Genomic DNA, 72,089 nt, shown 5'->3' on the forward strand with positions numbered 1-72,089 from the left:
TAAATGATTTGTTGTTTTAGATGACTGCATGAGGATATTGAACCACAATATGAGCTTACTGAGTTAACACTGTTAAAGGTTTATTCTTCCTAATGAAGGGCTATAAAAATGAACGTGGTCTTTCTTGAGTGCTGTATGCACATTTCTTTTCTCTCTTTTTTAAAGAAAGGGCAAGACTGCTCTTGGATTTAATCAAGAAATAAGTGGTCTCTGAAAAGCTAGCCCTGTTAAGTTTAATTACCAAAGTGTTTTTTCAGCTGTAGAAAATTGAGCTACGGGTGTTTGCTCTTTGGCGTGGTGTTAACGTGGTTTGGAATTCTAACTTATCAAAGAAAAGAAATTCAAGGGGCGGGAGGTGACATTATTCAAGAAAGTGACAGATGCACACTTCATAAAAATGCCATGAAATGCAAATCGTGTCCTCCCTCAAAAAGGGCACCTGTTGCGGTGCAACCTAGCAACCAAACCCTGTGTTGTGGGTGGGTACGATTGGATAGCCACAACACCCTATTGGTAGGTCCCCCGATGCTGGGTTTAATCAGGCCAATGGGACGCTAGCCAAACAGATTGAGGGACCTATATATGCCCATGCACGTGACCCTGAGCTTCCTCTTTGGGCCAGTGCATCGGAACACCTGCCCACCTCTCCCTATATTTAGGGCTTGCACTTGTCCTTGCTATGCCGTCGTGTGTCGTTGGTCGTTGGGACAGGGGCGCGGCAGGAATTTCCCCCACTTGGCTGATTGGCTGGTGCCATTTGGGTTTCGCCTGCCGCGTAGCAAATCGTCACAACTTGTAAGGTTGCAGATAGGCTCTGTTTCAGGTGATAGGGATAGGAGAACGCTCTTGCCATTCCTATGTGAAAGGTATTCTGTTAAAGGAATCCAGGGACTCGATGGTTTGGTCAACCCCTGTGAGGGGGTTTTGCCCATGCCTGAGTCCAGGGGGACATTTGGGTGGCAGAGATAGCCTGTGCCCGGCTTTCCACTGTTCCAGGTGTTCACCCTACGCTGACCTATGCTGGTGCCCTGGGTTAGCGCTACCTGCCATGGTGCAGGGAGCTAGTCGAACCAGAGCCTATTGCAACCACTCACTTGCTGTAATCAATGAAGTTGTGGTGTAAATTGTGCCCAAAAACCAAACCAAAATTTGAGTCTTGTCTAAATTTATTTAAGGGGGAGGTTAAAAGGTCTAAACACACAACTCCAGGGCATCTGCAATTTATTTGCTCAGCCTCTCTGCAATCATCAGCTATCTTACTTTCATAGCTGTTATCTTGAGCCTAAAATAGATATCTGCCCATAACGATCAAGGAGGAGGCTTGACCTTTCACAGGATGGGAGAAAGCCTACACAGTGTGGATGAGTCATTCCCAGATTTAGATACTTTTTTTTGGCATTTCTTTTCACACCATTGAGGTCGGGCCATTCTATCATTGCCTTCATGGCAGCTTTGCAGAGCTCCATTGAAACTGTGCTCAAGAGGTATTATTTATTGCCTCTTACCTACAATTAGAGGGAACTCGGGTGCAAATTAGGCATAATAAATTAAGAAACATTTCAAAATTTGGTTTTGAAAATTGGTTTGATGAATAACTTGGAAAAGACCCTCTAGATCTTCAGAATAATGGTATATCAGTTTGACAAAGTTAAGAATTTTGCACAGCATTTATTATAAGAGCATTGGAAAAACCTCATACTAGGAACAACAACAACAACAACAACAACAACAACAACAACGACAACAACATCCAGGAGTTACATGGGGCCAGGTTGCACATAGCCTCTCACATGCTTTTTGATGCTTTGCCTCCCAGTAAATATAGTTTACATGACCCGTGATAAAATGTAACTTTAAACAGGTTGATAGGCTTAAAAAATAGACATTAATTTAATAAAATTTCTCACACAAAATTTCTAATATGACCCCAGGGTGGGGTACAACTACAGGATAAACAATGAATAAAGCAGATAAAAGCATTACATGTAAATAAAAAAAAGCTCATTTTAAAATTAAGAACAGAAAAGGTTGTGTGAATTGGTCCTTGATATATAAGTTCCGAGGAGCTTTATGTTCAGTAAATAATAACCACAGCTGAAAATGCTTTGGAATATTTTTGCCATCCTTTTCTTTACCGTTTACCAGTAATCCCAGGATGAAAACACTAATTCCTTCAAATTCACTTATAATGGAACATCTGGTTTCCCTAAATAACATGTGCTCCCGGCTCGTCCTTTGAGATGTTTGTATTGTGTGACTGATGAAAGCTGAGCTGAAGTGTCTTCTACTGCTCCCTATGCACCCTTTTTTCTCATTTAATTGAAGCGCTTATCGTGTAGGACGGACATATATAGAAATTTAGTAATTTTGCATTACTAATGCTGTAAGCCCAAGAGAGTATTGGATACTGAAGCAAGTAGTAATAATGAAGCAATGTATATATTCACATATACGCTCGTCGACCTGGTGTGATACAGCTGTGAAAAAGTTGCTAAGGATCATTAGGAAAGGAATTGCATATTTTTTAACAAACAACAGCAACAATTTATTCATACCCTGCCCATCTGGCTGGGTTTCCCTAGCCACTCTGGGCAGCTTCCAACAAAAGGTTAAGAATACATTAAAACATCAGTCATTAAAAACTTCCCTAAACAGGGCTGCCTTCAGATGTCTTCTAAACATCAGATGGTTGTTTATTTCCTTGACATCTGATGGGAGGGCGTTCCACAGGACTGGTGCCACTACTGAGAAGGCCCTCTGCCTGGTTTCCCGTAACTTCGCTTCTCACATTGAGGGAACCACCAGAAGGCCCTCAGCGCTGGACCTCAAACGACAACTGCCAATGTCATAACTCAATTATACAGTTATACAACTCTATGGTGAAGCTGCGTTTGGAATACTTTCAACCTCAAAAACACATAACTACATATTTCTGCCTTAAAATAGAAACACAGTAGCTTTTAAAGTGCGAGTAATAAGTATTTTGGTAATCTATTTGATGCTGGAACACAGTCTGTGCATCCTGTGGGCCTAACAGAATTTCTCCTGAGGAACGTTTACTGAAACTATCTCCTCAGGGAGCCATTATAATTTATGCTGATTACCTAAGTCACACACTGTTCATCATGGAGTCTACTTAAGACATAAATAAATAAATATCAACTGCCAATATGATTATTTTGTTGTTTTCGGAGGAGGGGGAAGATGCCATAAGGATATGAAAGCTTTTCCATTATTCTCCTACCAGAGAAGAATGGAAGATGATGGACTATGCTGAAATGGCTAAAATGACCGGAAGAGTCAGAAATCAGGAAGACCAAAATTTTAACAAGGAATGGGGAAAATTTATAACTTATCTTAAAGACCATTGTAAACAGTTAAAATCATTGGTGGGATTGGAATATCACTTGTAGTTTAAGGATGAATTCTGGATACAATGGAGATGTAAAGGATTTGGATTATCATAAAAGATGCGGGAGGAAATGATTAATAATAGGACTCACAAAGGGGAGGATGGAAGTCCAGGAGATTCCTTGGAATCTTGTTTTTACGATTTATGTTGGATATATCTCTGTAAAATTTTAAATTGAAAAACCAAATAAATAGACTCTGACTCTCTCTCTCTCTCTCTCTCTCTCTCTCTCTCTCTCTCTCTGAAGGCTTTGCCAGTATTTAATGGCTTCATCTAAAGAAATAATGGAAGCATGTTCAGGTCTTGGAATTTCAATGGTGTGGTTCCAACTTTGCGTCCTGTACTACGGTGATGACACATCCCATCATGAACGATTTTCAGGGATGATGAGATGTGTAGAGCAAAAATTCTGGGAGCCGAGCCCCACAGGTTTCCACAACTATGGCCCTATAAATCAGGTCATGGGAATAGTGCATACATATTAAGTGATTGTGTTGAGAATATAACGAGGGGTGCCACAACATTTTCCACTGGCTTGGAAGTCCAGTTTCATCAGCTGGGACACTTATTGAAATGTTGTGTCAGAATGAATGGCATGCCATAAACTGGTAGAAGAAGAAGAAGAGTTTGGATTTGATATCCCGCCTTTCACTCCCCTTCAGGAGTCTCAAAGCGGCTAACAATCTCCTTTCCCTTCCTCCCCCACAACAAACACTCTGTGAGGTGAGTGGGGCTGAGAGACTTCAAAGAAGTGTGACTGGCCCAAGGTCACCCAGCAGCTGCATGTGGAGGAGCGGAGACGCGAACCCGGTTCCCCAGATTACGAGACTACCGCTCTTAACCACTACACCACACTGGTAGAAAATGCTTCCTTCTCTGTGTATTTTTGGTCTTTGTGGAAGCTGCCCAGAGTGGCTGGGGAATCCCAGCCAGATGGGTGGGGTACAAATAAGAAATTATTATTATTATTATTATTATTATTATTATTAACCCTCACCAATCTGCGAGGACGCTAGGTGTTAAGTTGTGGGTGAACATATCAGACGACACAGCAATTCTTCAAACAGCTATTGTTCATTCACAGGCCAGAACAGAACTGAACTGAAGGGTTCAGTCAGCCTGCTTATATAGAGCTCCAGTACAATGTTACTGTAACAACTTTCTAAAACTATCCAATCACTGAACGTCACTTTCGATCCCTTATTTGCGTAACTATCTACAGTATCCCCCTGCTGTCCCAGGGTGAGAACTTCAGTACATAAGACTAGGTATGAGAGGGATCGCATGGTATAGGGCAACCAAAATGGTCAAAGGCCTGGAAACGATGCCTTATGAGGAACGGCTAAGGGAGCTGGGCATGTTTAGCCTGAAGAAGAGGAGGTTAAGGGGTGATATGATAGCCATGTTCAAATATATAAAAGGATGTCACATAGAGGAGGGAGAAAGCTTGTTTTCTGCTGCTCCAGAGAAGCGGACACGGAGCAATGGATCCAAACTACAAGAAAGAAGATTCCACCTAAACATTAGGAAGAACTTCCTGACAATAAGAGCTGTTTGACAGTGGAATTTGCTGCCAAGGAGTGTGGTGGAGTCTCCTTCTTTGGAAGTCTTTAAGCAGAGGCTTGACAACCATATGTCAGGAGTGCTCTGATGGTGTTTCCTGCTTGGCAGGGGGTTGGACTCGATGGCCCTTGTGGTCTCTTCCAACTCTATGATTCTATGATTCTATGATTCTATTAAGAAGTACTGCTGGATTTTTAAAAAAATGTAAAAAAACCAGAAGCATTTTGTTAGGGATTGTAGGACAAGACCTGCCAAGGAAAATAAAGAACTTATTTATGTATGCCACAACAGCGGCAAGAGTCTTGATAGCACAAGGATGGAAGAATGAGGAAACCCCGACAAAAGAACAGCGGCAAGAGAAATTGATGAACTATGCAGAACTGGCCAAATTGACATACAAATTGTGAGACAAGGACAACTGTGACTTCAAGGAGGAATGGGAACTTTACACAAATTATTTAAAAACACAACAAAATGAACTGGACTCCATGGCAGGTTTTGAATAAACATACACAAATTTATTGTTGATAACATGATGGACAGATATGCAAGGATATATACAATTTTATAATATGCAGAGAAAATATGTGCAGCGAAATCAGGGAGAGGAGCTGAGGGAAGTCCTGGGGGGGGAGGGGGGAAAGGTAAAAAATTATGTAGGTGATTATATGGTTTGATAATTTGTTATGTGGAAATTGAGCCATTTTATTTTTATTTTTTTATTTTTAAAGAAGTTCTCCTGGGTTGTAAACTGTGGGCCTAATTCAGTCCAGAAGGGGTTATATTTAACACCTGATGTAGCTCCCAGCTGAAAATGGCCCTTGCAGATGCTGCCAATCAAATGACAATCAGGTCCCAATGACAAGAAAAAGAATTTAGACCAAACATTAGGAAGAATTTCTTTGCTGCTAGTAATTGTTCAACAGTGAACAGGCTGCCTCGTAAGGTGATAGACTCTCTTTCATCAGAGGATGTGAAGCAGAGGCCTAACAATGACAGGGGTCAGACTAAGTGACTTTTGGGGCACCTTCCAATTATAAGATTCTATTTTTGTTATATGAATCTGTTGAAGTAGGGTCTCCTTAGCAGGTTCATATCTAAAAAAAAGTCCATGCCACTCTCTTTCTCTTCCTCCTCCCCCATCCCTTTATTTTATCATCCTCTTTTGTTTTATAAAGGAAGATGTGACAAAATTCAGCACCATTTCCTGAATGCCGTGACAGTGCCTTTGCTAAATTCACTGTTTCTTTCTCCTCGGTAAATGAACTTGTAATTTACATTACAGCATGCAGTTCTGCATTGGTGTTGAACAATGAGTTCTAGCAGCTTTAATGAAAAACCAGGGAGGTGGCCTTATTGTTTGTTCAACGGAAGGCCTTAAAAATCCATCCTGTAATATATTTGCTAGGTGTTTGAATTTGACACTAATCTGGCTAAATTTTGTTACAGCTAACAGCACAATCCTTTGCATGTTTACTCAAATGTAATCCCTATTGAGTTCAGTGGGACTTATTCTCAGGTTTGTACAAGGTTGTTGTTGTTGTTGTTGTTGCTATATTTCTCACCCTTGCTCGCAAAGCATTGCAACTGTAGTTTCATTAGAGGCCAACAGAGCAGGTTAATTGTAAATAACTTGTTTATTTCCATACACACTTTTGCGAGAGTGAGTCCCATTCAGTCAATGGGACTTCTGAATAAAATTGCGTCAGATCTCACTGATAGCCGTGAATTAACTTTAACTGAACTGAAGCCTTTTCATCATGTCTCTAGCAGTGCTAAAACTGCACAGACAACAACAGACTGGGAAAATGTAAAGTAATGGAATGTAATTGTGTGCATCTCAATTAATACACTTGCACATAAAAAGGTTTCTGGAACAATGTATTTTGTGGATGATCAAGAATGAATACCTTCCCAAATACATGTCTAAAATATTTATTTTTGTAGATGGAAAAATTCATCATAATCAGTATTCAGAATTACATGCTGTGGGCTTTTGGAGAGAGGTACTCGGAATAAATAGCACATTTTCTCTGTTGTTTTAAGGCATACTTCAGAATAATGCAGCCTGATTTTTGCTAATAGTTCTAAAAAATATTGTGTCTGTTGGGGTTTGTGAATATTTTCAGTGTATCTATCTTAAAAATCAACATCAGGCTGTAGCTCCACACTGACAATGTCAATGGTGACATTTATTTCCACTCTCTGTGTTGGCTAAATGCACATAACTTGCCTTTAACAGGCATACAAGGACTGTAGGTCAGTGAAAGGATGTATGTTGCATGCAGCATATATGTTTATGATGTCAGGCAGCTCCAAGATGTGATGCATTGAACCACTTATGAGAAGCATAAATGGGCCATTAGCTAATGACACTCAGCTCTATTTCATAAGAACAAATTGTGTCCTCCCTAAAAGAGGGCACATGTTGCGGTGAGACCTGGAGACTGATCTCCTGGTTGTGGGTGGGTCTATTGGACAGCCACAACACCCAATTGGTAGGTCTCTCGTTGCTGGGTTTCATCTGGCCAACGGGGTGCAGTCTAAATGGATCGAGGGACCTATATAAACCCATGCATGTGTCCCAGAGCTTCCTCTTTCGGCTCGTGCATCGGAACACCCGCCCACCTCTCCCTAATTTTAGGGCATTTTGCGATTGACCTTGCTATGCCATTGCGTGTCGTCTGTCATTGGGACAGGGGCAAGGCAGGGATTTCCCCCACTTGGCTGATTGGCTGGTGCCATTTGGGTTTCGCCTGCCACGTAACAATTCATCACAACTTGTAAGGTTGCGGATAGGCACTGGTTCATGTGATAGGGATGGAAAACGGTCTCGCCATCCCTATGTGAAGGGTATTCCGTTAATGGAATCTAGGGACTCAACTTGGTTTGATCAACCCCTGAAAGAGGGTTGTGCCCATTCCTGAGTCCAGGGAAGCTGCCTTCAGATGTTTATGGTAAATCGTAGAAATGTTTATCTCTTTGACATCTGAGAGGAGGGTGTTCCACAGGGTGGCACTACCAAGAAGGCCTTCTGCCTGGTTTCCTGTAACTTTACTTCTTGCAAGAAAGGAACCACCAGAAGGCCCTTGAAGCTGGACCTTAGAGTCCAGGCTGAATAACAACCCAGGTGTCCATACACTCATCCCCCAAACCACATTCTGGACATGGCCCAGGAGGAAGGAGTGGAACCATGGCACAAACAGTGCCCCCAACTCCTAGGCGGTCCATAACATCTGAATCAGAAGAGGCCATGCAGGGCTTGGTTGTGAGATGGATGGAGAAAAATGAGCTGAGCCAGAATCCTGGCAAGATGGAGACACTGTGGGCGAGTAGCTCCCGTGTCTGAGAAACTGGTCAATTGCCTACCCTGGATGGAGTTGCATTCCCCGTGAAGGAGGAGGTTTGCAGTTTGAGGGTGCTTCTAGATCCAGTTTTGGAGGGTCAAGTAGTCTCACTCGCTAGAAGCACCCGTTTCCATCTGCAGTTGCTTTGACAACTATGACCATTCCTGGATTGGAAGAGCTTGGCTTTTAATTCAAAATGCAAATAGCCTTGCAAAGAAGCGTTGCATTGAGCACTGAGGTGAAGTAAGCACTCCCATGAAAGAAAAAATGGGGAAAGTTACCTACCTTTGCTGGATCATTTTTCCCATTCTTTGACTTCCTTTATACAAATTTGTCACAAACTTGAAAGCTTCATTATCACTCCTCATCCCCTTGGCAATGTAAGGGGTGTCCATCAGTTACCCTGGTGTTCTGGCACATGACATGGAATCAAAGAATTGTAGACTTGGAAAGGACCATGAGGGTCATCTAGTCCAACACCCTGTAATGCAGGAATCTTTTGCCCAACATGGGAATCAAACCCATGTCCCTGAGATTAAGAGTCTCATGTTCTACTGAGCTATCTGTTGCTTAGAACACCGCCCTCCCCCCCAAAACCCTACACACATTCCAGACCTGCACTACTCTGTTACTTGTTTCCCCCTCCTCTAGCCGTCCACCTGAGATATTAAATTCTACTCTCAATCTGGCTTCTTAAAAATCAAGTCTCTTTCTAAATTTCCCAGTTTACTGGAAGAGAACGAAGGTCACCGGCAGTTGTTTGATTGAATTCATTGAGATTGCCCAAGTATTTTAAGACTTGTTCTGTTTTATGCACATTTGAATCCCTTTGCCTCCGTTCCTGTCAATATTGCTGGTTGAAACATTGCAGCGAACCTCATTCGCAAAGGTGAAGGCACAGCTGACACAGAGTCATTCTGTTTTCTTGGCATCGCCTGTCACTGTGTTTCCCTCTGAGCTAAGCGGCTGACATTGTGTATCCCTCAATGCCCTCCTTGGCTTTGAACAAGTTTCTAAATCCCCCTCTTATTGTTCTACATCCCACACTCAGTGAGGTTCATACTGCGGTCATGTTACTTCAGTATGCTTGGCTTAGAAACATGCAACGCTTCCCTTTGGGATTGCTGTCTTATGCAAATAATACGACACACTGGCTTGCAGGCATTGTTTTACGGCAGTATCATTTGGGTATATGCATAGGGTGATGGTCAATGCAAGCACTACTCAGAGTAGACCCACTGACATTAATGGGCATGATGCACTTAGGTACGTTTCCGAGCACAATTCAAAGTGTTGGTGCTGACCTTTAAAGCCCTAAATGGCCTTGGTCCTGTATGCCTGAAGGAGCGTCTCTACCCCCAAAACCCAGCCCAGACACTGAGGTCCAGCACTGAGGGCCTTCTGGTGGTTCCCTCGCTGCGAGAAGTGAGGTTACAGGGAACCAGGCAGAGGGCCTTCTCGTTAGTGGCGCCCGTCCTGTGGAACGCCCTCCAACCAGATGTCAAAGAGATAAACAACTACCTGACATTTAGAAGACATCTGAAGGCAGCCCTGTTCAGGAAAGTTTTCAATGTGTGACATTTTAATGTATTTTTAATCTTTGTTGGAAGCTGCCCGGAGTGGCTGGGGAAACCCAGCCAGATGGACGGGGTACAAATAATAAATTATTATTATTATTATGGCTGTACTCTTAGTAGGACTACATTGAATACAACCCATAGACCAATATGTACAACAACAATATACTGCCCATATGATCGGGTTGCCCCAGCCACTCTGGCCTGCTCCCAACAAAATACTAAAAACACAATAAAGCATCAACCATCACAAAGAGGGCTGCCTTCAGATGTCTACTAAAAGTCAAATAGTTGCTCATCTCCTTGACATCTGATGGGAGGGTGTTCCACAGAATGGGTGCCACTACCGAGAAGGCCCTCTGCCTGGTTCCCCATGTCTCTCAGTGACGAAACTACCAGAAGTCCCTCAGAGCAAATAGTAGATATATATGTCTTTCACAACCAGATTCATATTCCTGAGAGCCACTGTTTGATTTATACTTTTTTTTTAGTTATTTGACTTATCTCCTGCCCTTTCAAAGGAGCCCAGGGCAGCAGGTGCAATAGTAATAAAACAGTAAAAAAACAGCAGCAACTAAAAACAGTTTTTTAAAAAGAAAATGTCAAAATCACAGTTGATCCTAAGACTGAATGTGAAACTTACTTGCGCAGCCAGTCCAAAAACTGGGAATGCACTATAAGACTCCCAGATGTGCACCAACAGCCACATCTACACCTGCCCCATGCCTGATGTCGCCTGTGACTTCAAAGGTGAAACAGGTGGGAATGGTTTAAGGATATCGGCCAAATTTGAAGGTTCCCCACCCCTGATGTATGCTGCCCTGAGCCAAGTGGAGAAAAGGTGGGATTACAAAGGCAATAAATAAGATACTGTATGTGATTAGGTGAGTGGTAACTTGCTTTCCCCAATAAATATATCCAGAGTAGACTCGTCTGACAAGTGAAAAGAAATCTGAGAAATTAGAGAAAAGTCAGATAGGATGAGCTTGCTAAAGTCAGTTGAACCAATCCAGTTCTTTCCTTTCAACTGAACCACACTGTCATATTGTTCAGATGTACTTTTTTCTTTCTTTCTCTCCTTTTCATATCAAAGGCTTCTCTCTCTTTCACCCCCTCTCTGCATTTTAGGCTTCACAGTGAATTCATTTAATATGTATTACTTTCATTTGCTTATTTGGCTTCAGTGGAGCCTATGTTGTTACACTGCTTTCTAGCAAGGCCTGTTTCCCAGCCCACAAACATCCCAATTCACATCCTTTTTCTTTTTTTCTTTTGAAAACAATAATTTTTCCACACTTTGGGATGTTTTGTCTACTTACCTGACCATTCCTTTCCCATGATACCTGCCACAACTCTTTTAAAAATGTAACTTGAAACATCTGATTTCATTTGAATGTGTTTCTTTTGGTTAGATTAGGAGCACGGCTCAAATGATGTATCTGTTTTGAGTGCTAGTGAAAAATACAGTGAACAGGACGTGCCTTTTGATGAAATTTCTCTTAAAAATAACATGTGCTAATAGCATGTTACATTTCTCCCTTCAAACATAATCTTCTAATAAGGGCTCATATGCTCTTATATTTTGCCCTGTACTTCCAAGGCACAGGTTCATGCTCTAAAGGTACGAGTGGTTCGGAGGCTGGCAATACGAGAACGGGGCCTTCTCTGCAGTGGCTCCCCATCTATGGAATGCTCTCCCCAGGGAAGATTGCCTGACGCCTTCATTATACACCTTTAGGCACCAGGCGAAAACGTTCCTTTTCAACCAGGCCTTTGGTTGATCTGATTTACATCCTATGCCATTTTAAAATGTGTTTTTTTGGGGGGGGGGAGCTATTGGGTTGTTGTTTTATTTTTATTAGGTATTTTGTGGTTTTATGTCTTGATTTTATTCTGTGAACTGCCCTGAGACCCCTGGGTAGAGGGTGGTATATAATCTCTAATAATAATAATAATAATAATAATAATAATAATAATAATAATAATATTGTGCTGTATCCAAGCATCCCTGCCCCCCCTTTTTTGCTCCTGTGCTTTCCCTGTGAAAACCCACTCTTTAACTTTGAATTGCAACAAACAGTATTTTTTAATTTCTGTGGATTGCCACTCACTCGAATTCAGTGGTAAACCGTGGATTTTTACAAGGAAAATGCCAGGGCAACAAATCGGGTCCTCCCTTAAAGAGGGCACGTGTTGCGGTGGAACCTGGCAACCTAACCCTGTGTTGTGGGTGTGTATGTTTGGATAGCCAGAACACCCGATTGGTAGGTCCCTTGATGCAGGGTTCGATTAGGCCAATGGGACACAGGCTAAACGGATCAAGGGACCTATATATATACCTATGCACATGACCCTGAGCTTCCTCTTTGGGCCAGTGCATCAGAACACCCGTCCACCTCTCCCTACTTTTAGGGCTTTGCGCTTGACCTTGCTATGCCGTCCGTCATGTGTCGTCTGTTGTTGGGACAGGGGCGCGGCAGGAATTTCCCCCACTTGGCTGATTGGCTGTTGCCATTTGGGTTTCGCCTGCCACGTAGCAAATCATCACAACTTGTAAGGTTGTGGATAGGCACTGGTTCAGGTGGTAGTGATGTGAAAACACTCTTGCCATCCCTATGTGAAGGGTATTCCTGTAAAGGAATCTAGGGACTCAATGGTTTGGTCAACCCTGAGAGGGGGTTGTGCTCATGCCTGAGTCCAGGGGGGCATTTGGGTGGCGGAGATAGCCTGTTCCCAGCTTTCCACTTATCCAGGTGTTCACCCTTGGCTGACCTATGCTGGTGCCCTGGGTCAATGCTACCTGCAAGGGTGCAGGGAGCTAGTTGAACCAGAGCCTATGCAACCAGTCACTTGCTGTAATCAATAAAGTTGTGGCCTAAATTCTGCCAAAAACCAAACCAAAATTTGAGTCTTGTCTGAATTTATTTATGAAAGACTTTTAAGGGTCTCAACACACAACAGCAACAGCAACAAAAGCGCTTGGACATGACACCTTAAATTGTGAACCTGTGCCTAGAAATGAGCCACAAAAGAAAGTCTGGATGAGTCCTAATTCTGTGGAAAGAACCTTTCGGTTTTCTTTATAATGGAAATATACAGTCAGAATGAAAAAGTATATGTTCTTTGAACTTAATCTGCGGCATTTGAGTGAGATGGCTGCAGAAGATTCAGGCCCCCTATTTAAAACATCCAAAAAACAATGCTCTCACTCTGAAATGGCTTTATGACAAGTCCATAATATGCTGCCAATCAGATTTGGCTATGCAACGTCAGCAGAAAACTAACCAGTAAAGGCTTCTTTCGCTTACTCTGAAATCAAGAGCAGAAGAGTGAGTTGTGGACCAGGGCTCTTGTAAAATCTTTTGCTTCTTGAAAAGCCCTCTCTTTGAGCTGAAAATGTTTGTGAAATATGACATACATCTCTACCCTAATTTTAAGCTTTGTCTCTGAAGTGTTATGTATGTATTTTGTACTTTGCTATGAGTATCCAAGAAGAAGGGGGGAAATCATTAAAACCACTCTAAAGTGGACGGAATGGCCTTCAAACATGTCTTTGGTGTGGCGCAACCTTAGAAAGCAGAATGTTTTTACACGGTTTGCTGAAGGTGAAGGTTATTTTTATGATCTCAGCATCTTCATTTAGGTATAAGTTAATGTATTTTTGGGATGCAGGTGGCGCTGTGGGTTAAACCACAGAGCCTAGGACTTGCTGATCAGAAGGTCAGCGGTTCGAATCCCCGCAACGGGGTGAGCACCTGTTGCTCGGTCCCTGCTCCTGCCAACCTAGCAGTTCAAAGGCATGTCAAAGTGCAAGTAGATAAATAGGTACCACTCCAGTGGGAAGGTAAATGGCGTTTCCATGCGCTGCTCTGGTTCGCCAGAAGCGGCTTAGTCATGCTGGCCACATGACCCGGAAGCTGTACACCGGCTCCCTTGGCCAGTAAAGTGAGAGGAGCACCGCAACCCCAGAGTCAGCCACGACTGGACCTAATGGTCAGGGGTCCCTTTACCTTTTTTAATGTATTTTTAATAGGCTTTTGTTTTGTCTTATTATACCCAAAGACTTCAGAAGTCGACTCAAACACATTTCTTAATAGAGAATAAAACTCTGCATATAGAGTAGCATTCTTCATGAAGAACAATCAACAGAATAGTTGCACACGTTTTGCAAGAAGGTGTCTGTCGGCTGCTTTTTATGTCTCCTATTACTCACTCGGTATTTCGTGCAAAACAAGTCAGGGAACTTCAGGGAGCGAAGTAATTTCCCCTTAACATTCTGATCCTCAACATTCATTTTGCCCACATTCTTCTTTTCTGCCCCAGGGCTATAAAACTTAAAACCACCTCCGCTCTTTTTAGCAATGTATTTGACACTAAAATGGGGATAAAGATCTGGTTTTGAAAGTGGCGTTGCTTCTGACCACTTCGTGATGAGCTCACAAAATAGCAGAGGCAAACAGTCACCGCCGCATGCCTTGGAAAAGCCTTCGTCACATGCTTAATGTCTATAGAATGAGGATAACTATCGAGCGAAAGATGCAGCCATCCTGAGGGCATGCCATTTTCTGCCCACCCTCCGTCTTACTCAAACACATTCAGGTCACAAAGTACAGTTAATTAAGCAGTCTATTTTCCATGCTGGAAGCACAGCTGAATATTCTAGTCATTTTAATTTGTTTCACTTCCAGAGCTCGAAGGGGAGAAAACAATTATATACTGTACAGCGATCCAATTGCTTGGCAATTATCTATGTTATTATCCCATTGGCTCGTTCTGAATGCTAGTAATGGCCAGCAAACCTGAGATATATTAGTAGGAGACAACTTTTATTCAAATTGATGAGGCTCAACTTCACACAGCAGTGTTGCTGTGTTATCTCGGGGGATTGAATAAATCGGACATTTTAAGGGGATTATTGGCGGGGGTATCCCATGAAAGGAGATCTCATTGAATCACATCCATCCCCCACAATAGATCCTGATGCCAATAAGGATGCTGTCTTCCATCCAAGTCTGTTTGCAGACAGCGGGGAAATGTGTCCAGATTACAATTTGATTCAGTGTGCAGTAGGCCTTATAAACACTGAGGTAGAAAATTGTGCTTAATAATAATATAATACAATTTATTATTTATACTCCACCCATCTGGCTGGGTTTCCCCAGCCACTCTGGGCAGCTCCCAACAGAATATTAAAAACACAATTAAACACCAAACATTAAAAATCTTCACAAACAGAGCTGCCTTCAGATGTCTTCTAAAAGTCAGATAGTTGTTTATTTCCTTGACGTCTGATGGGAGGGCGTTCCACAGGGCGGGTGCCACTACCAAGAAGGCCCTCTGCCTGGTTCCCTGTAACTTTGCTTCTCACAGTGAGGGAACCACCAGAAGGCCCTCGGAGCTGGACCTCAGTGTCCGGGCTGAACGATGGGGGTGGAGATGCTCCTTCAGGTATACTGGGCCAAGGCCACTTCATACGCATCCCTTCCCTTCGATGCATGTAGTAGAAGCAAGGCAGGTATAGGCCAAAGCCTATACATGTTTTTATAATAAAACAAAGGAACAGATGAATCCGTCAATAGCACCAGTAACCTTAAATACAACAGAGGGTTTGCCAACTTCAGGCTATGTTGAACAATTAAAACTCGCTAATGCCCATGAAGACAGAGTCAGGTCCTAATCTATAAAACAGAAGCAGGCTTAGTGTCAGCCAGGTCAAACTCTAGGAGGACCTTCCAAAATTGGGTTGAGTGTCAAGACACCGAAGCCACCCCTTCGTTGAAAAATAACACACACAAGGAACACAGATATTAGGTTAATGTTATTGGGCAAATTTGGCCACAACTTTATTGATTACAGAATGTGAGCAGTATTGGCTTAGGCATTGAATGGACCCGACTATATCTGACCCCTGCCCGATGTGCAGGAAGTCCGGTAAGAGTAAACCACCCGTAGGGGGAGCCCTGTCGATGCATACCAACTCGAGCTCCCCCTGGTGTTTCCATCAGGGTCGTGTCATGGCCCTAACCCCCAACCCGGGCTTTGGACAAGATCAGCACCCCTGGATTCCTTTAATGGAATACCCTTAAGCTTGGAGGGGCAGGTGATGGCCACACCTCCCCTCCCCCATCACAAGGTCAAACAATGCCTAACCTTAACCCTAACAAAGTTGTGGCGATTGCTATGAGGTAGGCGAAAACCAAATGGCCAGTGCCAATTTGCCAAGTGGAAAAATTCCTACCAGGCCCCTCAACGGCAACCAAGTGACGTCCATAGCAAGGCCAGTGCCTAAAACCTGCAAAATAGGGAGGGAGGGCGGGTGATTGAGGAAGCGAGCCAAAGAGGAAGCCCTCCGGCTCGCGCCTCTGTTTAAATGGTCCCAGACACGCCCCCGGCCAGCGGATTGCCTGGGCGGGCTCTGACGTGGCCAGGATTCCCCGGGCAACGAGGGACTAAGTCCCCTGCCCCCGGAGGGGAGTGGATGGCCACGCAGTCCACCCCAACTCCTCCCCACTTAGAAGTGGAGCGGATATGCCAACATGGAGAAGCCAGAAAGACATAATACTTCATGAGATTCAGAAAGGCATCTTACCTGCTTTATTTATCATGAATTTCCCTCTCCACAGGATTATGAATAAAAACCAATTGATATTTATTTGCTTACTTACGTAAATTGTACTATCAGTGTACATCTCAATGCCTTTGTTTCCCTGCATAGGTCTCTCTTTCTTTCACAATAACTTGCAAGAATATAACACATTGTAAAGAGGAAGTTAAGTGTATGCAGATGTATATAATTTTGTTGTATTCAGTTTTTCCTGCCACGAAATTGTATTATTTTTAGCCCAGAGATTATTTTAACTCCCGCTGCAGCTGTTTTTTGCACATCTTCAGCTAAGCACAACATGGAAAGCAGCCTTCATTGTCAATTTAAATGTCACAGGAGTTGCCATTCCTCCGCTGATCAGCACCATTAATGGATTATGGCTCATTGTTGATCAGACACTTTCATACTCCCCAATAAACATAAATCATGCTTTGTTGACAAAGGGTTGTATCTAACGCTGTTGTTGCATGAGTGGAACAGGTCCACCTATGCAATAGGACTTCCTCTTCTCTCTTCCTCCTCCCGCTGCAGTCCTGTGCACCCTCAGAAATTTTGTGGAAGGTTGAAAGAAGGTCTGGAACAGATCTGGGGGCACAGGGGTGTCTGCAGGCGAGGAAAGCAAGGAGAAGTCCCATTGCATGAGTGAACTCGATTCATGCAGCATGTGGTATGTACAACCCTGTGCAGGTATGCTTTCGTTCTTCACAGGCATTCAGGAGACTAGCCAAGTTTATGCTCCCTTTCATATGGAGAGAGGAGGAGAATGGAAAAATCCTCTCTACAGCTCCAATTATGGTGGGAGCTTTTCCTGCATAATGAGTCATGATCCATTATGCCACTATGGTCTAAACCACTGAGCCTCTTGGGCTTGCCAGTCAGAAGGTCAGTGGTTCAAATCCCCATGAGTTCCCATTGCTCCGTCCCAGCTCCTGCCAACCTAGCAGGTCGAAAGCATGCCAGTGCAAGTAGATAAATAGGTCCAGCTGCGGCGGGAAGGTAAATGGCGTTTCTGTGTGCCCTCTGGCTTCCATCACGGTGTCATGTTGTGCCAGTTTAGTCATGCTGGCCACATGACCCGGAAAGCTGTCTGTGGGCAAACGTCAGTTCCCTCAGCCTGAAGCGAGATGAGCGCCACACCCCATAGTCACCTTTGATTGGACTTAACTGTCCAGGGGGCTCATAACTTTTACCTTACTTTAGTGTCACGCTGGAAAATGTTGATCACTTCTCCTACCTGAGCAGTTATCTTTCCACCAGGGCTGACACTGATGCTGAAATCCAGCATCGCCTGAGCTCGGAGACTGGGACATTTGCAGGGAAACCAAAATGATTGTTTACAAAGCTATTGTAATTCCAAGCTTACTGTATGCTTTTTAAACATGGACCACTTATAAACACCATCTCCAACTCCTCAAAAGATTCCATCAACGGTGTCTCTGAAAATTTTACACATCACTTGGGAAGACAGGCGAACTAATGCCAGTGTACTGGAAGAAGCAAAGATCACCAGTGTCAAAGCAATGATTCTTCAACATCAACTTCGTTGGACTGGTTATGTTGTGCAGATGTCTGATTATTGTCTTCCAAAGCAACTACTCTACTCCGAACTTAAAAATGGAAAGCGTAATGCTGGTGGTCAACAAAAGAGGTTTAAAGACTCTATCAAGACAAATAAAAAAAAATGTAGTCTAAACACTGACAACTGGGAAACACTGGCCTGCGAGCGCTCCAATTGGAGAACAGCCTTTTCCAAAGGTGTCATGGGCTTTCAAGACGCTTGAACTCAGGACGCAAGGGAGAAATGTGCTAAGAGGAAGGCACAGATCAACTCCTGCCCAGAAACACATGTCCCTACTGTGGAAGGACATGTGAATCCAGAATCGGCCTCCACAGTCACTTACAGACTTACTGTTAAAACTGCGTTGATGGAAGACAATCTTACTCGGCTATGAGTGATCACCAAAGAATAAAGTCTTTAGTGTAAAACACCTGTTAGGCACACACTCTTCATTAGAGCATTTTGGACATATTTATGCTTGTGACATTTACGATGTAGAGCAATGAGTGTCCTGTGGGAATAATCATCTTGGCAGCTTGACTCACAGGCCAGTATTAACAGCGTTGAGAATAAACAGATAAAATATAACCCACTATACGAGAAACAATCATTTTTGCTTGCTAAGATGGGAACAGATATTGGTCCCTATGATAACAATGAAAAGATATGTTTGGAAAAACAGCCTTTTATAAGTATAATTTTAAGAAACACTCTGAAATCCACTGCAAATTGGCTTACAATTGAATCAAAACAATACAAACCATTGTCCATGGAAGTCAGTGATTGCTAGCAGCACATAATTGAAAGCAGGATTAATGTAAGAAGGCAAAGTTTGGGCTGAGAAACTTTAGATACTGAAGGAAAGCATTGCTTCTGCACATAACTGTGGCATGATGGGAAGTCTTGCTTCTAAGCTTTGTTTTGCTCACGCTGCACAAACCGTGCTGATGCTAAGACATTCCATCATCACCCTGGTACGTCCTGTTCACCTTGAGTTCACACCATATCAATCTGTACTTACCCCTCCTTGTACATTCCTTTTTCATACCACTCTGGTACGGGCAGTCCGAAACCATGCCTGTGTAAACTCCGCGTTCCTTTTCCCAACCTTTAACCTGTCTATGATTAATGTCTTATATGCAGTAATTAATGTCTTATATGCAACCCTTGCTTTGTACTTATGTTAACCAATCAGCAACAAGCACACGTGGCAAACACAGTAATATTCAATAAAAGGGAGTCTCCGAGGCTTGCTCGAGAGACGCCTCCCGTATGACACCTATCTGCTCGTCTGTCGTTCATTTTCAACCCAACAAGATACTAGAAATGTTTTTAAATTGAAATGTGTTTGACTGGTACACATTTCTTTCTTTCTTTTCTTTTTGGTGATATAATGGCCATTACTAAAAACCAAAATGTGTAGTAGCAAGGTGTTCCCCATACAATAGACAAAGCAAGCAACAAATAAATAATAGGAGGAAGAAATTGTAACACGCCAATAAAAATCCAGACACCCATATTTCCAGAAACATTTTCTATGTGTCAAAGCAAGAATCACATTTTTGTGGCACCTTGAAGACTATCCTGTTGTGACGATAGATTACAGCTCTGTTAATTGCATCAAATGTTATCCACGATTGGCAGATGAACATATACATATATACATGGGAACAGGAGGAGGTGGCGAACTAAATTTAGGTGTTTGACTAGGTGTGAAGTCTGTTGGACAAGAGGTAAAAAAGGTAAAGGACCCCTGGGCAGTTAAGTCCAGTCAAAGGCAACTATGGGGCACTCATCTCACTTCCACGCTGAGGGGGCTGGCGTTTGTCCACATACAACTTTCCAGGTCATGTGGCCAGTATGACTAAACTGCTTCTGGAACAATGGGACACTGTGACGGAAATCAGAGCACACGGAAACACCGTTCCTCTTCCCACCACAGTGGTACCTATTTATCTACTCACACTGGAGTACTTTCGAACTGCTAGGTTGGCAGAAGCTGGGACAGAGCAACGGGAGCTCACCCCATCATGGGGATTTGAACCGTCAACCTTCTGATCGGCAAGCCCAAGAGGCTCAGTGGTTTAGACCACAGCGCCACCCGCATCCCCCCCAGTACCAACTACTGGTACACATGCTTCTCTGTCCCTGTGGTATGTGGTGCAATTGTCTAGCAATATCTGAAGGTCCACTGCTGTATCCTGAACAACGATGGGACAGGGCTAGACCGGGCTATGCAAATACTGTCCCTGTACAATGCCAGAAGTTCTTGCTTGTCCTGACACAACAGGACAATGTTCCTCCCATCCTGCTTAAGTTCTGACTGGTACAAGGCATAGTGTAGCTTTTTAGATTGGGTCAGGGTGTTTATTTCTATAATATTCTGTACAGGAGCTTCAGATTTTGGTGATGGTTTCCATTTCCTTGCATGTAGCTGTGGTTTGAATCGCCCTTTCATTGCAATTTGTTTCAAGAGTGCTGCCCTCCCTTGAACGCCTTGATTTATTCTCTTCAGAATAGAGAAAGATAACGATGAAGTGTTGTATAGTTCTGAATTCAAAGCATTTGGACATTCTCCAAATATTGTCAGCAACGCCAAGCCAAAAAGGGCTTGTGAAATGCTCCATTAGAATCATAATCCTTCCCTTTTGATTATTTTTCCTTGTGAAGGGGCTGAGAAAGTGTTGGTTTCTAAATTTATCCCTGATTGCCCATGAAGCATTGTCGCACTCGGAGGGCTTGCATTTGCCCTTAATATCCTCACAATATAGCTGAATCCAATTGGCTCATGACGTTCTGACAATGTCCAATCCAGTACATAAACCCTTAGTACCTGAGGAGGAATACGACAGTCAATATTGCAGCTGATTAGTAGCATGGAGGAAAAACAGTGTCAGGAAACAGTTCAGTACGACTGTTCAGCAACTGCAAACAGCCACAGAAAAGGCTATTGGGAGAGGGAGTGTCGGTTATCCTTGAAATCACTACTTTTGTGGTAAAAATCAAACCCAGACAGCATTTGGCATGGTGCTAATTTTCAAGCCTTTCTGCTGAATTGCATTCAATACACCACCAGGGCAATGAGCTCACTAAACAGAAGTCTAACAATACTAACACTGATGTTAGAGAAGAGACACTTGGCTAAAACATAATGTAATTGCCAATTTCTTTAATGTGCATTTGTAATGAGTTTTATCAGAAGCCTGATTCACATGAACATGCACAATTAGCTCTGACCAAGGCGAATGCGCCACTCTCGCCACATTAGCCGCAGTTTCATTACCGTTCGGAAGTGTGTTTTCCAAAGTGTAACTGGGCTGTGTAGCAACCCTCTCGAGTTTTCCTTAATGCACTGTGCAGTCTTGAAGGACACCCGCCTTTCAAGCAGAGATGCTCAGCATGCCCAGTTGGGTAGATAATTTCTTGAGGGGGAAATGAGGGCGTTGTTGCCTCATCACTGCCTGGCTTCAGAAGCAGGTAGCAGGATGAGACACTGCTGTTGAGCCAGTCTTCCAGCAGCACCATCACAACCACTAACTGAGATGGTGCAAAGGTGGGACTTGATAAGTGGTGAGATTGCAGAGATAGCTCTAGCACTCTTAACTGTTCACCACAAACCATTTACATTGAAGAAGACTCCTTTGAAATGGGGTCCCCATTGTGCCTTGCAAGGAAACCAGAACTTCTGCTTTGGGTACACCATTTCCTTAAGGGCCAATAAACTGATTTTTGGTTGTACCAATTTAGCTCCAAACCCTATAAACAGAAAGTCATCAGTGTTATGTATTGAAGTTCTCACCCTGGCCACCAGGAGTATCATGTATATAGTTTTCACTCAGGCCCACGTCAGTTACTTTAGGTGGGAAACCCTGGGATGTTGCTACAATATTGACAGCCGCCTGCCTATAAAAGCAGGCCGGCTGAGCTGTTTGCTGTTCAGTTCTGTTCCAGCTTACAGATAAAGAGCTGCTTTGAAGAAATCACTGTGTCGTCTGCTATGTCTACCCACTATTCAACAATCTACAGTGGTGCCTCGCAAGACGAAAATAATCCATTCCGCGAGTCTCTTCGTCTAGCGGTTTTTTCGTCTTGCGAAGCAACCCTATTAGCGGCTTAGCGGATTGGCGCTATTAGCGGTTTAGCAGTTTAGCGGCTATTAAAGGCTTAGCGGCTTAGCGGCTAAAAGGCTATTAGCGGCTTAGAGGCTTAGAAAAAGGGGGGGAGCGAAAAAAATCGCAAGACTCGCAAGACGTTTTCATCTTGCGAAGCAAGCCCATAGGGAAATTCGTCCTGCGAAGCGCATCGAAAAATGGAAAACCCTTTCGTCTAGCGGGTTTTTCGTCTTGCGAGGCATTCCTCTTGCGGGGTACCACTGTACAGTCATACCTCAGGTTGCGAACGTGATCTGTGCGGGAGGCACGTTCGCAACCATCAGTGTTCACAACCCGCAGCACCGCGTCTGCGCATGCGTGTTGTGCGATTTGGTGTTTCTGTGCATGCGCGTGATGTCATTTTGCGCTTCTGCGCATGCACAAGCGCTGAAACCCGGAAGTAACCCGTTCCGGTACTTCCGGGTGCGGCGCAGTCCGCAACCCGAAAACGTGCAATCCACAGTGTTCACAACCTGAGCTGTGACTGTACCTGATCTTGAGCAAAATTAATCTGCTCCATCCCTATTTGTTTCTATTCTGAGCAAAGAAGTAGCCTTTGATTCAATGGAACCTACTTCATTTGGATTTAAATTTCTAAAATCCTTCCACTCCTCAAGGCTTGGTTGTTCTGGTATTGACAGAGTAGATGTCCTAAGGAGGTGCACCATCAGCTGTCATTTCTAAATCAACTACCTTTATAAGAGAATGAGTGACTAGGCAGCATCAACTAGGTGAAGTCAAGCCCTGAATTTGGGAGCTTACTCTTTAGAGTTCATCATATATGTAAAATTGCCCTCTGCTGAACAGGTAGCTGAGGGATCAAAGCTATGGTAATACAGTGGTACCTCAGGTTACTTATGCTTCAGGTTACATACGCTTCAGGTTACAGACTCCGCTAACCCAGAAATAGTACCTTGGATTAAGAACTTTGCTTCAGGATGAGAACAGAAATCGTGCTCCAGCTGTGCGGTGGCAGCTGGAGGCCCCATTAGCTAAAGTGGTGCTTCAGGTTAAGAACAGACTTCCAGAACGAATTAAGTACTTAACCCGAGGTACCACTGTACTTTCCAATATTGCCTGTAATTGCCAACTCCAGTTTCAAGCTTGTACAGAGGAGTTTGCTCATCACCAAATGAGAGCTGCTATATGTGTGGCACTGTGTTGCTGCCCTCCTGACAGGTCTTGAATGATGGGGAAAAGTTGCAGGCAGAATCAAAGAAGAAATAATAATAATAATAATAATAATAATAATAATAATTTATTATTTATACCCCACCCATCTGGCTGGGTTTCCCAGCCACTCTGGGCAGCTTCCAACAAAATAGTAAAATACAGTAGTCCGCCAAACATTAAAAACTTCCCTAAACAGGGCTGCCTTCAGATGTCTTCTAAAAGTCTGGTAGTTGTTCTCTTTGACATCTGCTGGGAGGGCATTCCACAGGGTGGGTGCCACTACCGAGAAGGCCCTCTGCCTGGTTCCCTGTAACTTGGCTTCTCACAGCAAGGGAACTGCCAGAAGGCCCTTGGCGCTGGACCTCAGTGTCTGGGCAGAATGATGGAGGTGGAGACGCTCCTTCAGGTATACTGGGCCGAGGCCGTTTAGGGCTTTAAAGGTCAGCACCAACACTTTGAATTGTGCTCAGAAACATACTGGGAGCCAATGTAGGTCTTTCAAGATCTGTGTTATGTGGTCTTGGTGGCTGTTCCCAGTCCCCAGTCTAGCTGCTGCATTCTGGATTAGTTGTAGTTTCCGGGTCACCTTCAAAAGTAGCCTCACATAGAGCACATTGAAGTAGTCCAAACGACAGATAAGCAGAGCATGCACCACTCTGGCGAGTCAGTCCGTGGGCAGATAGAAAGCAAGCAAGGTCTTAAGTAGAAATGAAGGGTTTAAAATGTGATTTTGTAGGAGTACACTGTCAACTGATTAAATGATTCTCAGGATACCTCCCAATTCTATGATTAGTTAGACTAGTTTTAGTAAGAAAACAGTGAACGGATTCAGATGGATCAATAGGCTTTGGCCAGACAGGGCCAGACAGGCTCAGCAACAAGGCTGTTGCTGAGCTCATGCTCCTAGCTGCAATCCTGTTGTCCACATGGTCAGAACTCTCTTCCTGTTTGCCAGCCAGGGTCTCGTTCTCTAGCGGGAAGAATAGTAGCTAGTGCAATGGGGCAGTGTTGCTCTGCCATCCTCCTGAGGATGCTGTTCCCTCTACAAAATAATTTTCTCTGGAGGGACATGGCAGGGGTTGCAGGGGAGTGAGAGAACTTGAGAAAATTGACCTTCTACCCATTCTGCAGATGGATGCCTTCTCTCAGCAGACGAACAACTGTTGAATCCAACCCAGAATGTTGGTGTATGTGTGTGTTTTACTTCTCCTGTTCCTCTTCCCTTGTCCATTGTCACTAAACCCTAATGGTTCAGATAACCAATCTGATTAAAAGCCTAGATTTCCCTCTCCTGGTTTTTCTTTTGCACATTTTCCTACATCACAACCTTTTCGTTTGTTTGTTTTAAATCACTTTATATACTGCAATTAGTCATATATGGTAAAGTAGCAGATTATCTACAAAACTGTTCTGTAATGGTATATTATACAGTTTCATGGGATGCACTTTTATTTTACAATTTGCTGTCTTGCATCTTATCAACCAAGGGAATATTTTCTCTTTTATTGTCCTCAGAATTTACAGCAAGCCATATACAGAACTTTGGAAACCCTCAAAACTGATCTCTTTTTTTGCAATAAGTTATGCTGAAGAAAGTCCCTTTGAAATTCTGATAGAAACTATTTTCCCCTGTTGATAATGAGGAATGAGAATCTATTAACACTGATTATTTTCATGACGCCAATTCATTACTTTTTGTGGATAATCAAATCAAAATTCATCATATAAATTGACTACCCTTTTTCATCTGGCAATGATCCATTTTTCTTTCTAATTACTGTCTTAATTCTCTCCAAGCTGTGCACCAAACTATTCAGATTCCCTCCCCCACAACTTCCTGACAAGTACTATTAGAACTAAAAGCCTTTCAGAAGAGAGAATTTCAGTGAAACGGAAAACAGCTCCTCCAAAACAAGCCCAGAGTTATTATGGCAGGCATCAATAAGCAATAATCTATAATCACTGCATTGCCAAACGGATGAAAAAGGACCCTTATATCTTTCTAAAATAAGCTGTTGTGTGAGCTAGTTAGATTTAATGGTCAATAAGCAAATTCAGATTCGGAATATTTATTTGTGCTAAGATGACATCTCTTTGGAAACCTCCATTACGACCAAGGGCAACAGATGGGAAAACAAAGTGATGATTTTCAGGTTATGTAATATTGCACCAATTTATTGCCAAGCTGTCCTTTTAAAAGCATAGCCCCCCCCCGCCTGCATTAAGACAGAAACATCTGCCCCTCGGATCCGGCGCTTGGGTCCTCCTTGCAAGTTAGCCAGCATAAACCAGCCTGACTTGGCGGTGTTTGCGAGCAGAGAGCAGGGATATGCAGAGCAAATCAATACAGATGGCTCCAGCCAAAAGAGCAAGAGGCAGCCAAGGGACCAAGGTCTTTAGCCAATAAAATCCAAAATGAATCCCATATATCCCCAGTTGCAGAAGGGGGGAAAGAATGAAACACTGGTGACACGGACGCTTCTTCTAGACACATCACAAAATCGTTTCAGTTAAAAGCAGTGTAAATTTAAACAGGGAAAACAGGTAGGAAAAAAAGGTGGCAAGTGGAAAGAGGGCAGGGGATCATGACTTTGAGCAGAAAAGTTATGTCTCTGGTTTTAGAGCTCGGTCGTTGTTATAGGAAAATCTTTGGGCTCACCTGGATTGCCAGACAATGACCGCTCCCCGCTTAAAACGGGGGGCGCCCTTTGCGTGGACGCGCGCAGCCCTGGATCTGGAGCGGCCCCATCAGCATAGGCTTGGCTTTGCCTTCCCTCAGGTGGGATACCTGGAGGTCCCCGCCTACCTCAGTCAGTTGTCCAATCCCACCTGGGGGAAGCGTTGCCAAGGAGACCAGGCCAGGTAGGGGGAGGGATTACCTGCCCACACAATAGAGGGAGGATCTTACCTGGGAATCCTCACTTGGCTCCAGAGCTTCTCCCACCCTACCCACCCTCAGTTAACGTCTTCTTTGCAGGTTAACTTTTCTTCACAGGTATGTGGGCGCTGCTACGTTAAGGTTGCTGTTAAAGGGCCAGAACGGAATTTCCCTGCATTGGCAGGTTTCGCCTTTCCCGTAGCAAAACGTCACAACTTTGGCGGTATCAGGCCTTGGGAGGAATCCTTTAGTCCATCTTCCTTTTTGCGGTGGCGATATCAGGGTTCCCCGTTAAAGAGGGTTTTCTGAAGGGAGGCTTTGACCGTACGCCGAAAGGTCGTCATTGCTCTCCCCTGCGGCGGCGGCGTAACGGGGGCGGCTATCTCTGCTTGAACATATGTTCTCCAGAGCCGGCCCATCCCCCCCCCCCACACTGGATAACCCTGAAGCTCCCTAGGTCCCTGGCTGGGGACTGGGGAGGGAGAACGCCCAATGCCTGAGCCAAGGTCTACCCACATTTGAAATTTAATAAAGTTGTGGCCAATTTAATCCCATAGCACGTTGTCTTGAGTCGTTATTCCACATGACGGGGGGGGGGACCGCTCAGGATCTGGGGACTCCGCCTGTCCACTCAAAGACATCAGCCAAGAACATTGGAGCAAAACAACAGCCTGTAGGCCTGATCTTTATTCAAGGAACTGTTGCAACAGGACTTCTACCCACCACATGGAAGAAGCAGGAAGAAGCCCAGAACAAAGGATAGCTCCAACTTTTATAAGTTTCCCTTTTTACCCACAACACCCTTAGTGAAGCATCACACATACATCATTTATACATCACAGCTATGTCATAATCTGGGAGGGGTCTTCTGGCAGAAACCTGAGCATCAGGTTTTCCCCAATCCCTCCCTTGACCTCCACCTCACACTCATTAACTAAAACAAAAGGTAAGTATGTACACGTTCCTGTTCTCCCAGTCAAGTTAATCACACCCCTTTGTCTTGACCAAGGTCCTAATCAACTGAAGTTGGGTTTACCATTGTCTCTGGAATAGCTTTCCCTGTCTGGCGCTCAGGGGCCAGGATGTCAGAGATTATCTCCCATGCAAGAGGCTGCTGAGTACGTGATCTCAGGCTTGAGGGATTATGGCCGCCCACATCCCAGGCTTCCCCCTTGGTAGCCATTCCTTTCCTGAACAGAACAAAGTTGGAACAGCACAAATCTGATACTGGAGCGACTTTCTATGACTTTGCATGTCAAGGTCCCCAAGCCACCCCTAAATGAACACAATTCACACAGAATTTTTGTTTAAGGTTTTTGGCATAATTTTTGGGCACAACTTTATTAAAATACAAAATGTGAGTGGTTGCTTAGGCATTGGTTGCGCCCAGGGACAGAACTGACATCTGCAAGCCTGCGAAGTCAGTAAGGGAAAACATTTTATGGGGAGTAAATGGAGCTGGGTACCAGACCCTCACATCTCCCCAAATGCCCTAGCCCCCTTGACAGAGGTGCGGACAAAAGCATAGTGAGCCCCTGGATTCTTTTAACGGAATACCCTTGCAGCAGCAGCATTGGAGGGGCAGGCACAGCCAATCCATGCCCCTCCACCAGCCAATTCCCAAACCAATGCCTAACTGCAAACCTTACAAGTTGTGATGATTTGCTACGCAGCAGGCAAAAACCAAATGGCAGCAGCCAATCAGCCAAATGGACAAAATTCCTACCAGGCCCTTGCCCCAAAAGCAGACGACCCCATGACAGGCATAGCAAGGTCAGTGCGAACAAGCCTAAATATAGGAAGGGTGGGAGGGTAATCCAATGTGCGCAGCAAAAAGAGAAAGCTCAACGCTGCGTGCAGGGAATGTAAAGCTTCTAGGCTGTCAATCAAAATTAGCAACATTAAAATCTCCCCAACAACATAGAAGAGCCCAGTTGCATTTGTGGCCATCTAAACTTACCCGCCCAGCAACAGAGGGACGACTTGTTAGACTCCACTGCAACACACGCTTTCCATGAAGGAGAACACACCTTCTAAAGTTTTCCCATTGAGCCTGTATGTAGATACATTTACCAGTGAATTGTTATGCTTGGTAATGTGCAATGGAGGCCCTTTGAATAGAGATGGGGGGAAAAATCTGTGTGATAAAGTGTTTTGTGAGGACGCTTGCAGGAGTGATTATCTTTTTGGCAGTCAAGGGGGGTGTATGATGTCTGCTGGAGGGGCAACCCCCCCAACCTTTCTCCAAATTCCGGTAACAGTCGTGGATCAAATGCTTTGCTTCAAGCAGATCCCGGATTCAATCCTCAGCATCTCAAGTTGAAACGCTGAGGGAACAGGTGTTGTGAAAGACCTCAGCTAGAGAAATCCTGCCAATCAGAGTGTGTTGTGAGCCCTGTGGAGATGTCATGGAGGGAGGGAGTGGATCCTGAGAAAGGGGGGGGGGGAGATCATGGAGTTGGAGATGATTCAGGGGAGGGTGAAATCGGGGCTTCAAGAAATGTCTGAGTTGAAAGAGAAGGTCAGTGATGAAGACAGTGGCTGCCGGGACCATATAACACCAGTCCTAAAGGATCTTCATTGGCTCCCAGTACACTGCTGAGCACAATTCAAAGTGTTGGTGCTGACCTTTAAAGCCCTAAACAGCCTTGGCCCATTATACCTGAAGGAGTGCCTCCACCCCCATCGTCTTCCCGGACACTGAGGTCCAGCTCCAAGGGCCTTCTGGTGGTTCCCTCACTGCAAGAAGTGAGGTTACAGGGAACCAGGCAGAGGGCCTTCTTGGTGGTGGTGCCCACCCTGTGGAACACCCTCGCATCAGATGTCAAGGAAATAAACAACTATCTGACTTTGGGAAGACATCGGAAGGCAGTCCTGTTTAGGGAAGTTTTTACTGTTTGATGTTTTATCATGTTTTTAATATTCTGTTGGGAGCCACACAGAGTGGTTGGCCAGATGGGCAGGGTATGTATAGATATAATAATAATAATAACAACAACAACAACAACAACAATAATAATAATAATAATAATAATAATAATAATAATAGCATGCCCCAAATAATCCCTGTTACTATCATTCGCCCCTCACATAGCTACCATTTCCAGTGCCCTTAACAAACTACAGTTCCCAGGATTATCATGTGTGTGTGTGATTTAAATTTATGTTGTGTATGCAGCCTATAATTCTTTTACCCAAGTTTGTTTTAAATGAAACGTTCGAAGGGGGGGTGCTCAGAAATCTAGAGCAGAGGATCTGTAGGGGGTGGAAAGCCTGTTTAATGTTTTATCTGCTGCTGCTCATACAATTCTCCTCCTGTCCCAGCTGCTTTCCCACCCGTATCTCTGTCCCCACCCCCAGGGCAAACTGCAGCTCAGGTGCATGTGAAGCTGAGCAGTCAAACAGCAGGCTGGGAAACAGTTACGTTGCCCCTTACCCCCGGGGGTTATTCTTCACTCCTGTTTTTAGTCAGGATTTGGGAGGAAAAAACCATGGGAATGCTCATCACACAAAGTTTTGTCTTTGGTGTTAACGGTTGCCTTGGGCAAGCTGAACCGCCAAATTGAATTTCTTTACCCACTGAGCTCCATCTAAAGGGGAAGAAAAAGTTTTCTTAAATTAAGTATTATACACCTTTGTGCATTATTTGGAATCATAACGACACATGGATTTCCTAAGCCTCTGCCGTTTCCCGGGAGGACTGCAAGAAGACAATCAGTATATTTGCTAGAAGAGAGACCAACTTCTGCTGTTGAGAGTCTGACCACTTTTCAGGCTTCGTGGATCTCTAATTGGTAGTGAATATCTGGTTAAAAGCTGCAGGAGAAGGAATCTGAATGGACTGATTAAAATAACAAAAAAAAGTTAATAGCTAATCTATTCTTTCCTGTGACATTACTTTGTTAATCCATTTAATCAGATCCAATAATTAGCCCTTGCTGAAAGAGTGAACATTTCATTTGAGAGCAGTACGAGGCCAGGAGGAGGTAGGATTTAAAAACCTGTCCCTGTGCTCCTGTTCTTCAGTCATCTCTGTAAGAGATCCATTATTATTATTTTCCCTGAGAAAAGCATCCAAGAAGGGGAATGAGCCAGCTTTTCCTTTGTGAACTGAGGAATTAACTCCACACAGAAATATATATTAATTAGAGAACCAGCATGGTTAAACGAAAAACAAAAAAACCACTTCTCTGAAATAAATTAAACAGAATCATTGGACCTCTATTAATATCGAGTAGCTCATTGCATTGAAAACGGTTGTGAAATGGATAACATCTGGAAGAGGATGCTAGAGGAATAAAGTAATAAGGGGGTCAGGAATGGGGATGCAGCCTGGAAAAGCAATGGAAGTTCATCTAAAGCAGGGATGGTAACCTGGCGTCCTCCAGATGTTGTTGAACTCCCATTTCCATCAGCTCTAGCTGGCAAGGCCAATAGTCAGGGATGATGGCAGTCATCCATCAGCAACATCTGGAGGGTACATTGTTGGTTTTGCTTGTATGCAGATACTACAATGCCTCAGTTCTTGATGCTAGGGTGGTTTGTCCCAACATTTCTGAGTACAGGGACCCCTCATTCATTCATTTATTGCAGGACCCCCCCCCCCAATGATAAATATTGTAATTTTAGGCCCTCTTGTCCAAGAGAACAAATAGTCTAAATCTATGGTTTTTTATTGTTGTTGCTTAGTTGTTTAATCGTGTCCGACTCTTCTTGACCCCATGGACCAGAGCACACCAGGCACTCCTGTCTTCCACTGCCTCCCACAGTTTGGTCAAACTCATGCTGGTAGCTTCGAGAACACTGTCCAGCCATCTCGTCCTCTGTCGTCCCCTTCTACTTATGCCCTCAATCTTTCCCAATATCAGGGTCTTTTCCAGGGAGTCTTCTCTTCTCATGAGGTGGCCAAAGTACTGGAGCCTCAGCTTCAGGATCTGTCCTTCCAATGAGCACTCAGGGCTGATTTCCTTCAGAATGGATAGGTTTGATCTTCTTGCAGTCCATGGGATTCTCAAGAGTCTCCTCCAGCACCATAATTCAAAAGCATCAATTCTTTGGTGATCAGCCTTCTTGATGGTCCAGCTCTCACTTCCATACATCACTAGCCTATTTCAGGCTTCCTCAACCTTGGTCCTCCAGATGTTTTGAGAGTACAGTTCCCATCATCCCTGACCACTGGTTCTGCTAGCTAGGGATCATGGGAATTATAGGCAAAAACATCTGGAGGGCCGAGATTGAGGAAGCCTAACCTTTTTCATAATTTTTGTTGCCAGATTTGCATGGGTGATGCAAATACCTTTCATTTATTATCATATTTTTGCATGCATGTATCTGATCACAATCTCTCAAGGTCACCCACATATTGTTTGTTTAATGGGCACCACCAGTGTTGTAAATTTCTGCGCAAATCATTGCAGGTCAGTGTGTTGCCAGCTTTGCAAGTGAAGACAAACGTTTTTCACTATTTGTTTCAGCTGCAGAATGCATCATTTAGTAAATAGCCCTTAAAATACATTCTGCAAGCCTTATTCCTCATGTTTTCAGTTTGGTATCTTACCCTCTTCTCCTAGCTGGGACTCTTGGCTATGGATGTGAGACTACCATTTTGAGGTAGGAATTAAGTGTTTCTGTGGAACTTTACCTGCACTAGAGCAATTCATAATGTTTTGGATATTATTTAATGCAATAGTACTTAATGCAATACTGAGGTGGGAAGTGGTGCAAGGTGATTCTAGATGAAGCTACAAATCTGGAAATAAAAGTTGTTACACAAGTTTTTCAGCTGCAAAATCCAAAAGGCACATTGCATCAACGCCTACCCAAGAGTAGCTCTGTATTAGCTAAAAAGCCTTTGCAGTTACAGGCAGAGGGCAGAGAAAAGTCCACATTAATACTTTTCACAATTGTTTGCTTCGTTCCAGGATGAATACTGGTGAAATTATACAGATGAAAGAGAACGACTTTCTCCCCAGCATTGATCAAATGGCATGGAAGACAGGAGAACCCAAATTATCACTTGCTGATTTACTGTAAGCGAAATTGAAATGTCACATCGTTTTGAAAGGAATATGCAAACCTTAAAAGCAAACAAGAAACCTATAATCTATGGTTCAGTTGATAGAATATTAAAAATAAGAAGGAAAAAAAACTGGCAAGAACTTTACCACAAATTGCAGCCAAAGAGTCACACACACCCTTTCCAGCAACTACTCAGAGTTTATTTGCTGAACCTGCATTTAAGTAAAAAGCACTTGTGTTGCTCTCGTTACGATTCTCATGCTGTGCTTTTCTATATATATGCTGATCTTAATATTTGACAAGCGATGGTTTTATTTTGGGGTGGGGTTAAGAGAGATCTCAGCAGGGACTTCAGTTCTCTTCGGCAGCTCTTCCTCTGAGTAGGAACAATTTCCCCCCTCGGAGACGTGATACGCAGAGCTTTGCTCGCGGTGCAAATCCTAGATCAGCAACAGAGCGAATTGCAAAGCATTTCAATGTGCTTCTGATGCAGCAGTGCTGTCCTTAGTGCCAATTTATAGTGCACTAAATGAACCATGGCTCCTTATTCTGCGGAATTATGATGTTTCCTCGCATCCTTTCTGTTGCATGGGTACCACTTTTCCCACCATACTAATCTAAATAACCGTATTTTTCCATCTATGAGACTCCCCCATGTATAAGACAGCCCCTATTTTGGGGGACTCAGATTTAAGAAAATTAGGGGAAATGCCCCCATGTATAAGACGCCCCATAAATTTTGACATTATTTTTTAGGGGAAAAACTTAGTCTTATACATGGAAAAATACGGTATATTGTATTACCAGGGAAGTGTAACATTTTCTTCAATGATCACATCCCATTCAATATCAAGCACTGTGTGAATGTCAGAGGCACCAATTGGTCCGTGCCAGTAATGTCTCAAATATGTGAACATTTATGTCCTCAGCGGCTGTATGCTCCCCATAGCATGGCCATAAGATTTGAGTGCCCATGGAAGAACTAGTTTCTGTTTTTATTTATTGTGTCTTAAATCTAAAGCTTGGAAAGCAACCAAGGTGTCTTCCTTTCTCCTTGTGACCATCCAAGGAATTTGTAGGACGGGAACAGGTCAGATCTAGCTTGAATGCATTTTATTTTGCTTCTTCTTCTTTGGCGATCTCTCGCAGCCGAGTAAGATAAACATGGTTTTAATAGTGAGTCCGTAGGGTGGCGCTGTGGTTTAAACCACAGAGCCTAGGACTTGCCAACCAGAAGGTCAGCGGTTTGAATCCCCGCAACGGGGATTCCCATTGCTTGGTTTCTGCTCCTGCCAACCTAGCAGTTCGAAAGCACGTCAAAGTGCAAGTAGATAAATAGGTACCGCTCTGGCGGGAAGGTAAACGGCGTTTCCGTGCACTGCTCTGGTTCGCCAGAAGCGGCTTAGTCATGCTGGCCACATGACTCGGAAGCTGTACGCCGGCTCCCTCGGCCAATAATGTGAGATGAGTGCCGCAACCCCAGAGTCGGCCACGACTGGACCTAATGGTCAGGGGTCCCTTTACCTTACCTTTAAGTGACTGTGGAGGCCAATTCTGGATCCACACATCCTTCCACGGTAGGGACATAGGTTTCCGGGTGGGAGTTGATCACGGTGTGGATTTGCCAAGCGTGCCTTCCTCTTAGCACGTTTCTCCCTTTCGTCCTGAGTTCGAGTGTCTTCAAAGCCCATTACACCTTTGGTCAAGGCTGTTCTCCAATTGGAGCGCTCGCAGGCCAGTGTTTCCCAGTTGTCGGTGTTTATACTACATTTTTTAAGATTTGCCTTGAGAGAGTCTTTGAACCTCTTTTGTTGACCACCAGCATTACGCTTTCCATTTTTAAGTTCCATTTTGAAGTGCAACAGGATGTTGATAAATCTGAAGGAAGAAAACTCGGAATGAGTGAAGTGACATCTCTAACTGGTTACAGCTTTTCAAGCATGTAGGGTTTTCACCGCGCAGGGAACTTTTACGTGTTGTATAAAACCTCCTGAGGGGAATTAATTCTCCTTGCCCCTCAAACTATTGTCTTTGATGACTGTAATTTGGTCCTTTCTCTACTATCATAATGACGATCATTTGCTGAGCCTCTTCATGGCTTCATAGGTATTTAGAATGGAAATACGAGACATTACTGATTATTGCCTGTTTACACCATAGGCTCTGCATAGCTTGGGTGCTGTGGCTGAGGTTTTTGACAGTCTAGGTGTGACTGCATTGCACATAACAGCAAAGCAAATATATATATTTTACATTCGATCCTGTTCCCACCAGAACTTTGCATTCAGAATTTGGCCATCTCTAATTCTGGAGTGCCTTGATTTTTATCACAATTATTTGAACTCCCAACCATTTCCCTATATATATCTTTTATAGTGAGAGGGTAATGCAAATCTGTTGTTGTTGTTCTAAAAAAAGCATTAGCATCCCACTCTAATCAGCCTACTGCTTTTTATCTGTGGGTTCAGAAAGATTGCATGAGCAACATATGTCGCTTCAAAGTATAATAGGCGGGGGAAGGAGATAAGGTTCTTGCTTTGGTTGTGGGTTTGTGTGTTATTGTGAGGGGGGAGCTGCAATTTCTAGCAAATGCTCAAAGTGCAGCTAACGGAACTCTTGTGTTATTAATTAAATGGGGAACTCTAAAGATGTTTGCTATGAAAAGGACCAAATGAAAGCAATTTTAAAAACAATTATTGCATTTGTTATGAGCTTCCTAAAAGCCTTAAAAAGATAAATCTGCCAATATCCCTCTTGTTTCATCCAGCCTAAAATATCACATCTTAAAATGTCATGCTACACAATGAAGAACTTTCTATGGGCTATTTTGGACATAATTCTGAACCATAGTTTAGGGTTACAAGAATAAACCTACGTGAGCTTTGAGCTTGTGTGCGCCACTCATCTTCCTTTTCTGGAATGGCTATAAGGAGGATTTTGGAGATTTCCATTTCCATTTTGGATGAACCTTAGCTTGCCTTGTCATGTGAGCCTGGACAAAGTCTGTTTAAACTTCACCATGGTTCAGTGAACTAAAGAAACTTCAGACCACAGTTAATGAAGCGGTTTTGTTTTCACTAACTGTAGTGAAGATTCACCATAGTTTGGGTTTCAGATGTAGTACTAAATTGAGATAGAAAAAAGATAAAGTCCTTACCAGGGAAAAATGGCAGATCAAGTTGATGGATTATGCCGAAATGGCAAAAATGACCGGAAGAATCAGAAATCAGGAAGACCAAAATTTTAATAAAGAATGGGGAAAATTTATAATTTATCTTTAAAAAAGCCATTGCAAACAGTTAAAATTGTTAGTGGGATTGGAATAACACTTGGTGAATTTTGGATATAATAGAGATGTAAAAGATTTGGATTGTTATAAAAAAATGCTGAGGGAAATGGTTAAAAATAAGACCCACAAAGTGGAGGAGGGTAGTCCAGGAGATGCTTTGGAATCTTGTTTTTATTTTTGTATGTTGGATGTGTGATTGTAAAATTGTAATTTGAAAAACCATATATATATATATATATATATATATATATGTGTGTGTGTGTGTGTGTGTGTGTATGTTGTTTAGTCTTTTAGTCGTGTCCAAATCTTCGTGACCCCATGAACCAGAGCATGCCAGGCACTTCTGTTTTCCACTGCCTCCCGCAGTTTGGTCAAACTCATGTCCGTAGCTTCGAGAACACTGTCCAACCATCTCGTCCTCTGTCGTCCCCTTCTCCTTGTGCCCTCCATCTTTCCCAACATCAGGGTCTTTTCCAGGGAGTCTTCTCTTCTCATGAGGTGGCCAAAGTATTGGAACCTCAGCTTCAGGATCTGTCCTTCCAGTGAGCACTCAGGGCTGATTTCCTTCAGAATGGATAGGTTTGTTCTTCTTGCAGTCCATGGGATTCTCAAGAGTCTCTTATATATATATTGCTAATCTAAAATGAAATCAATCTCCTCCTCATGACCACACTGGAGGGAGTGGCAAGCAAACTCTGTGTGGCTCATCCTCATCATGAGGATGATTTGCCAATAGATGTGCAGAAAAGACCCATTGTATTTTTTAAAAAAGGTCCACGTGGTTGTAATCTGAAATTTGTTAGTGCCATTTGCAATACACCACATTCCACTGAAGCAAATTCGTTGACAAAATTCTCTTTACAATTCTGATTGAATATATGGGCATGCTGCCTAATTTTTCGTGGGAAAGTAAGACGGCAGTTGCTGTTCTAAGAACAGAAAGAAGACCAGCCAAGGCCTTTGATTTTCACTTTGATGAATGCTGAAGAAGGAGCTCATATGACAGGACAGTGCTGGAGCACTTCTTCCTGTCATTCGCCAGCAGTGACACATCCACATATATTTAACCACATCATGAGCATTCATGAAAATGAATCTCCTTCAGACTGTGGTTAAATGTAATGCTGCTGGGGCAGATGGGGGGAAGTTGTACAGCCATCATCTCTGGGGACTCAGCTACATTAGTAAAGAAAAAAACAAATTGAATGCACTATAAACATGCAACACCAGATGTCACCAGAGAGCAGGAAATTTTTATACATGATTTTCCATAGGGTTTATTTTTCTTATGTTATAATGATCAAATTTCTGACTTATTTATGGCATTCCCCCCCCCCCCGGCGTGTCGATCCACCCTGGGCTAAATGTAATTGAACACCGATACTGTCTGATGTGAAACAAAAGTTCATCATGGGAAAATGACTGTGAAAAGGCACAACAGAATGATGTTTTCTTATAATACACTCACCCTAAGACAAAAGGTGCTTTGAAGGGAACCCCTGGACTGAAGTAAGCGGAATAAACAGGAGTGTTCATTAGAAAATTCTTGGGTCACTTCCAGATGATGACGTCTGTTTGGCAGTTATAAGACACTGTCTGCTTACAGAGCATTCGTTCTGATTTGTTTGTGGGGAAGTTATACAGTGTTGTGTCAAGCAGTTGTTACCCTACACTTTCCAGTGCTTCCTTCACATTCCTTGCCACAAAAAACGTCTTTCTCCAAGCCTTGCAAGTGGGTTTGTTGGACAAGAGCACCAAACTCACTTTTAACTCCGCAGCCTGAATTTGCTAATATGCCCTTGAATTGCACCTTCAAAACAAAGATGTTCTGAAAACAACCCTTTGTTGTGTAATTAAAGGCTCATCTGCATAGCCGTGTTGGCTCCTGGGATGCTGTATTTAACTATTGCAGCTCCAGTGCTGGGAGTGCCTGTGTGCATTGGTGCAGCGAGTTCGAGACTTGCCCAAAATAGAGGGCGGCTTTTAAATGTTAGACCAGCCAGGAAAATGAAAAAAAAGAGGATGAACGAGCACTCTTCTACACTATAAAACACAGTTGGTCATAAAGTGATACTTTAAAAGTGGCGAATAGCAATTTCCAGTAACATACTGCTGCTGTTTAATTGCCTTCAATTTCGCGCACGCAGAAAAGGAAAATAAAAATGAGGACCTGATGTCTTCGGTGCTAGAGCTGACGTGTCAGTTTTTCAGATGTCTCATCTTCAGTGCTAGAATTTGCCTTGAATTTGCCTCCGAAAGGGTCGTACACAGTCCTCTCCACCTACAACAAGGGTATCTGAGGACGCCAGGCAGTCTTCAAGGGAAGAGTGATCTCTGCTCTGTCACATGAAGTACCGTATTTTTTGCTCTGTAAGACTCACTTTTTCCCTCCTAAAAAGTAAGGGGAAATGTGTGTGCGTCTTATGGAGCGAATGCAGGCTGCGCAGCTATCCCAGAAGCCAGAACAGCAAGAGGGATTGCTGCTTTCACTGCGCAGCGATCCCTCTTGCTGTTCTGGCTTCTGAGATTCAGAATATTTTTTTTCTTGTTTCCCTCCTCCAAAAACTAGGTGCGTCTTGTGGTCTGGTGCGTCTTATAGAGCAAAAAATACAGTATGTGCTGTGCGCTAAGATGCTTCAGAAAGCCAGGTCGCTTGGTGTGAGAATAGCTCTAACTAACAAATCAATGCAATTCATTTGCATAAGAAGAGCATGATAATCCGAGCAAGATGACATCTTGGAGGAGACAATGCAAAAGCAAAATAGCATTAATAGAAGAAGCCAATTAATTCAGGAGTGCTGCTGTGCTTTTAATCCTGAGGTGTTGTGTGCTACCCAATGTCTTCATATAATTCTTTGGCAGAGGCCCTCTCCAACACAAACAATCTCACATTGAATGTATAAATAGCAAATGTACTTCAAGTAACATATTTCCTTCCCTAATGACTTTTGAGTTGTAGAGACATAATTGTTCCCCTACACACAAAGCGAAGCAATTTGATAATCTAGTAGTTAGCATTTCAGTTTGAAGTATAACTCTGCTTTACCAAATAATGAAAGCATTAAATCCTGAACACTCAACAGAGGTTCTATAGATAAATAGCTATCTCATCATGTCCTCTTTTCTCAGAAGGGCTGCTTTTCATTTAAAACAACCAAATGAAGAATTCCTTAATCTCTCTGGCTGTGAAAAACAGCATTTTGATGTCCTGGGCGCAATATGCCCATGGAGCCTGTCTGGTTTCAGGTACAAACATTTTTGTCCAGAGGCTCTGGCATAGCCTCGAACATTTCTCCGATGAAAATAGGGACGTCCCATTCCACAATGATCGGGATGTGGGTGGCGCTGTGGGTTAAACCACAGAGTCTAGGACTTGCCGATGAGAAGGTCGGTGGTTCGAATCCCCGCAACGGGGTGAGCTCCCATTGCTCGGTCCCAGCTCCTGCCAACCTAGCAGCTCGAAAGCACGTCAAAGTGCAAGTAGATAAATAGGTACTGCTCCGGTGGGAAGGTAAACGGCGTTTCCGTGTGCTGCTCTGGTTCGCCAGAAGTGGTTTAGTCATGCTGGCCACATGACCCGGAAGCTGTACGTCAGCTCCCTCGGCCAATAAAGCGAGATGAGCGCCACAACCCCAGAGTTGGCCACGACTGGACCTAATGGTCAGGGGTCCCTTTACCTTTATTCCACAATGATAATTTTCCTATTTATACCCCACACATCTGACTGGGCTGCCCCAGCCACTCTGATCAACTTCCAACATATATAACAACAAAATAAAACATTAAACATTAAAAAAAACCTTCCGTATACAGTATTGCCTTCAGACAGCTCAGGGGTCAGATAACTCCATACCCCAGCACAATTTCTGTTCTCATCCTGAAGCAAAGTTCTTAACCTGAAGCACTATTTCTGGGTTAGTGGAGTCTGTAACCTGAAGCGTATGTAATCTGAAGCGTATGTAACGCGAGGTACCACTGTATTAAATTTCTATCTTGGAAGCACCCTGTGAAAGAGGGGCAGGGAACTTCATGTGTGAACCGCTGATACATGAGTGGTTCTTGACTGAATGAAGCTTCTGAGCCTGTGCTTAATGTTCCTGCCTCTACAGTGGGAACTTCAAATTCATCTCCAGTCAACAAGGTGTGATCCCATCCTGACAAAAGCAATCTTGCTCAGGGCTAGGGCGACTGAATATTCTGATTTGCAGCAGCTCTCCAGCTTCTCAAGCTGAGGACTTTCCAGGCCCCCGACATCCTTAACTGTACACACCACTGAATCAGTCTTGGACCTTCTGAATGCCAAGCATGTGTTCTATCACCAAGCTATGGTCCCAGCTGGAGATAGGTATGGGCTGGTGTCTGCAACTTGGCTGGATTTTGATGGTGAATGAAGTTCTGGTGACTGCCTGTTCTTCAGCAGTTCTTGACATAATGTTGAACTCCCACTCTCATAAGACTCAGCCAGAAAGGTTGCTCTGCATTTGGGGATAATGAGAGTTTAAGTCCAACAACATCGGAAGATTCCCTATCCCTGGTGCATGCAAAAGCTATCCCATTTTTCCCCCTAGGCTGCTGCATGTGAACAATCCCAGGAAGAGATCTGCAGAGCATTTTATGACATTGTTGAAAACTGGGCAATGAAGCCCTTATTCTGAGGATGATGATGATGATTATATTTCTTCTTTTTTGGTGATCACTCGTAACCAACTTAGATTGTCTTCCATGAACACGGTCTTAAAATTGAGTCCGTAAGTGACTGTGGAGGCCAATTCTGGATCCACACGTCTTTCCACAGTGGGGACATTGGTTTCTGGGTGGGAGTTGATCACGGTGTGGATTTGCCAAGCGTGCCTTCCTCTTAGCACGTTTCTCCCTCCCTTAGTTTGAGTGTGTTCAAAGCCCATGACACCTTTGGTAAAGGCTGTTCTCCAACTGGAGCGCTCACAGGCCAATGTTTCCCGGTTGTCAGTGTTTATACTACTTTTTTTTTTAGATTTGCCTTGAGAGAGTCTTTAAACTTCTTTTGTTGATCACCTGCATTATGCTTGCCATTTTTAAGTTCAGAATAGAGTAGTTGCTTTGGAAGACATCCGGACAACACGACCAGTCGAATGAAATTGATGTTGAAGAATCATGGCTTCAACACTGGTGATCTTTGCTTTTTCTTTATTATTTATACTCTGCCCATCTGGCTGGGTTTCTCTAGCCATTCTGGGTGGCTTATAGCATATATTACAAATGTTCATTACTATTTCTTTCCGGTCTATAGTTTTATTTTGTTTTTGTTTTGTTCTGTGGTGTGTTTTTTTTAAGACAGTGTTCCACTCGTTCCTGACTTTTTAAAAAAGGCTGAGATTTCTTTTATAGCTATTTTTATTGACTCCTTTTGTAAGCTGCTTTAAAAAAAAATCAGTTTAAAGGCAGAATATATTTGCTTTCAGCAAACAAACAAAGAATAATGATTCCCTATGGGGCATGGATGACTTGATGTGTTTGCAGTTCGTTCACCCACAAGGGCTTACCCCTTCCACTTCAGAGAAAAACGCAAAGGCAAGGAGGCAGGCAGGCAGGCATGGAACTGCCCTGTCCATTGACATGAATGGGTAAGCCTACTCAGAAGAAAACATCTGAATGGAAACAAAGGATTTCAATCAGATGCCAGAGTGTATATGACATTTGCTCCTCAGCTAAAATAATATAACCCTTCTAAATCCGTAAGTCCCTGAAGGCTTGAAAGAGCTGGAATTAGTTTAGCCTGGGTTACATCCCTAATTGACAACACATCAAGAAAGAGGCAAATGCACATTTTAGGAGGACAATAAAAACGGCAGTCATTTTCCTGCCATTGCACCAGCCTCACCCCCTTTTGCTCCCTAATGGAGAAAGATGATCAAAGTTGAAGTCTCCACTGCCCATCACCGGCAAGAGAAAGAACATTTCATCTTGAAACAGGGCGTCAATTTCCACCGAGCCGTGACAGCAGCAGTACGGTGGTTTGACCAGTTGGAAAAGTTTATTCTCTGCTCTGCACAGCTTCTCCGCCCCACACCCGCAATGCGAAGCATCCATCTGGAATGAAATGGACCACAAGCTAGAAATGTTTCTCCAGCATCTCCAAATCCGCAACAAGGTAATTTAATCTTTGAAAGACTGGAAACATTCTGTTTTTGTTTGCTTGACATTGCAAGAGGAAAATACTTTTGTAGCCTTATTGGAGTTCACCGATTGGGTCTGCATTGCTCCTGGACAGGAGGAAAGAAGTCATCAAATGACACCGGGGTGGATTCAAAGAAAGAGTTTATTCTGCTCTCCGGATAGCAGAAGGCACTTGTGTGATCAAGTCCACAGCAAGTCCAAAGAAATGAGAAGTTTCATGCAGTATATATATCCTCCAGGCATCCTCTCCCTCCTCCCCTAGGAACCCAACCACGTCGGCCTATGTATGTAGGTTGACATCACATATGTTCCTGCTCTGGTATTCTCAACCATAAAAGGATCTTCCTTCCTGTACTTCTGACCATAAAAGGATCTTCCTTCCTACTCTTATCTGGGAGGAAAGAGGTCTTCATCTCCGGGAACATGCTTCTAGCATTTTCCCCGAACATTGGTCTGTGCGTATTTTGTGGTCAGCACATAAGATAAGGTACTGACGTGTTTTCTCTGTTCCCCTAGAGAGCCAGGGTCATCTCTTGCCGTGACTGATAAAGGAGAGAGCTTGTTTACGCAGCTATGTCCTTGTTATGCTTTTTGCTCAACATCTCAAGTTTTACGCATTTTAGAGTGCTCTCTTTTGAAAGAACAAAAGGGGGATGTTTGAGTCAGTTTTAAACTTACTGTACAGAAACCCATTCCTTCACTTTCTTTTTCCCCTCATAAAGGTCTGTGCAGAGGGATGAGTTCCAGTTTCTCTCAATTTATCATTTTTACAATCTTACATTCAATTCTCCACCTTTCCACATCCATTTGTGGGTTGTTGTTTTTCAAAAAAGCTCTCATGAAAATTCACCACCAAATTTCTCAAAATATATAGTTTTCTGTATGCAGTTTTGCCTAAAGTAATATTTGCAAATATCCCCCCGATGTGATGGATTTTTCTGTGTTATTTTCACTATATACATTTTAATGTACACCTCACCCTAGTATCTGCATTTTTTGTACATATTACTTGGCTGTAGAACTGTGGTGCAGCATTTAGAGAACTGAAAAATTTGAAGGATGTCTGGGTTTCATTTCTTGTATGGTTTCAGAAAGTGATATTTAGCCTTGTAAGTGTGCCCTAAATCAAATTTCTTCTCCTTCCCTACAGGATACCAATTGCTAAGGGCAAACTTGCAGAAATCAGAAGTTGAGGTTCCCCCAAAATGTGTTTGTACATTGTATAGTAATAATAAAACAAAATTATATATGACAATAATCAATTGAACCACAGCCCAGTCTACCTGGGCTGTCTCTTAAACCGTATAAAACTGATTATAACACTGCTCCTGTAACAAAGGCATGCTCCCTTAACAAGTGCCTTATTTTTAGGAAATCATCAATCTGCATTACTAATATGAAAGCTTAATGAAATGATCCTTGTTTAGTCAAATTATTCCTATACCCCAGAACTGTGTTTTGCTGGAATGTTTCTAATACTAAAATTACATGTGCTGAACTTCCTAGCGTGGCAGGCTTGAGATTGTGTGTGTGTGTGTGTGTGTGTGTGTGTGTCCTTTTCACATTATATCGTGCTCAGATTCTCTGAACCAGCAAGAAAGATCCATGTGCAGAAACAACCTTCTGTATGTAAGGACAATGTGGCTATATGTAGGTGCACTGGAAGAAGCAAAGATCACCAGTGTTGAAGCAATGATTCTTCAACATCAGCTTTGTTGGACTGGTCATGTTGTGCAGATGCCTAATGATAATCTTCCAAAGCTCTATTCCCAACTCAGTAATGGAAATTGTAATGCTGGTGGTCAACTAAAGAGGTTCAAAGACTCTCTTAAGGCATTTTTTTTTTAAAAAAAGTAGTATAAACACCAACAACTGGGAAACACTGGCCTGCGAGCACTCTAACTGGAGAACAGCCTTTACCAAAGGTGTCATGGACTTTGAAAATACTCGAACTCAGGACGAAAGGGAGAAACGTGCTAAGAGGAAGGCACACTTGGCAAACCCTCACCGTGAACTCCTGCCTGGAAACCTATATCCCCACTGTGGAAGGATGTGTGGATCCAGAATTCTGGTTCGCCAGAAGCGGCTTAGTCATGCTGACCACATGACCTGGAAGCTCCCTCGGCCAATAAAGCGAAATGAGCACCGGAACCCCAGAGTCGGTCATGACTGAACCTAATGGTCAGGGGTCCCTTTACTCTTTACCTTTATCCTTTTAGTAAATCGCAGTACAACCCTACCTTCGTCTACTCAAAAGCAAGTCCAATGGAACTCCGTGAACCCACTGGGTTTAGGATTGTGCTCTTAGTTGACCATCTTAGCCCCCTGAATCAAAGGGGTTCAGATCAAGCCTAAGGATTGGCTTGAATGCACACGATACAGCGACTTCTTTAAAAGTGATGCAGGTCTGAGTCTGGATGAGTCAGGATGTGGATGGGAGATTGATGGAGAACCTGTAAGCAACACCTTGACCTCCCCAGAGAAGAGAGGTGGGATAGAAATGTCAGAAGTTCACAGATTGGCTTGTAAATACGTCTGGAAACAGTAGAAATCTTGAGCTCTTTAAAATTCAGAATGTATTCATGTTGTGTCTTAGCAGCCTCCAGGAATCAGCAACAATTATCATCCACGTTGCTTAGTTTTGTGAACTGTGAATAATCCAATCCTCACCCTCTGTCTGCATCTTTGCTCTTATTTTCTATGCACAGCATTGCTCAACTGATGTTAAAAATACTTGACATTGGTATCATTCTGCAACCAGTTTTCAACAGCATTTGTTGCCTTGACAGATCCCCTTCAGTATGCAGCTGCCAAAACAGCTTTCTTTCGTTCTTTTATTACATTTTCTGTGCTTCCCACTTGTTCTTAGCATTTGCACTAAATCTCCATCAGTATTTATCTATTGCATCTAATACAAGTGATTATGTGTGGGGGCGGAGGGAAAAAAAATAAAACTTGCAGGCTTAGCATTATTAGTTTAATTAAACTGGTCTAGATTTGTATTTCCAGTTACTTTAAGTCCTTAGGAAACGGTTAGCTTTGAAGTTAATTACTGATTGTCTTGCTGGTGGGGAGGCTAAGACCATCGCTTTTGATTTGGTCATGTTGGCATACTTCTAAAGGCTTGCTCGAGGCACGGAAAAAGCTCTGTTGTTTTCACTGAGACAAAGTAAGAACCATTTGACAGTCTCTAGCGTGGATTGTGGCACCTTGAGGAAGTTTTCTGTGGGATATAAAATGCTTGCATTTTCTTTTACTTAGTTCATTAACCCTCTGAAACAATTCTTAGACTTCTCTTGCACAGTCAGCAGGGAAGACGGCATGTCCCCCTCAGTTGGGTATATGATTTTTGCATTGTTTGGGGCTCCATGCGGTATTTGTAAGCTAAAAACAGAAAGTGGAAGAGGTTTCGGATGAGGATTGCAAATTGCTGTGCAGGGAACCTACAACTATAGTTGGGTACCTACAACTATAGTTGCTACTATAGTTGACATGGTGGTTCTCATGCCCCTGCCCCACTTGAATAGTACAGAGGTACCCAACCTTTTAGAGTCGAGGGGCACATTTTTGAAATCAAACCATCAGTCATGGGCAGAGGCTTCATCTGGCACCCAATACTGAAGGGGCCCAGGGTCACGCACCTGTGATGTCATGCATGCAAAGCACACGCATCGTTGGGAGGAGGCCAAGCGCAGAGTGCAACACCGCACACCTTCAGTGACCAGGGGCTTCTCATCTCGCACGCTCAGGAGGAGCTGGCCAAAGATGCTGCACCACGCTTGGTCTCCTCCATTTCCTCAACGTTGGGGGGCTCAGCCCCCTGCCAACAAATATTGAGGGGGCCAAATACACCTGCGCCCCTAGGAGTTGGTGCCTATGGTCATAACGTTATATATAGTGGATAGATGAATAATCAGAAGTTATTTATTTTCTTTCTTTCTTTCTTTCTTTCTTTCTTTCTTTCTTTCTTTCTTTCTTTCTCTCTCTCTCTCTCTGCTTCTTTCTTTCCTACTTCCTTTTTCTTTCATTATCTCCTCTCTTTCACTCCTCTTCTCTCCTTTATCCCTTGTCTATAGTTCTCCATCCTTCTCTCTCTCTCTCTTTCTTCCTTTCTTTCCTTTTAAAAATTGTTCTTTCTGGTCTGTGTTTTTATTTAGATTAATGTCTTAGAGTTTTTATAAAAAGATAGTAGATGATAATCTTGATCCCTTTTTCCAAATTCTAATAAAATTACTGGGGGGGAGAGAGGAAAAAAAGAAGGCAATTTTCTGTGCCTCGGGGTTCTAAGTAGCACAATATCAGTATATAACCCTTGACATCTGGCTCTTCCTCTTATGTAGATTTTAAGTTGCTGAACACTATGGTGACAAACTGACCATTTAGATAAGATACATTTTGTGTGTATGAAATAGCACATTGACACGGATATATCTTTCCACACCCCTGTGCCCCCATGCTATCAAATGCATTATTCAGAACAGTGGTTTGCATGAGCCACTAAGGAAGATAATAACACAATACAATTCAAAACAGTAACCATGGATTGCACATTTATTAAAAATCCAATTAAAGCTATTTATTGTAATTAATTCAACAAATTTGTTGATCTTGATCTAGTGATATTAGCTTTTCAAAGTCTGATAGTTATTTTCACTTCCAGTGACACTCCCCCCACACCACTCCCTTGCTTCTTAGCACCCGGCATGTTAAGATTTTGTCAATAGTAGGAGGTGGCGCTTTTCTCTCCCTCTCTACACTCCCTCTCTGCGCAGGTGCCACCATTCTCCAGCAGACACTATGCCGGCCCTCAGACTGTTGCAAGTATATAAGGAAAACCTGTTGCCCACTTAAATTGTGTCCAAGAATCAATAGACGCAGCAGTGGAGAAAAAGAAGGCAAAGTTTATTGCTGAGCAATAAAGACCCAGTGGAATAGCTTCCAGAGCCTGGGCCCCGAAGCCCCTGTGCATTGGGTTTTTATACCTGATTCCATTGTGGCTGGCTGCTTTTTCCTGTTCCCCAACTCAGCCCCATCTCGTGAGCCTGAGAAGCCACCTGGAGACGGTTCCCTATAGAAAAATGCCAACACATCAGATTTATTGTTTCCTTAAAAAAAAATAAAAAATTGAATGATTTTATGTTACAAAAAAACAATACAGCCACACTACCACTAAATATAATTAAGAAATAAAAATTACATACATTGATATTTAGTTTGTTATTTGTTGTCTTATTTCCTCCCAAACATTGCATACCACAACACACATATGTGCAGACACCCACACACCCAGACCCGCACACAAAATGATAATAATGAAAGTAAATATTTTTCCCTTTTTATCTTCCAAAATCTTTTCTTCAACTTTGACTTCCTCTCAAGTCCCTTTGCATATATTTTATCTTACATTTGAATGTACACAAAACAATAAACCTTTCTATACAATTTTTCTAATACATTCTGAAAACATAATATATCCTTAATTGGTGTCCACCTCCTTTTAGTTCCTTTATCACTCGAATGCTAGCACGAAGTCAAAACTATTACTGTATTTTTGAACATATCTTCTATAACCATCTCATTTTTCCACAAATTTTTGCTTTGAGTTTCCTCTGAGTTTACTAGTCAGTTGAGCTGTCTCCACCAATTCCTGTAATGTTATTTGCCAATCTGTTATTTTTGGAGCCTCGTGATCACGATCACCATTTATTGTTTCCTTCAAGCACAATAGCAGGGCAGAGAGAGAAATAGGGCAGAGGGCTACTTTTGGATTTTTAAGATTTAAGCACTTTTAGCTCAGCTGAAGCCTTAGTGATTTTAAGCATCATTAGGATACATGGTTATATATATGGATATATGATTATATAGAAATCATAAAGGTAAAATTCTTCCAGGTGATGTTGCCACAAGACCCCTCATCAAGCCTAAGATCATCAAGAAGAGGACGAAAAAGTTCATCCGCCATCCTTCTGACCACTATGTCAAAATTAAGCGTAACTGGTGGAAGCCCAGCTGTATTGACAACAGAGTTCTCAGAAGATTCAAGGGCCAAATATTGATGCCCAACAATTGGGTACGGTAGCAGCAAGAAGACAAAGCACATGTTACCTTCAGCATTCAGAAAGTTCCTTTGACACAACGTCAAAGAGCTGGAGGCGCGGCTGCTGAGCAACAAGTCCTATTGTGCAGAGATTGCTCACAAGGTTTCATCCAAGAATCGGAAGATAATTGTGGAAAGACCAGCTCAGCTTGCTATCAAAGTCACCAATCCAAATGCCAGGCTTCGCAGTGAGGAAAATGAATAGTTGCTCTTGTCCAACTGTACTATATTTAATAAAAAGTCAAAAAGTGGGGGAAAAGTGAAGAAGAAAAACCAGTAGGATGTGGCTACATACTGTTCTTTCTTTCTTTGGTGATATTTGCATATTGCAAAGTCAAAAGCATCTTTCACAGCATCATCAAAAGCAGATGGTTAATGAATCAACAGAAAACATGCATTTTATAAAACAGAATGCAGCCTTGAAGCAGGAATTTGCAATTGTGAAAAGGCATTCCTTAGAAAGGAATGCTCAAAGTGATGCCGTGTTCATGTTTTTTAAATAGGTTTTCCATATTATTGGTGTGTGCAAAATCAGAAATCTTCCTCAACCCGGGTGAGGCACTGAACCCTCTAACATGAGTGTTTGGATGATGGTGTATTCATAATGGGAACACCAGTTTACAGAGAAAGTTCCTTTTTAACAAAAACCGTGCTGTAGGTATGATGGGAATAAGCAAAAATGCTGAATGAAAGAGCTTTTCCGGGAGATCAAAGAAGAGTGCTTGCCTTTAATTATTTAAAACATACAAAACTGAGTTGTTTGTTGACAGTAATTACTCTGAACTAAGGTTAAAAACAATATAATGGCATGTCTTCCTCATCTGTCATGAGCAGAAACTTGGAGAGCGCTTATCACAGTGCATAAGCTTGTGGAAGAATGGTAACACTGTATTTTTTAAGCAACCTGGCTTTTAAAGGATCCTGGGTTTCTTAACTGAAGGATTGAGAAACATGTTTCTCTACATTGGTGTTAAACCTTAAAAGCAAGGGTTTTTGGTTTTTGGCACGATGCAAAGGGCAAGATACTACTGCATCCCCATTCCTGTCCTCCAACAAAGGGAAATAGCGAGGAGACTTAGGAGGAACAGCCAGATTATTGGGTGGCGCTGTGGGTTAAACCACAGAGCCTAGGGCTTGCCGATCAGAAGGTCAGTGGTTCAAATCCCCGCAATGGGGTGAGCTCCCGTTACTCAGTCCCTGCTCCTACCAATCTAGCAGTTTGAAAGCACACAGTGCAAGTAGATAAATAGGTACCACTCTGGCGGGAAGGTAAACGGCGTTTCCGTGCGCTGCTCTGGTTCGCCAGAAGCGGCTTAGTCATGCTGGCCACATGATCCAGAAGCTGTACGCCTGCTCCCTCGGCCAGTAAAGTGAGATGAGCGCTGCAACCCCAGAGTCGTCCGCAACTGGAACTATCGGTCAGGGGTCCCTTTACCTTTAACTCAGTATTATTTACACTGTTTGGCAGAAGATCTACAGGGTTTCAGTCTCTCCTAGCCGTGTCATGAACCTGGGACCACGTCTTCTTGCTGTTGCAGGCTGACATTCTCGCTTAAGATAATTTTGTCTATCATGAGTGTTCAATAACGGATTGATGTTTTTGAATTATGGTGCTGGAGGAGACTCTTGAGAGTCCCGTGGACTGCAAGAAGATCAAACCTATCCATTCTGAAGGAAATCAGCCCTGAGTGCTCACTGGAAGGACAGATACTGAAGCCAAGGCTCCAGTACTTTGGCCACTTCATGAGAAGAGAAGACTCCCTGGAAAAGACCCTGATGTTGGGAAAGATGGAGGGCGCAAGGAGAAGGGGACGACAGAGGACGAGATGGTTGGACAGTGTTCTCGAAGCTACCAGCATGAGTTTGACCAAACTGTGGGAGGCAGTGGAAGACAGGAGTGCCTGACGTGCTCTGGTCCATGGGGTCACGAAGAGTCGGACACGACTAAGCAACTAAACAACAAGAAAGCCTGCTATTTTGCAAATAAAAAATAATGAAACAATATGCCATAGTTATTTTCAGGGACACTGGTTCAGAAACTGGCACCGGCTTTGCTTAATTTCATTTGCATGCAAGTTACGGTAATAGCACAGCAAATTAAATTCTGGTCCAGCTTGGGCTCCAAGTTTGTAGATTTCCTCTCCTAGTGAAAGACTGCGTGCTCCAGTCCTAGGCAAAGCTGTGATGGTAGTTGTGCTACCTGGACCTATAAAAACATCAATCTGAGCTCCCATTTTGTTAGCCCTGCAGGCTCATACATAATTAGAGCTTTAATGGGAAGAGCCAGTGGTAAGTGAGAAGTTCTAACATCTCTGTAGAGGGAGATAGTTAAAAGAAATAGCCTATTTAGAAAGTGTCAGCAAGATGGGCCCAGTGGCCTTTACATGTTCCAAGAATATCATCATATACCTTCTGCAAGGTCCTGGTTCACTGGAGGATGACTCCCTGGGTCTGGTGGCTGCATCATTTTCTCTGTAATAGATTTTCCTTTTTCCAATCTGTTGCGTTCTCTGACAGCTGCTCACCAGGGTGACACAATTTGTGGTTTATCTGTCTGTTCTGAAGGCTTGGGACATGTGCGGGAGAAGTGCTGTGACAGTCACGTTCAGCCTGTATTGTACCATCTTCTCTTTAATCATGGATAAATATTGATTGAAATATTTTGCTTGGAATTAATTCTCTCAGCATTTCTGTGTTCCAAACAAAACGAGCAGATTGACAGGGTTGTTCCTTTTCTTTCCAAAACGACAGGAAATGGCCTTAGAGCCTCTGCAAAATGGAGTGCAGTGCAATTCATGGTCTCTTGCGACTGAAGAGCAAGACCTGGCTTCGTAAACAAGAGCTTACATTTTGTAAAGCCTTCTAAGGCTAGCAGAACACAATTATATGCCTCTTAGGTTTTCAATAATAATTACTTCTTACTGGGTTAATTGTGCTCCCATTCCACCTCTGGTTTTATTTTGCTGTGCAAGAAATGCAAGGAAGCACACATGAGGAACTGTGATCACCTGTCTCGCCTGCTAATTGATTTATCTATTAAACTCACATAAATTTGTACATGGATGAAACGATAGCTTTGAAGCAAGAAGCATTCTGTTTCTGTTCTTAAATGACACAGGCGGTCTTGTAACAGGTGTCATGTTAGAAGAAGCATTCTCTTCTACGGGGTGAGAAGAGGAAAAATATGTCTTTGCCACCTGCAGTTCTCTGGCTCTGCCTGCAGCCTTATTAGGCTGAGTTTATTTATCTCTGGATTAATTGAAAGGGGGAGCAGGGTCGAGGTTATTTTTTTTTAAAAAAAAGCTTTATGTATCTGCATCTAATCTTGCTGCTTTCTAAAATTTATTTATTACTGTGTGTTTTGTTTTTTTCTAATCAAAGAATAAAATAGAATCTGGATTAAGGGATTTTCTCAAAATGGTGGAGGTGGTGTGTGCTGTCTTCGACTTCCCAATCGGAAGGTCAGCGGTTCGAATCCGCTTGTCGGGGTGAGCTCCCGTTGCTCTGTCCCAGCTCCTGCCAACGTAGCAGTTCAAAAACACACCAGTGCAAGTAAATAAATAGGTACCGCTGCGACGGGAAGGGAAATGGCATTTCTGTGCGCTCTGGTTTCCGTCATGGTGTCCTGTTGTGCCAGAAACGGTTTAGTCCTGCTGGCCACATGACCCGGAAAGATGTCTGTGGGCAAATGCCGGCTCCCTCGGCCTGAAAGCAAGATGAGCACCTCAACTCCAGAGTCACCTTTGACTGGACTTAACCGTCCAGGGGTCCTTCACCTTTTACTTAGTAGTGGAGTCACTCGTCCTTCTTCTTATAGGAAATGCTCTGCAATGTGGGAGGGGGCAAAAATGTCGGGGTCAATGATGATCCTTTGGGAGGAGTGAAAAATTTCCCTATCTTCATCTGAGGAATATTGGAGGGACTGCTGCTTCTGAGCTATGTGATCCATCTAGGCTCTGTGGTAGTCTGTTGCATGCTATAATTCAGGCCTGAGATGTGGTAGCAGTGACCGGTATGTTAAGTTGTGGGTGAACATATCAGAGGACGCAGCTCTTGTTTATTCACAGGCCAGAACAGAACTGAACTGAAGGGTTCAGCCAGCCTGCTTACCGGGTATATAGAGCTCCACTAGAACTCAACAGTAACCATTTTCTGTAACTATCCAATCACTGAACGTCACTTTCGATCCCTTATTTGCATATGTGGACCTGAACTATCTACAGTATCCCCCTGCTGGCCCAGGGTGAGAACTTCAGTACATAACATGGGATATCCAGCCTCCTCCTCTTCCTAAGCATAAACATTGCTCTTTTAAAAAAGGACAGTGTTTGCAGGCCTGGCTACTTGAAATCAAGCAACAACCCATTTGCACATGGGATTCCTTCTCAAGCCAGGGATATACAAGCAGAGGCCAGCTTCAGTGTTATGTTAAATGAGTGTACATTAGTATTTGTATTGTGTGTGTTTCAAACAGAAGATGTCTGAAGGCTCCCAATGTGGATCAGGACCGTGGCATGTGGGGAGTGGGGTTTTAACCCTTTCACCCATACTGAATATTACAGTGCTGCATTTTTTAAAGAAGGCATAGGTAAATAGGAGGAAGCAACAACCCCAGAAGTCTTGCATTTTTGAGTTATTTTTTCCTTTGTCTTTTAGTTGTCTGTCTTGCCACCAAGATCTGACACATAGTTTGACAAATTTGTCTTGTTCCTAAATTTCCAGAGGCACAACATGAAAGCATACAGAAAAACAACAACAACCAGCCAAGGAAGAATAAATGAAACTTCCTTCCTAGCTCAAGGTCTTGGATCAAGTTTGTAATCTTTCTAGTATTCTTTATAAACCAAGAAATCAAAGTTGCTTTTTTCTTTCCTACTGACCATAGATAACGGATTCTTTCTAGGGGATAAACGGCTTGCTCTCACAAAACGTTTTACTTCTTTCATTGTTTACACTGTCTCCTTTCACTCTCTGCTTCTCCTTCCAATGCTAGTCAAGGTATTTCATCCACTTTTTATATATATGACAGTCTAAAGCAATCAGGAAAGAAAATGACACTTTGTGCTTGTTTTCGAGGTCCCCTGCACCTGGACTGCCAATCCTGTAGCTGAACAAAACAAAAGTTTTGGACAGTTCAGACACCATCTCTTGTGATACGTGAGCAGTTCCACTTACTCTTTGACACAGGGTAACATGGAGAAATGGAGGACTGAGTATTTATTTGACAGAGTATATCGGAGTAGCATGCAGTGCTCTTTTTCTAGAAAAAGAGGTGCCTCTTAAAATGCCAATGGCGCCCACTTGAGAGGTGCCGGAACTGAGCTCTGGTGAGTTCTGGCTGAAAAAAAAACCTCTGGGTAGGAAGTCCCTATTTTCACTGGAGAAAAGTTGGAGGTTATGGAGTCATGTGACCTCTGAGCCAAGTAGATAAGTAACTATGCAGCCTTTATGAAATATACTCAGAGTCGCAAAGTGATTTCATGCTCTTTATTCAGCTCATAGTGGTGAGGAGGAACGAATAAATGTCCCCTCACAGTATCTGCTTTATATACATTATTTACACAATGGGCTGCACATGATTGGCTAATTCTGGAATTCTACTGTAAGCCAATCAGGTTGTGGATTCACTTCTATCTGGAGCAGGATTGGGTGGTTCCTGCCAACCAATCATACTGCTGCATTGTTCTAGGACCAATCAGACTGCTGCATTCTGAATCCTATTGTTCTAGGACCAATCAGACTGCTGCCTTTTGGATCCTATTGTTCTAGGACCAATCAGACTGCTACAGTTTGGATCCTATTCAACTCAGTACATAACACCCCTCCCCTCTAAGTTCCAGTCCTGCCCGGGAGGTCGCATTCATAGTCCTCAAGGTATGCCGGCGGCCTACGTGTGCGTTGTGGCCTGGGGTGTTCCCTGGTCCGGGCTCCGGGTTCTGGCTCGTGTTCCAAGGATGCTGGCTGTGATGCGGCTGTTTGGTCTGGTGCAACCGGCTCGCTCAGTCGTGGTTCTGGTTCCGGTGTCCTTTCGGCCTCACGGGTCCTCTCTGTATTTACTGATTCTGCCTCTCCTGCTGGCCCCTCCTGCTCTATGGGCCTCACTGCCCCGCTGTTCCCTTGGGACTCCTCTGACCTGTCCTCCTCCTGGTTTTCTCCCGGGAATCGTCGCCGTATCTGGTCGCAGTGGCGGCGCCAGCATTGCCCCCCATCCGTTAGCACCTCGTACGACACGGGGCCAGTGACCCTGGTGATTGTGGCGGGTACCCATGCTGGGCCTGCCCCAAAATTCTTTGCGTACACTGGGTCCTGGGCCTCGAAGGTCCGGGGGTTCCTGCCTTCCCCCACCACTACCTCATCCTGAGCTCTATCGGGGTGAAGGCGGTCCAATCTGATTGCAAGGCGCCGACCCATTAGTAGTTCAGCGGGGCTCCGGCCAGTCGTTGAGCTGGGGGTGCTGTGCTGTGCTAGAAGGAATGTGGCAAGGCGGTACTCCCAGTCCCCTTGCGTCATGCGGCGAAGGGTGTCCTTGGTGGTCCGCACCATGCGTTCTGCTTGGCCATTGGTGGCAGGGTGGAACGGCGCCGAACGGATGTGGCGGATGGCGTTCTGCGCTGTGAAGGTTTGGAATTCTCCTGACGTAAATGCAGTCCCGTTGTCTGAGACGAGAGTGTCAGGGAGCCCGTGGGTTGCAAACAGCCTGCGTAGTACCCGGATGGCTGCGGACGTGGAAGTGGACGGTACCAGTGCGACTTCCAGCCATTTGGTGTAGGAGTCCACCACTATGAAGAATGTTTTCCCCTGAAAGGGGCCAGCGAAATCCACATGCAGGCGTGACCATGGTGCTCGGGCGGACTCCCAGGACTGGACTGGGGCCCTTGGGGGATCTGGGCGGGATTCTTGGCAGGCCTGGCAGTGTTTGACCCAGGCCTCTATCTCTCCATCGATCCCCGGCCACCACACATAACTCCTGGCAAGGGCCTTCATTCTTACTACCCCTGGATGTGTCTCGTGTAGGGCTGTGAGGACCCTTTTGCAGAGGGGCTGGGGAACAACGACTCTGCTTCCCCATAACAGGCACCCCTTGTGGGCCGACAGTTCATGTTTGCGGGTTGTGTAGCCGGCAAATTCTGGCCCGGGGCTGCTGCTGGGCCATCCCCTCCACACCCAGTCCAGGACCCGGGAGATGACCCTATCTTTCTTGGAATGGTGTGCAACTTCTTGTGCCTGAATGGGGCGGTCGGGAAGCAGCTCCAGGCTCATAACCTCTTGTGCAGGTGCTGGGTCAGGGCCTGTTTCCGGTAGTGGTAGCCTGCTGAGGGCGTCCGCATGGCCCATCGCCTTCCCAGGTCGGTGAATCAGTGCATACTGGTAGCTGGCAAGGAAAATTGACCACCTGAGGACGCGAGGAGACAGCACTTGGGGGGTCTGCTTTTCGGGGGCAAACAAGCCAAGCAACGGCTTGTGGTCAGTCACCACGGTGAAGGGCCGCCCGTACAAGAAATCATGGAATTTTTTTACTCCCTTTACGATTGCCAGACCCTCCTTGTCGATTTGCGAGTAGTTCCGCTCGGTTGTGTTGAGTGTCTGGGAAAAGTACGCCACCGGTACCTCTCTTCCATCCGGGAGTTGGTGCCCCAGGACAGCTCCAATGCCATAGGGTGAGGCGTCGCATGCTAGCACCACCGGCAGCCTCTCGTCGAAGTGTGCCAAGACCGAGTTTGAGACAAGCAAGTCCTTGACTGCCTGGAATGCGGCCTCCTGGCGCTGGCCCCACACCCAAGGGGCCCGCTTGTCCAGGAGTCTGTGTAGGGGCTCCGCTACCGCCGCCTTGTGGGGAAGGAAGGAATGGTAAAAGTTCAATAGTCCCAAGAAGGCCTGAAGTTCAGTCTTGCTCTTGGGCGCTGGGGCATCACAAATGGCCCGTACCTTGTCCCCAGTCGGGTGGACCCCTTCTGCGTCCACCATAAATCCCAGAAAGTCCACCTGAGGCACTCCTAGTAGACATTTTTCCCGCTTCACCTTGAGACCCGCCGTCTGGAAACGGTGCAGAACGGTGCGGAGGCGGTCCTCAAACTCCTCTGGTGTGGGGCCGGCAATCAACACATCATCGAAGAAGGGGGTGACGCCAGGAATCCCTTTAAGGAGAGAGTCCATTATATTCTGGAATATGCCTGGTGCCACGCTGACACCGAATTGCAGCCGCTTTACCCTGAACGCTCCTCTGTGCGTCACAATCGTCTGTGCCTCTGCTGTGGCCTCATCTACTGGCAGCTGTTGATATGCTTGGGCCAAGTCCAGCTTGCCAAAAATTTTCGACCCAGCCAGGGTGGCAAGGACATGGCTGACCACTGGCACTGGGTATGCGTGGGCCGTGAGGGCCTTGTTTATGGTACATTTGTAGTCTGCGCAGATGCGGACCGAACCATTAGGCTTGACGGGTGTGACGATTGGGGTTTCCCAGGGAGCATTAGGCACCGGCTCCAGCACTCCTTGCTCTACGAGTCGGTCCAATTCCTCGTCTATACGGGGTTTCAAGGCGAACGGGACCCGGCGGGCCTTGAGCCTGACCGGTCGTACTGCGGGGTCAAGCTGTAGCGCAATGGGGGGGCCCGTATACTGTCCCAATTTCCCATCGAAAACCCCTGGAAATTCCTTGCATATGGCGTCCACGTCCACTTGTAAGCTAGTGTGGTTCACCCCGGTGACAGCTAGCCCCAGTGGTCCAAACCATGCCAATCCCAGTAAGCTAATGTAGGGGCCCTTGACCACAAGCAAGTCCAGTTGCCGCGTCCGCCCTCGGTATTGCACCCTGAAGGTCCCCACCCCCATTGTGGGGACCTTACGTTTCTGGAAGTCCCGGAGGGTGAATGGGGCCGGCCTGAGTTTGGGACCCCCAGTGGGACACAGTTTCCTTAAGGTCCTTGCCGAGATTATGGATAGAGTTGAACCCGTGTCAAGCTCCATGCGGCATGGGGCCCCCTCTATCTGTACCTCTACATAAATTTTCTCTACGTTGGGGTGGGGCAACTGGTATACCTGGAAGTCCGTGAGCTCCGTCGAGTTGCCTTGGTGCGTTGGGCCCCGGGACCTGGGGCTCTTGGATTGGTCATCTGATGCCTGGTGTCGGGTGGGCCGAGCCCGACACACCCGGGCGATGTGTCCCGATTTTCTGCACTGCCTGCACTCTGCGTTGCGGAAACGGCAGGTCCTCCTCTCGTGACTCTCCCCGCAGCTTGCGCAGTTCCCTCCTTCTCGTCGAGGCAGCTGTGGTCTGTGCGCTGCTTGAGTGCGCTGCTGTACTCGGTGCACCTCCTCCCTGTCGGATCCTGAGTCGTCGGTGAGGTCTTCATGGTGGACCCTCGGTTGGGATGGCAGGCTCGGCCGTGCCTCTTGGGTCGACCTCTCGGCAGCTTCTGTTGCCAGGGCCTCCTCCAGAGCGACCTGGAACGTTAGGTCCTTCTTAGCGTAGAGGCGCCGTTGCAGCTTCTCATCCTTCAGGCCACCGACGAGGCGGTCACGAAGCATGTTCTCCAGCTCTGAGAAGTTGCAGAACCGGGCGGCTTGGCGGAGAGAGGTCACAAACCCAGTTATGGTTTCCCCAGGGGCTTGCCGCTTTGCGTAGAAGGCATTTCGACGAGCCACCACTGAGGGCTGCGGCGAAAAGTGCCCCTTCAGCTGTTCCATTATTGTTTTGTATGGAACAGTAGCGACGTCTTCAGGCGCAAGGAGAGCCCGGGCGATTTCAAACGTCTCCTCTCCGCAGACGCTGAAGAATATCGCCCTCTTCTTGGCGTCTTCTTCGTCGGTGACCCCTTTGGCTTCTAGGAGGAAGGTGAAACGGGAGGCGTACGCTTCCCAGTCTCCAGATGCTGGGTTGAATGGCGAGAAGCTGCTGTTGGCTGCCATTCTGAGTTCCTTGTGCCCCGGAGCTGAAGCCTGGATACACGGTGCGAGGCAGCGGTGCGGCAGTTGGCGGTGCTGCGGTGCTGTGTGTGGCAGTCAGCTCAGCGGGATCCCACCTTCGTCGCCAGTGAAATATACTCAGAGTCGCAAAGTGATTTCATGCTCTTTATTCAGCTCATAGTGGTGAGGAGGAACGAATAAATGTCCCCTCACAGTATCTGCTTTATATACATTATTTACACAATGGGCTGCACATGATTGGCTAATTCTGGAATTCTACTGTAAGCCAATCAGGTTGTGGATTCACTTCTATCTGGAGCAGGATTGGGTGGTTCCTGCCAACCAATCATACTGCTGCATTGTTCTAGGACCAATCAGACTGCTGCATTCTGAATCCTATTGTTCTAGGACCAATCAGACTGCTGCCTTTTGGATCCTATTGTTCTAGGACCAATCAGACTGCTACAGTTTGGATCCTATTCAACTCAGTACATAACACTTTAGAAGACATCTGAAGGTAACCCTCTACAGGGAAGTTTAAAAAAGAAACATTTAATGCTTTATTATGGTATATATGTTGGAAGCCACCCAGAGTGGCTGGGGCAACCCAGTAAGATGGATGGGATATAAATAATGGAATAGGACATCCCTATTTTCATCAACTAATTTCCATGTTATTTGGAGTGGCTGGGGAATCCCAGCCAGATGGGTGGGGTATAAACAAACAAACAAACAAACAAACAAACAAACAAACAAACTCCCCCCCCCCCCCGCAAGTTAACAACACAGAAATAAGCACTCAACTTGCACTATAATTCCAGAAATGGCTTGAAAGCTCAACTGTAGCGCAGAACCTAACAGTTCAGTTAGGGGAAAGGCATGAAAAGAGAATAAACTGCCTTTTGAATGTAGCCAGGGACGCCCTACATTCCAAATGGCTCCGTGACCTTGGCTGTTCAAAAAAACAAAGGTGAGAGGGTGGCTCTATTATTGGGCAATGACACAGTCCAAGGACATGATCCAGCCAGGCCAAAGCACTCAATGAGGGCATAGAATAGGACCACTGAATCACATAGTTTAGGGATGGGGTGTGCCCTGGGGAAAGTACGAGTTGGATGCAGGTCCTAGAGGGCCATATTTGACACACACCAATGAGGCTCGCAATCCGTGTTTCTATTGCATTTCAGCCATATTGCTTTTTGACACTGCTGGTGCACAAAGGTATTTCATTAGCTATAGTTAAACAATACACATTTTACTATGAGACTTGGGCCTCAGAGGTATGTGGCAGTGATATGAGAAGTAAGTAAAAGTAAAGTAAAGGACCACAGGATGGTTAAGACCAGTCAAAGGTGACTATGGGGTTGCAGCACTCATCTCATTTTCAGGCCAAAGGGGCCAGCATTTGCCCACAGACAGCCTTCTGGGTCATGTGGCCAGCATGACTAAACTGCTTCTGGCACAACAGAAGCAGGCCCTGACATAAGCCAAAGTGCACAGAAACACTGTTTACCTTCCCACAGCAGCAGTACCTGTTTATCTAGTTGCACTGGCATGCTTTCGAACTGCTAGGTTGGCAGAAGCTGGGACAGAGCAATGGGAGCTCACCTTGTCAAGGGATTCAAATTGCTGACCTTCTGATTGGCAAGCCCAAGAGACTCAGTGGTTTAGACCACAGTGCCACCCACATCCCGAATAAACAAGCACACAGTCACTGATAGGTCCACCCACCATTGTGAGGCTCAAAGCAATGAAGATGATGCCTCCCCAGCTGTTGCCATTGACTGAGAGTTTCTTGTGATATCACAAAAGCCCTTGGCAACTGAGTGGATAAAAAGGTAGGCTAAGGGGAAAGCCCTTTTCTGTTTCCAGCAGGACACACCTGGCAATGGATGTGACATTCAGCACTGCCCAGGTTTCTTCCATTTGGAGGAGGCAAAGTGATGAATGGAAGGAGGCACTCCTCTGGCAGTGGGATGCTAGGGAGTGATAATAAGGCAAGTTTGCTTGCTTGAAGGCTGCTGGTATCTGTGGTTGGAAGCTGGTGGATGTCTCATGATGGACCTAAGAGAAGCTGGCAGATGTTCATGAAAACATTATCTGGAGAGTTCATCTCAGACTGCAGCAAGCACAAGAAGGGTAAAGGTAAAGGACCCGTGGGCAGTTAAGTCCAGTCAAAAGCGACTATGGAGTTGTGGCGCTCATCTCGCTTTCAAGTGAAGGGAGCGGACATTTGTCCACAGACAGCTTTCCAGGTCACGTGGCTGGCATGACTAAACTGCTTCTGTCTCAATGGAACACCGTGACAGAAACCTGAATGCATAGAAATGGCGTTTACCTTCCCGCCACAGTGGTACCTATTTATCTTTTTTTTTTTTTTTTAATGATATTTATTAAAGTTTCAAAGAAAAAAATTACATAGGTAAAAAGAAAAGAAAAAAATACAAAAAAATACAAAAAAATACAAAATACAGAAAAAAGATAGAAAACACTTAAAAGAAAAACACATCGATCTTTCCATAACTTACATTTCATTTCCTTACTTCCCTGACTTCCTCACACCTCCCTTTTTTGTATTCCAGTTCTATTAGTTAATTCAGCAATTCCTTTCCCTCTTAGTTTTTGTCTTAATCCTTTAACTTAACATATTATAACTTTAGATTCTCATCTGTTAACAATCCATTTGTACATACACCTTTATAATATTGCTGCTAAGACCACTTAATTTCATTCTGACATCATTCTAACATTCATTAATTTTGCAATATTTCTGTAAATAGTCTTTAAATTTCTTCCAATCTTCTTCCACCGACTCTTCTCCCTGGTCTCAGATTCTGCCAGTCATTTCCGCCAGTTCCATATAGTCCATCACCTTCATCTGCCATTCTTCCAGAGTGGGTAAATCTTGTGTCTTCCAATACTTTGCAATAAGTATTCTTGCTGCTGTTGTGGCATACATAAAGAAAATTCTGTCCTTCTTTGGCACCAATTGGCCGACCACGCCCAGGAGAAAAGCCTCTGGTTTCTTCAAGAAGGTATATTTATATACCTTTTCATTTCATTATAGATCATCTCCCAGAAAGCCTTAATCCTTGGGCAAGTCCACCAAAGGTGAAAGAATGTACCTTCAGTCTCTTTACATTTCCAACATTTATTATCGGGCAAGTGATAGATTTTTGCAAGCTTGACTGGTGTCATGTACCACCTGTATATCATTTTCATAATATTCTCTCTTAAGGCATTGCATGCCGTAAACTTCATACCTGTGGTCCATAACTGTTCCCAGTCAGCCATCATTATGTTATGTCCAACATCTTGTGCCCACTTAATCATAGCAGATTTAACCGTTTCATCCTGAGTATTCCATTTCAACAGCAAGTTATACATCTTTGACAAAAACTTAGTTTTGGGTTCTAACAGTTCTGTTTCTAATTTTGATTTTTCCACCTGGAAGCCTATTTTCTTATCCAAATTGTATGCCTCCATTATCTGATAATAATGAAGCCAAACTCGCACTTTGTTTTTTAGTTTCTCAAAGCTCTGCAATTTCAGTCTATCTCCCTCTTGTTCCAGAATTTCCCAATATTTCGGCCATTTGGCCTCCATATTGAGCTTTTTCAGAGCTTTCGCTTCCATCGGTGACAGCCACCTTGGGGTTTTATTTTCCAGTAGGTCTTTATATCTTATCCAGACATTAAACAATGCTTTCCTGACAATATGATTTTTAAATGCTTTATGTGCTTTGACCTTATCATACCACAAATATGCATGCCATCCAAATACATTATTAAAACCTTCTAAGTCCAAAATGTCTGTGTTTTCAAGAAGCAGCCATTCTTTCAGCCAGCAAAAAGCTGCTGATTTATAATAAAGTTTAAGGTCTGGCAGGGCAAATCCACCTCTTTCCTTTGCATCCGTTAGTGTTTTAAATTTTATTCTAGGCTTCTTGCCCTGCCAGACAAATCTAGAGATATCTCTCTGCCACCTCTTGAAGCAATCCATTTTGTCCAAAATTTGCAATGTTTGAAAGAGAAATAACATTCTAGGCAATACATTCATTTTTATCGCAGCAATACGGCCTAGCAGTGAAAGCTTCAAATTTCACCAAATCTCTAAGTCTTTTTTCACTTCAGCCCAGCATTTTTCATAATTGTCTTTAAATAGATTCCCATTTTTTGCTGTCATGCTAATCCCCAGGTATTTCACTTTCTTAACCACTGTTAAACCTGTCTCATTCTGAAACCTCTCTTTCTCAATCACAGTTAAGTTTTTCTCTAAGACCTTTTTTTTAACTTATTCAATTTAAATCCTGCAACCTGACCAAATTCTTGAATCAGTTCCAAAACCCTTTTGGTACTAGATTCTGGCTCCTGCAATGTCAATACTAAGTCATCTGCAAATGCTCTCAATTTGTATTGTTTAGCTTCGACTTGTATACCTTTAACCAATTGGTCCCTTCTAATCATATTCAGCAGGACCTCCAGGACTGATATAAATAGCAATGGGGAGATTGGGCAACCTTGTCGTGTCCCTTTTTCTATCTTAAATTCCTCCGTCACCACGTTATTTACAATTAATTTAGCCTTTTGTTCTGAATAAATTGCACTTATACCGTTTTCAAAGCCTTGGCCTACCCCCATCCCCTGTAGGTTCTTCTTCATGAAACTCCAAGAAATATTGTCAAAGGCTTTCTCCACGTCCACAAATATCAAAACTGCCTTGGTATTTATATTCACTTGTAGTTTTTCTAAAATATTGATTATGTTTCTCACATTGTCAGACAAATGTCTACCCGGGAGAAAGCCTGCTTGATCTTTATGTATCTCTTCCATTAGGACTCTTTTTAGTCTTTTAGCCAAAATGTCTGCAAAGATTTTGTAATCCACATTGAGCAGTGATATGGGGTGGTAGTTCTTAAGCTGGGTCTTTTCAGTTTCTATTTTCGGTACAAGTGTAATATACGCTTCTTTCCACGACTCTGGTGCCCTTTTCCCACCCATTATTTCGTTACAGACTTCCTTTAAAGGTTGTACTAACCATTCCTTCAAGGATCTGTAGTATCTAGAAGTCAGTCCATCCGGTCCTGGAGATTTACCTAGTTGCATATTCTGAATGGCACCTTCTACCTCCTGTTCAGTTATTTTATAGTTCAGCATTAATTTATTTTCTTGAGAGATTTTTTGTAATCCATTTGTTTTCAAAAATCAGTCTACATCAATTTCTTTCTGTGGCCCTTGTGTATATAGTTGTTTAAAATACCTCTGGAAACAATTTCTAATCTCAACTGGGTTCTGTATATTCCTTCCTTCCACTTCTAAATTTGTGACAGTATTTGGTTTTTGTCTTTTTTTCATTTGCCAAGCCAACAATTTCCCACATTTAATAGCCGACTCAAATGTCTTTTGTCTCATTTGTTTAATTTCCCATTCTATCTCCTGATTCATCATTTTCATGTATTGTACTTGATATAACTTTATTTCTCTCAAAATCTCTTGCGACTTTGGTTTTGCTCTCAATTTCTTTTCACTTTCCTTTATTTTCTCCAATATTTTATCCTCCTTCTCATTTTGGATTCTCTTCTTTAATGCATTCCGTTGTATCAAGAACCCTCTCATAACAGCTTTACTTGCGTCCCAGATTACTCTTTTTTCAACATTGGTGTTCATATTTATCTCAAAATAGTCTCTCAAGGTTTTTTGGGCCTTCTTAATGACTTCTTCATCTCTAAATAAGGCATCATTCATCCTCCATCTGAAGGAGCCGGTTGGTGTTAGTTTCATCTCCATCTTAACAGCATTATGGTCGGAGCAGGTTTTTGGGCAGATTTCCACTTTTCTTGTCTTTGGTGCCATTCCTCTAGTTAGCCATATTTGGTCAATTCTTGTCCATGTCAGTTTGGCTTCAGAAAAGAAGGTTCCCTCTCTGGCTATCAACTAAGTCCAAGTTGTCTGTCATCTCAAAAAAGGTTTTCGGTAGTCTACCATCCTTAGTGACTACCTGTCTTTGTGCCTTGTCCATATGTGTAGATACCACTCCATTCATATCTCCCATCAAAATCACATTATAGTCCAAATAGTCCATCAAGGTCTCATGCAACTTTTTAAAGAATTCAGATTTCCCCTCATTTGGTGCATAAACTCCTACTATTAAGAATTTCTCTCCTTGTATTTGAATTTCAATTGCCACAAATCTTCCTTGGTCATCTTTGAAGATAAATTTCGGTAATAGTCTCTCCTTTGCATAAATCACTACTCCTCTTTTTTTAACTTTATCCGAAGAAATAAATTCCTGGTCCAGTCTTTTGTTGATCAATACTTTCCTGTGTAACCTTGTTACATGTGTTTCCTGTAAGCAAATCAAGTCCAATTGTTCCTTTTTTAATAAATGAAACACAGATTTCCTTTTCTGAGGGGAGTTGAGACCATTACAATTCCAGCTTAATAGTTGCAGAGCCATGATGTAGTTACTTTACTTCTCCTCCAACTGCACCAAGTGCCTGTTCCTGTTCTGTCGGTGGTATCACCTTCTCCAGGCGGTCTTTTAATTCAAAAAGTAGTCTTGGTATGTCTAAAGTTCCTCTTTCTAGTATTCTTGACTCTTCTCCAGCTTCTTTCTGCAGGTCTTCTCCGTGGTCTCTCAAAAATCTTTCTTTGTCATCCTCTGATCTTATTTTTATCTTTCTTCCTTTGAAACTAAAGGAAAGGCCTTGGGGGAATTCCCACCTAAAGATGATTTTGTTGCTTCTCAGCAGGGCAACCAAATCTCTATAATTGGATCTAAGGTCCAAAAGATATTTCGGAATGTCCTTAAATATCTCCACCTTTGACTGATGTATTTCCAAAGTCTTCTGGAAGTGCAGACTCAAGATTTTGTCTCTCTCCTCTTTTGTTCAGAGGGTGATCAAACAGTCTCTCACCCTGTTCTTCCCTCCTCTTCCAAGCCTGAAAGCGCTCACTATCTTAAAGTTGTCCTTCTCCAAGTCTGGATTCCAAAAGTCTGCAAATTCCTGGGTAAGGAAGTCAGTCAAGTTGTCTTTCTCAAGTTCAGGTACGGCCCTGATCCTCAAATTCGTTTGTTTCTCCTTCAATTCAATCGTAGACAATATTAACCTGTGGTCTTCAAGTTGCTTGTGTATCGGTGGTATCTTCTCTTCTACAGCAACTGCTATTTCCTTTGCTTCTTCAGCTGTCTTTCAGGTCAAAGTAGATTCCTGTAGCAATTTCTCAATGGTTTCTGTGTTAGTATTTACCTTCTTCCCAAATTGTTAATACTTGTGGTATTTTGATCAATTTTAACTGATGCTTCAGCTACTTGTTTACTTATTTTTTCCAGAGATTCATTAATTTTACCTAGTGCCTGAGCTAAAGCATCTTCGGATGCCATTCCTTTGGGTTTAGATTGTACCAATGCAGCCCCTGTTGGTAAGCCAGAAGGGCCAGAAGGGCCAGATGTTGATGCTCTTTGCTGCAGCCCAACGTCTGGGCGAAATGATCTACCAGACCTCGTTGTTTTTTCCTGGAGCAAATCTATTTTCTCTTTTCCATTTGCCATAACACTCTAGATAAGGCCCAAGGTCAATCCCACGACCAGAATTTGTTTTGAAGTGGAAAATTCCCCTGGCCCAGTTATTATTGTAACAGTTTCAAACTTCCTCTAGGGGGACACAGTAGCAGTCCGAAGTTGTTACCTTAAAATAAATAACCTTTTTTCTTTTAATCCCCCCCAGTTCACAAAATAGACGACAGTTTCAATTTTCAGTTATTTTCCAGTTACTTTGAAAGCAGGAGAAGCCAGCCAGAAATATTGTATCCCACTTGTATCTCACTTGCAGAGTTAGCTGTCAGAAAGTACTTTCACCAATAGCACATTTCACAGTACGACATTCTTATTGTTCATTGGCAGCCCGTTCCCAGGGTTTAAGCGGTGGATTTTAGCTTCCTTTTCTCTCTTTTTGCAGGGAAATACAGTTCACACCTTTCCCCCCTCCTCTCCTGCAATCAAGGGGGGAAATCGCTTGTTTTGATGATAGAATTATAGTCCTTTTCAAACGTCTTTCAAGGTTTTAGCTTGCCAGTTCATTGCTTTACTCTATTTACAAAGAACGGAAGGCAGACTTCCTGTTTATGCCTCTCCGCTTCGGTATCAAATTACTTCTTTATTCTTTGTTCTCCTTTAATTCCCAAATTAGCCTACTCACGGATCGTTGTTTTGTAGCCAAATTGTCACAGGAAAAAGGTAGCGCTCTCCGGTAATGGCTGTGTGGCTTCGCTCCATGGAAGAAGCAGTTGACTCACAGCACCGTGCCGCTTCCCCGCTTCACTCCAGAACCCGTAATCAGGCTCCTTTGCAAATTGGGGGGGGGGCGCAAAAGGTGCCCGCCGAGTCCCACGGTCACAGGCTTCACCCGCCTGTGATTTTTGAAGGGTCCCCGCTTCGCCGTAGCGGTACAGACCCGATTTCCGCAGAGCCGGTCCCCTCCGAGTCAGAGGGAATCCGCCATTACCGATGGTGCCACCCCGGAAGTCCAGTATGACTGCCCCTATTTATCTACTTGCACTGGCATGCTTTCAAACTGCTTGGTTGGCAGGAGCTGGGACAGAGCAACAGGAGCTGACCCCGTCATGGGAATTCGAACCACTGACCTTCCGATCAGCAAGCCCAAGAGGCTCAGTGGTTTAGACCACAGTGTCACCTGCTGTAATAACATTGGCCTGTCCACTCTATGTGATTCTGTTACATGCTTCACAAGTAACTAGGCCACATGGGGGTAAAAAATATTATTATTATTATTATTATTATTATTATTATTATTATTATTATTATCATTTATACCCCAGCCATTCTGGGTGTCTTTCAGCACACATAAAAACATTTGAAAACATCAAACATTAAAAACTTCCCAATACAAGATTCTGCACAGTTAGACATCCAAATCCAACCCTTAAGGGGTTGCTGCAGAAAGAGTGCTAGTTCTGCGCTTCCATCCCCATCAAAAGTGTGCTGTCCACCTCTCTGTTCTCGGCTACCATCTCGCAGAGTGTCTTTTCCTGCAGAAAAGAGAACGTTAGGTACATACATACATTTGCATTTGATGTGTATGTTTTGCCCTGAAGTCAAGAAATAAATGGGGGGGAACACAACTTGAACTAAATGACCCGGAGAGTTTTCATTTCATAAGAGTTAAGGACATTAGTGGAACACAAGCAACATTTTAAGAGAGCATGGGGAGAAGAGACAAACAGCAAGTTTTTGGCATTCATTCAATGTACACAAGTCTCCTTGCGGATTAAGTGAATACTTGAGGGTCGATTTCAAAATATTCCACTGGAAAAATGGTTATGTCCATGTGGAGATGGCAGTATTAAGTCAGTGGCTCATGTGCTTCTGGCTTGCATTCTTTATAAAGATTTTCACCAAAGCCAGACTAAATGTCTTTCCTTCTGCAGTGTTGGATGGCAGGTTGAGAGGAGTTCCCTACCAGGACAGACTTTGCTCATATGCTCAAGACATCGATTCCATAAAACATATTTTGTTGCACTGTGCAAAATATGATCAAGCCAGGGCTGAACTGATACAACCCTTGCTGGTACCTTTCCCGGGAAAATCAGAGCCTCACTATGTCAGGTTCCTATTGGAAGACCAGACAAATTCTAGAACATTAGCAGTGGCCAAGTTTTTATCGGTGGTTGCAAGAAGCAATGATCCCTATATTCTGAACAAAATGCTTGTTTAACCTGGAGGTAGGCTGTATGAATTGTGTATTGCTTTGTAACGATTTGTTGGGTCTCTGTACCATAATAAAGATTGTTGTTGTTATAAAGATTTGAGGAGTGAGGTTATTACCCCTCTAGTATTGTCCATGCTACTGTGTCCTTTCTTTTAGCAGATCAAGATGATCAGGTGACAGCAAAAACTGCAAGGTTTTTAGCGGGAGCAATTAGAATAAGATCTACTATTTGATTATTGATGTAAACCCCCAAAATATTTTTTCTATAGTTTTTACCTCGATCTTCAGTACATTTTATTGCTTATGGCTAGTGGCTGATGCAAATGAGGATTCTTCTGATTCTGAATGCATGAGGAGAAAAATGTACGGGCTGCCTGCGCATCTCCCTCCAACTCGCCACAAGACTTTCCCCCATTTGAAAAACCTTGGGTTGCTCCAGGTGGAGACAAACTGACCTAGGACAATTCAGGACTGCCTCAATCCGATATGTCCAATTCTTGGATCAACCCAAATTAGCCTGGTTAGGGATCCAGGATTTGGCCAGATATGGTGCACATTCCCAATGAACGTAGATTTTGTGCTGAACAAATTCTGCAGGTCCCACAGCGGAAGGCAGAGGGCCTTCTCGGCAATGGCACCCTCCCTGTGGAATGCCCTTTATCAAGGAAATAAAAAACGACACAAGTTTTAGAAGGCACCTGACGTTTATTGTGTTTTTATGTGCGGTTGGGACCACCCAGCCAGATGGGCATGGTATAACAACAACAACAACAACAACAACAACAACAACAACAACGACAACAATTCATATGTTTGACTATTTGTTGTTTATAATGTAGAGGGTTAAAAAATAAGCAGAAATTGCCCTGATACCTGAAACTCCAACAAGGGATGTTCTGTTTTTCACAACTAAGTGAAACATTTGAAACAGAGGGAGGGAAGACTCATTGCCACTTGTCAAAAAATTAAAAAGGCAAAATATGCTCCTGAATTGACAGTATTAAGAAGCAAATTGCCTCGTATTTCCATTATGCACTGGCTTTTTGTCTGTGTATGTGCTGCGGGTGTTAGCCAGAGAGACATTTTTCTGCTTCCTGACTTCCAAAATTAATACAGCATTTATTTTGGTGCCTATCTGAATGTGTTAATAATGCTGTTGCTGAAAGGCATGCAGAATGCTAACTAAAGGGAAATATGGACATTGCCCAAACTAATTGGTTTTACATTTTAAAACGAGTATGGATAGATTCTTTTCACTGCAGCTACCCATTTTGGGGGTACTTTATTATATCCTTATTAATCATCAAATAGGCAGTAAAATTTGACCTACTTCCCGTCCTTCACTAGCGTAATAATTTAAGGAAAGGGTCAGATTCTAAGGACCAATTCCATTATTATAAGCAGGAATGACTGATGTGAACAACACTTGTACTCCTGTATCTGCAGTAAAAAGAAAAGGGGAGAAAAAGCATCTGGTATCTGGTCAGAGCTTGGGATGAACAGAGATTATAACTGTATTTTGTGGGAATATATATTCAAAACTAGATAATTTAGATATTCATTTAAATGCAGAATTTTAAAAACAAAATAAAAAATGCCGATTAACGCAGAAAATGCGGAAATCACCCATCCAGAAATCGCCCACCTAATGGCTAGAATGCAAATACAAATACTAATTTTATCTATTTATTAATCTATTAAAAGATGTTAATTTATTACTTTATATCCAACTTTTAATCAAGGCTCCAAAGGCAGCATACATAGGGATAAGATACTGCCCTGTCCCTGCAAAAGGTAACCTGGAAACTAAAACCAAAAAACAAAAATCAAATTAGTGTAGACTAATATAGGAATGTGAACACTCTAAACCAGGGGTAGTCAACCTTTTTATGCTTAACTCCCACTAACACATCTTTCTTGATGGTAAAATTTCCTTACCGCCCACCAGTGCTCGATGGAAGGAGGATTCCGCTTGTGCCATAGAACCCCCTACCGCCCACCTAGAATCCTGAAACACCCACTAGTGGGTGGTAGGGACCAGGTTGACAACCTCTGGTCTAAACAGAGCAATATCAGATTTCTGAACAAGGCTGCCCGTGTAAGATTCTTTTTCCTGTTTGTGTGGAGTGAAGGGATCAGGTGAACCTTCCAAGCCCTGAGTGCTGCTACTGAACAGCCCCTGCTAGATACCCACCTACTGTACAACATCTGTGTATCCATTTTTTGAAAAAGTAGAGGAAATCTCTGAGGTTGCCTACAGACTGTCAGTATTGTGCAGGAGCGACTGAAATGCACTCTGGAAATTTAGGTTTGAATAATTAAAGTGGATTAAAGCTCTCTGTCAGCCCAACACAACAGATCCACCAATAAGAAAGAAAGAAAGAAAGAAAGAAAGAAAGAAAGAAAGAAAGAAAGAAAGAAATGATAGATAGATAGATAGATAGATAGATAGATAGATAGATAGTGCTTTTTTCTGGGGGGTACGCAGGGGTACACATACCCCTAAACATTTTGTGAATCTAAGTTTGGCCTCACTGAGGGACAGTATTTCAATATTTGCAGGTAAATGAGAGTACTCCTAAACATTATTATTTTTTTACAAAGAAGCACTGATAATAATAATAAATCTCAGACCTTTCGTCATAGGGAAAGACACTGTAAAGTGTGGGATGAATGCATTATTAACAGGAAGATTTATAAAACTTTGCACAAGCAAATCAGGAGTATGAAAATTCATTGCCATATAACTACTCTGTAAACAGATGAGAATGAATGCTCAATAAAGACCAGGCATAATCTTGTGCATAATGTATAGGCAACCCATGTGGGGTAATCAATAAAAGAATTGGCTGGATCCCAGGATCCAAAGTATGGGGCTAAACACACCCTCCAGCAAGAGAGAGCCCCCAGCAGAGTTCAGAATCATGCAGCCCAGTGAAGAGTGGGAATAATAGGATGTTAGATCTTTGAAATACCCAATTATAGCTACTTACAGCACTTCCCCTCTCTTGTGATGAAGGGACCACAACATTTCACAATTTAGAATGCTTTACTTACAAACTCCAAAGATCAGATTCATGTGTTGTTTCATACAGCAGCAAGAGGAGCACAGGTAGAAATCTTGGGTTACAAAATATAGTGAAATGGTCTAAACATGCAGCCTGATCTTCTAGCAAGCAAGCGCAGGCATGTGGTATCTTGGTGAGTTCACATGGTGAAAGAGAATGAACAAAGGAGGAAAATTCATTCCAAGTGAGGGACATGATCTAGCTGACTCTAGAAATACAGTTCTATGATCTGAACCCCTTCATGCATTAACTAGCCCTAAGCTTACTAGTTATATTTGACTATAATTTCCCATAAATCTAACCTCTGTATCAGCTTGGAGCAAGCAGATCAGGATGAATAATACTCAACAGACCTAGAAGAGACCTGAAATCCATTTTGCAGCAATTTTACCTAACTTATGTATGGTCCAAGTGGTTCATGATTTGCATTGCTCTCTGCATTCCCGCAACCTTCCAAATGTGGATCACATGTTGGTGTTCTGAACTGTCACCTGGGCTGCCATGTTTTGAAGAGCAAAAAAGAGGACACATTTCCTGACTTCTACTTTTAACAATGGATCGCTATGATGACTCTCATTTTACATACCCATGAAAAAGAGGATGCGTCCTGGAAAAGATCACATATGGCAACCCTAAATGATGGCTACTTCAGCCTCCTGTTACTGTATCTGTTGTATTTAAACCATAGAACTTGGGGGAGCAAATTTTATTTACAGCAGACTTGATGTTTTGTTTTTCAACGTCCCTTAATCCGGTTTGGATATTGCGATAAATATATTGCTCACTTGAATTATACAAGGGTTCAAAAAGTGTGCTATGTAAGAGCTGAAATCATCTGGATTCATAAGAGTCCTTAAGTAAGTCAGAGAGCAACAAAATTTGGCAAAAAAATTAATAATTCCATCCCAATTTCAGTGTTAGCCCAACTGAATGTTTTCCCCTCAGCTCTTGTCAAGGGCAGATATTTAAACATCCCCAGAAATGATAGACATTGCGGATGGTATTTGAATGTGCTGGACGCTGTAGAACATATCCTTTTCTACTGAACATTGTACAACCAGCTACACAAAAAAGTGCTATCCCCTTTCTTTGGGTAGTCTAACATAACAGCACAATGAAAATATCAGATTCTGTCTGTCTGACATTAACCCGGAAGTAACTGCAAGGGTGGCTGAGCTTTTGTCAATAGTATCCCTTAGACTGATTTACAAAAGAATGGAAATGGTTTGTTGAATATTTACAAATAAATTGTAGACAGATAAAAACACTGGCAGGATTATTGTATTATGCAGCTACATAAGAGTATATATTTCAAGTAGATGAATAAATGAGCAAATTAAGTTAATTTGGATATGCAGAATATATTAAAAATAAATTTAAGGAACCACAGAAAGAGAGGGAAGGAAGTCAAGTTTTGAAGTGTTAAAATGCTTGTAAAATCAGTGAAATGTATATATCTGAAAAGTTGTTTTTTTAAAAAATAAAATAAAAATAGTATCTCGTTGTTGTTTAGTCGTTTAGTCGTGTCTGACTCTTCGTGACCCCATGGACACATCAGGCACTTCTGT

At 43.4% G+C, this 72,089-nt stretch overlaps 1 pseudogene across 1 annotated transcript; it reads left to right on the top strand.

Moving 5' to 3' along the window:
• The first annotated feature begins 39,875 nt into the window (after positions 1 to 39,875).
• On the top strand, positions 39,876 to 48,028 carry LOC308457893 (large ribosomal subunit protein eL32 pseudogene; annotated as a pseudogene). The gene is made up of 2 exons: positions 39,876 to 39,915; positions 47,618 to 48,028. The product of its transcript is annotated as a large ribosomal subunit protein eL32 pseudogene (transcript).
• The last annotated feature ends 24,061 nt before the right edge of the window (positions 48,029 to 72,089 follow it).

Source organism: Podarcis pityusensis (assembly GCF_964106645.2).
Source record: "Podarcis pityusensis genome assembly, chromosome: 11".
Lineage (NCBI taxonomy): Eukaryota > Metazoa > Chordata > Lepidosauria > Squamata > Lacertidae > Podarcis > Podarcis pityusensis.